Raw genomic sequence first — 60,218 nt, 5'->3', positions numbered from 1 at the left:
TTCAACCTTTCAATGGTCCCTCTTAGAAAGTTCATAAATACAGAGTTTTCTGACACAGTTAGTTTCTCCAGGGGAAGAGAGTCACCAGCAACACCATCTTAGAGCAAGAAGAAAGGGTTTGTAGAATTCCTGTGAAGTGCTCCAGTAAAGCACCCCTTTCCCAATACTGTTGATTCTTGAGATCATGGGACAATGCAGCACAGAGCCCATATGATGACAGCTAGATTAACTTCAGTAATTACCACCACAATCTGAGGATAAACCCTCTCCCCACACCGCAGTGATCCCCAGTACCAAACTCCTGTTTCCGTATTGTTCCTCCCCTTACACAGCGCTCCCTCTCTACTTCATTTGTTAAAAGCAATTTAGAATAACAGCTTTGTTTCATTTTCCAAATGATTTTTTTTTCCTGATTTTTGCCATATGGTGTTATATTTTGCTGGAAAGTGGCAAAACAGCACAGGAAAAGCTTGGTAATGTTCTCATAACCTTAGGAGGCTACACATTGCAATAAGCCTGAAGCTTTAAACAAAGAAATTGCTATTGGGCTAAATCTCTGCATTTGTTTTTCTGCTTTGACAGTAATACACGTTTTCCTGCTCGAACCACCATATAAAAATTTTATTGGCTGAGTGTTGAATAGAACAAGAAACCTATTAGAAAGTGTTTTCTTTTGCTTTACGAGTTGCTGTAGGTCAGTGATAGACAATATTTTGCGTGTATTTGTTATTATTTAAATTTTCGGTACGAGCTGTTCATCAAGTTCCCCGAGTGGGTAACATCTCAGAAGAACGGCTAAGTGAAAGACAAAGAAATCTGTCTTTATTTCTCCTAATGCAGCTACTGTTATAATTTCACGGAGAGGAATAAGCTCAGGTGCTTGCAAATGTATTTTGGATAATCCAAACAGATTGGGATTACAACTCCTTGCAACTCCTAGGCTTTATGGATCATTTTCCTCTAAAGGATTAACCTGTGACTTCAGGAAAAGCTTATAAAAATATCTGTGTGTTTAAAATCAAGAAAGACCTGTGAAAAGAAATTCATTATCTAACAACCGCTGCATACTTGGGGGAAAATAAGAACAGATTAATTTGGGCTCCTTGAAAATATAACTATTGCACTGGCATTTTTTCAACCAAAGATTTATACTAGAACTCTGATGTCATTTTGTTTTTATATAATGGCTGCATTTTCCACTCCTTTATTTCTCCTTTGTTTCTAAGAATGATTAATTAGTGACATTATTCAGGTACTTGCAGTAACATTACCAAACCCAGTCATTCTTTTGTCTTCTAAGATTTTTGCTACACCTGGAGGAGCCAGAAGTACTTGGCGTCCTGATTTTTAATCTCATAGGCATTATTCGGGATCTCAGGGTTAGAAATTCCCATCACACCCGCGACATTCCCTGATTTTCCTATAAACAAATGTGGGACGTATTGCACAAACGTTACTAGAGCCTTCAAAGCCTCTGTAGGCAGGAATAAAGCTTGCCAGAAGTTTGGCTTGCATTGACTCACTGTGGGGTAACCTCGATAGAAAGTGAAACGGCTGCCATCGGTTTTCTAGTACAGTTTAGCAACGCCTGCGCAGGCTCTTCAGAAACTGTCCCACCTGCTTTGTTTACCTCTTCCATTCTCTTCTTGTTTCAAGCTGTTTTCCGTTGCTTCTGCTCCTCTGTGCACCGGCTCTCCAGTAAATCCTGCCTCTTCCCTGATGACCTGCACTTGCTGGATGCTAGGGGTTCGCAGTGCCTGAGCTGTCCCAGGAGCCACCCTAGGAGACCCTGCGTGGCTATCTCGGCATTTCTGAGCTTCCTTGGCTATTTGATTCACTGAGGAGAAGGCAATGTTACTGTACCTTTACACAGAGTTAAACTTTTGTTTAAAACATTTCTGACAAAATTATCTTTTCTCAGGCTTTCCCATTCCTATTTGGCTACATATTTCTTCCCAGTGAGGCCGGTGAGGCGCTGGCCCAGGCTGCCCAGAGGAGCTGTGGGTGCCCCGTCCCTGGCAGTGCCCAAGGCCGGGCTGGACGGGGCTGTGAGCGCCCTGGGCTGGTGGGAGGTGTCCCTGCCCAGGGCAGGGTGGGGGTGGAGCTGGATGGGCTTTAACATCCCTTCCAACTTCAACCATTCCGTGATTCTGTGATTCCGTACCTTCACTGTAGTTCCACAAATATTACTTTGAGTTATCCATAACTTGCATTTGCAACCTTCCAAGGCTGACATGTGAAAAGTCAAATTTGAAGGCATCATCTTTCCCTCACTTTCACCAGTGTCCTCTTACTCTGTCTGCTCTATCCCACGTCCACAATTCAGTTCCCATTTTTAACTCTTCTCTTCCTTTTTTTTTCTTAGTGAAGTTCAGAGAAATGTGGACAGGCACTGCTCTGTCTGTGCTCCAAACCTGAGTCTGGTACACAAGGAGGAGGCTCTACACATCCAGCTTCACGTTCAGCCTTAGACGAATATGTAGTTAGACTCAACTGTGTGAAAATATCCTCTCAAGATCAACTCAAAGTGAAACAAAAGCTCTCAGAGGTGTGAGTGGCACTATTCACGCAGTGAGAGTGCCTGCAGATCTGTATATGCACCAAACCTCCCTCCTCTTGATTACTCAGCTTTCTCCTAGCACTGAGCTGGTGCTTACTCCGAAATGGCCTTGTCTCAGCTCAGCGTTGCACCCAAAACACGGTGTACCTGCACCATGTCGCTGGTGCACACAGCCCACCCTCGCTGTCACACCCCCTGGGCAGCCGACCTGGCCCAGCACTCATGACCAACACATGTAGTAACCATGGGCCAGCTGCAGCTCCTCTCCCCAGTCCTCCCAGTTCATACTGGCTAAACACACCGTGTTGACAGGAGGTGACAGCAAGGGAAGGGCTGGTTGAGTACACACGGACATCTGCAGCTGGTAGCTCACTCACCTTTTTAAATTCAACTAGTTCCTCCTCTTTTATCCCAGTCTGCTCCCACCTCTCCCATCATTCGAGCTCAAATCCCTGAAGTGGGGCTTTCCGGGACAGGACCCAGCAATGGGTACGAGGCACTGAGGTCCACCTCAAACGTCAACACGCTGCTCCTCCTTCCAAAAAGAGTTTGACTGCAAACCAAAAGCGCAAGAGTGAAGGAGCTGAATGTGCAAACTTCTCCCCTCTTTTCAGGGAGCAATGCTGAATCGTTAGTCACTTAAATAAGAATAAATTGCTCAGCTGAGCATAGCTTGCAACATTGATCCTGAGGAAGCAATAGCTGGTGTCAGTGTGTGACTTTCCTGGAAGCAGGTCTTCTAAAGTGTCTGTGTATTTATCAAGATATGAATTCATCATATGGAGCAAGATATTTCAAGGAACAGTGATCAATAGCAATTTGGAAGAGGAAACACTGTATCAGATTTGCTAGGACTGATGTCTGCATAATAAAAAAACCCATTGGCAAGGAAGTACAGAAATGTGAAGCTTGAATACATTTCTAAATCTGTATGTTGATTGCATAACTTACAACAGAAGACTAAAAACTTTCTTTCGTTATTATGAATTTATGCTCTAGGAGTGTACTACAAACAGTATTGCCACTACTCATTGCCAGCACACCGCTTTCATTTTCCTTTCGACTTTTCTTGCAGTCAAGCTAATATTTTTGTTCCTTGATGCACAGCGACGTTGTTGAGAGTCTCTTGTTCTTCTGTGATTGCTTTCAGTCCCATTTTCCAGAAAATCTGGGGATGAACAGAACACACGATGACTCTGCTCTGATACGAGCGATGATAAACTTCACGGCATCGCAGCCGAAAAAAAGTGCAATCTTTCCTCCTAGGGAAATGCCTCTAGACTACAATTGAGGAGGGTGATTTGGGGCAGGGGAATTGCTGCAAGGAGCCAGATCTGGGCTATTTCTGCACAGGAGCTATCATCAAGGAAAGTGGATGAGCAGGAAATCGTTTTCTCCTTTGGCCTTTCGCAAGCACCGGTTAAAGGGTGTCGCGCCACCCTTTTGTCACCTAAGCCTAGCAAGCCTTGACAGAGAGCACAAGTGGCCTGCACCTCCGTTGACGTTGAGGAGATCCGGATTGGTGGGAACCTACAGGATAATGGCATTTTGAGGAAAAGCGTGACACAGAAAGAGGTGAAGAGGAGGAGTAGCAACCACAGGCATCTCGCTGCTCCAGGGGTGGGGTGGCTGCCTGGTTCTACCCCAGCTGCAGAGAAGCACTGAACAGATTTTATTTTTTAAGGGGTTATGGAAGGATTTAAGAGTTTGGGAAGAGATAAAATCCTAAAATTTGACAGTGTAAACGCTAATGGTCTAGTCTATACATAGAGAAATGAAAACAAACTGTACTAGAGAAGGTAGAGTTTTGCTGATCTGAGAGCATTTACAGCAGATGCTTTCTGCACAGACATCTCAAGAAGCCTCAGCCTGTGCCCACACCTGGATTCACAAAATCCAGGGTCACCCCAGCAGCCAGGGTCAGCGTGGCTCAGCCAGCCACCCCGACGTCAGGCTCCCACTCAAGCTATCCCGCCACGATGGGAAAAACAGCACACGGCATTGGCAAGGGTGTCTTTCTGCAGGGAGACGCTTTGCTGCCGGCTGCTCCAGGATTCCCATTTTCACCATTAAATACGCCCTCCCCACACCAGTGAGGACTGCTACTCCAGATCAGGCTGAAGAAAATCCTACCAGCCTCAGAACCAAGTGGGCAGGGAAAATATTGCCACTTTTAATCAGTAAGAAAAATTGTTACATCTGGGCCACTAATCCAGACAACAGCAATTATCAAGATTTTTTTTTAGGGTAGCGAGTGGCTTTTAGGGTATTTATGCTTTGTGTATTTCCTGGTTTCTTATTTTCACAGCTGCCTGCAAATTTATTTTTAGAAAGCAGATCCACTTCTACCCTTGTGCTAAAATTCAGCAAAATTATGAAGATCTGAAGAGGAAAGGGAGCATGTCTTACTGCTGGCGCGGAGTTTTTCACAGAGTCCACTTTAGGGATATTCCTTCACTCTGGCTTCTGAATTCTGAATAATAATTGTAACAGTTTTCAATGCTCCATGGTTCTTTACTGGTATTTTTAGTGGCAGGATAGGGTTTATTTTTTAATTTTTTAATACAAGCTTGGGGCTCCCAGCTCCTCAAATTAATTAAAATTATTTAAAAAAAAATCAATCATCTTGTATTTGCCTCCTGAAGCCTGAGACTTTGGGATAAATTTGTATACATTTTTAAACTTGGTTTTCATTATTTTCTCTGCTTGATTTTTCTAAATCTCTCTCTTTTTAAGGCCTACTGTTATTTTCCAAAATGTAATGGTATAAATACAATCCTTGCTATGTACCAACTATAACAGCAGTTTTCTGATGCCAGGCATAACCATTCTTTTCTTCTTCCCTGGTCACTGTGTTGTAAAGTTGCCTTTTTCCTGGTGGTAAAACAAACGAACGTGCAACATTTATACAAGCCATGTGGAAGCTCCTGCGCCCTTCAGAATGACCGGGAAGGGACTAGCCCGTGCCATGCCGAGCGTCATCTGGTTTTGTTTAGTGCAAAGGGCTTTTTTTTTTCAGTTTAAGAAGAAGCAGAGAAAATGGGAAAGAATATTTCTTCATCTTAAGAGAAATAACAAAATCTGAGATTTCCTGATGTACAGGAGGAGTTTGTTATTCACACTATTTGGCATTCTCTTGTTCACTTGTGTATATTCTAGTTAATGACATAGAAGAAGCTGTTACTCTGAAGCTCCTGGCCAGTTTGCCAAACCTACACGTGAGCAACCAAACCAGCTGCCTTAGCGTGATCTCACTTCGCACTGTCACTGCAAGATCACGCCGTGTGACCTCGATGGTGCTGCACTGGAATGTCCTGTCAAATCTTGTGTGTCAAACACCAAAAGAGCCACCAATTCCATCCATGCTGACCACTTTCAACATCAAGTGCTGTCAAATAGGGTCAGAATGCTTTTGGTAGACTTTCTCATGTTTATGATTGATCCTTATAGGTCCTTTCCAACTGTAGATACTCTGTGATTCTATGATTTTCAGTGGGTTTCTCTCTGGAAACACTGATTTCTGTAACAAGAATTCATGTATCATATTTAAGCCATGAAAGTCCTTATTATTAAATACCCTTTGGTGAAAAAGTATTGCTGGTTTAGAACTCCTCTGTGTTTACAAATGCATCATTTTTGCTTCATATTCTGTCGTGCCAGTTTTAAAAATCAACCCCAGATTTCTGTGCTTGTGCCCTGTGCTCCTACAGGTGGCTAATGGTTTTACTTGACGTCCTCCACACGCTCAGTGTAAATATTAACTGTGAGAGAGACGAATATAGACATGCATGCATGTCTGCGTTGAGGAAGAACAAATTTCAGCCTACAAAGGTAAAACTTCATGTCTTTATAGGCACCTGTGAATGACCTCTCTTAAAATGAAAGCTTTTGCAACCTCGGCAACTGGTATCTGTTGGGCAAACTGGTTGTTCTGTGTAGTTTGTACCATAAAATGATATAAGGAAGTAGTCTGTCATATAAACATGCAGGTTTATGGAGTATAACGCTAAGACAAATGCATCTGTTTTTGTAACTGCATTGTTAACTCACTTGTTGAATTGTGTCATAAAAGAGCGCAGTCACAGTCAAGAGTAGATTTCTCTTTTGACTAAGAATCCAAGATTTTATACAATAGGAGGCAGCTGCACCAGGTTCCTTTACAGAGCTGACGACCGCTCCCGATGCCTGCGTTAACCTTCAGACACAAAGCAGGCTTTCCTTTCATTTTAAACATATTTCTTGACACGGGTATTTTTGGTATAAAGCTCTTAAATCAGGAGCTTCCTGCTGCTTCCTAGCTCAAGCATCTTTCATCATTCTACCCTCCTGTGATAATTTTGAGAATCAGCTATTTTCATAGCTGCCTTTATATTTAGTTTAATATGGTCTCTGTTGCTGTTGGGCTCGAGATTTTAGCTTAATTTTCAACTTTTATAATATTAATTCAGAGATTTAAATATCGCCCAAGAAACTATTCCATACTAGGTTTCAGGTTTTGGCTGACAGGTTTTGGTGACCTTAAAGAGGAAAACGTGCAGGCTGCCAGTCCCCTAAACCCTTTGAATAATTTGAAATAGAAATGGTTTGGAACAGCTGATACATTTAACTCTGAACATTAGCCACCAAGCATGCTTAGTAGCTACTTTGATCAAGCTCTTTTTCCTGACAAAACCCCCTTTGAAATGAATAGGACAGAGGTTCCTTTCACTTCAATAGAAGTTCTCAGACATCGGGAGAAAGGAGGACTTCATAGCCTTTAAAAAGATGCCCCTAGTCCATTCATATATCTCCTGGAAAGCTCAGCACTTTCCCTTGTGCTGAAGTTACTAAGCCAGCCTCCTGGCTACTTTCAGGCTCCCTTCTAGCGAAGCTTTGCTTAAACATGAGATGAAAACACTCTATAATGAGGCGGCTGCCGCTGCTACCGAGGCAGGAATCCTGAATGTACAATGGCCGTATCACTGACATCGGAAATATTTGTTAGCATAGATTCGCCAGCATCACTCTCCTCATCGCATCTCCTCACCCTCACGCAGTGTCTACCTGGCATGCCACAGAACATAAAGACAGTTCTTCTATACACTTCGTATCTCACTGATAATTTTTATGTATTTACAGTCATTAGCACCTTAAACTTCTAGTTATCTTGTAACACTATCCAATTAAGTGAGGTGTCAAACACCCCACAAAGCTGAACAAAACCACGCCTTTGCAGAGACCATTAACCGCTTCCAGAATCTCTGTTTCTATACTGGCCATGTATATTTTCTTTAATACTTCTTGTGCTTATAAGGTAACAACACAAAAAATAAAGAGCTACACGTGCTCATGACATGTCTTGTTGCAATAATGTACGCGGAGTTTCCTTGACATAATCATCCATAATTGATGCTTCTGCTTGGTGTAAAACTAATGCAGTGAGATGGATACTATTAGGAAAAAAAAAAAAAAAAGCAGAAGAAAACTTGCAAAAAGACCACCAGAAATGACCCAGGCTTTAGGGAGCTACAATGCAAACAAGTATTCCTTGCATTAAATGTCACTATGGAGAAGCAGAAGCAAGAGGAAGGATGTGATAAAGCCCCCAAGCCTATACAACTCTAACATTTCCATTGATGTATGTGTTCAAATGCAATTTGGGTATTTTTGGTCCACCCAATATGCAAGTGTGCATATTCAATCCCATTATCTTACACAGAAAATACAAAGACAAGTCAGAATTTAACTACTGAACAAATAATTTCATTTTAGACACCGTTTCCTTAATCAAAAGCAAGTTATTTTATCTATAGGTCGAGCACAGCTCACAATTCTTTTAAAGCTGGAATTCGTTAGAAAACCTGTAATATTTTAAAAGATGAAGGGATCAGAGTATGTACTGAAAAGATGTATGGCTCTGGCTCTAAAGCTAAGCTAATGGAAGCTGAAACTTTAGTTCTACCCATGTTCGGCTCTGTGCATTGCTTTTTTGACTACATGAAAAACCTCAGTGTCCTACAGGGTATGATTTAAACCAAAAATGCATCGCTTGTAGAAATAAAGTAACGCAATGAGTTTAGGACTAAGAGCATCCCTGAGGGTACACATGTTGCATTTTTGTTCTTTTTTTTTTTTTTTTTAGTTTATTCAGTGAAAAGCACCCAGAACATGCACACAAAGTGAAAAGGTTATTATTATCTATTGTTCACTTGTGCTAACTGAAAAAGGGAAAAAACCTTACGGCAATGTGGAAAATGCCTCTTTCTTGCTAGAAGGGAAGCAGAAAGAGGAAAGTCCTTGTTGTCTTTTAACTACTTGAGGAAGTACTTGAGGAGGAACCGCCTGTTCCATGCAGCCAACCCAACCATTTCACATGCACGTTATCTGTACAGCAGGGCTGAAGCAGAATCTGTGTAAGGGCATTTATATGGAAAATGCACAAAATGTGAGATGAAAATGCATTTTCTCAACTGAGAGTGGAATTCATGCCCCCCATACGCTGTTTGGCAACAGCTCTAGGGGAAGCTCAGGCTTGGGTACAATTTTAAATGTCTGTGTCAAGATGTGAGAATAAGTCTGGGCAGGCGAGGTTGAATTTGGTTCAGCATTTACTTTAGGCACACATTTAAGCAGCTGACAAACAAGACAACTTCAGGCAGAAGCGCATCACAATTACTCTTTGGAAAATGCTGCTGCCAATCAATTGTGAGTCAATTTGGAGACATCAAAATGATTTTGGGTATTGGAAGTTTGGCCACATCAAAAATGATGTGGAACTACAAATTCTAAGGTAGAAACGATACAATTTCCAACTATTTGTGTGAAGAGAAATGTTGTTGAGAGCATTGTTGGCAGCTGTACGTGAGATTGGTACTGAGCAATCTGAACCAGTTTATGATATGCTTCTGCATAAAGCATGACAATTCTAATCCAGGTCAAGAACTGCTTATCTTTATGAATAAAAATATTTTAAGGGAATTATAAATAAATGCAGTCTATCACAGTTTTGTTCTCTGTTCCTTTTCTCATAACTTTTAAAGCTTCATTTGTTCATATATTACCTGATGCTTTCACAGGAGTAGCTAATATAATTTCCAGATCTCTTTCCCAAGCTGATTTGAGTCCACGGCTCACAAACATAATGTTATTGGTGCTTCTTTTCCCCTCCTGCGTATTACTGCACTTGCTTCATCTTCCTTATCTCTCTCTCTAGCTGACACAATTCTTTACTCTCCATTCTGTAAATAACGTGTTTGTCATGAGTTAGTAGTTGCATTTGCTATATAAAGCTATATGTCAAATGCAGCAGGTAAATAAAAATGAACAGCAATTCTGAGACTGAACCTATTTGCTCGAGATTTTTTTTTTTTTTAATAAAAGATGGAATATTAGATACAGTTGGCACTGTGGTCCCATTGGTAACATGGTCAAGTTTTGGTACACAGAACTGGAACCCTTCTTCGAGGCAGAGCCCGCGCCGAGAGACACCGCTCTCGATGAATAAAGGAGAAACCGAGCGGGTACGAGTTTGTTTCTGAAGTGCTGGTTCGTAACAATAACTGAAGTTAGTTTTCCGGCGGGCCAGGGATGCCGGTTCCAGCCCCGGAGGGAAGGATCCCGCCCTTCCCGCCTGGCAGTTACCGCCCGGGCCTCCCGCCACCGGCCGACCCTCGGTGCCTGTCACCGGCTCCGGGACGACCGGTAGCGGCGGGGGAGCAGCGCTGGCAGCAGCCACCACCCGCCTCGCTGCCGCCGCTTTCTCCAGTCACGCACCGTCCTCCCGCTGCTCCACCTGCGGCGGGGAGACACCGAATCTCCCCCCGTCCCCCTTCGTCCCTTCCCGCCTCAACCGGCTGCCTCCCCCCCCCCGCCCGCCCCGTCTCAGCCTCCCGCCCTCGGCTGCGCGCGCACCGAGCTGCCCCTCTCCTCCCTCCTCCCTCCCGGTCTCTCCCCCCCCCCCCCGCTCCCCCCCCCCCCCCCGGAGCTCTCGCGTTGTCTGTCGGGATCGCTGGCCGCTTTGGTTAATGTCCGCCATGTTTGCCATGGCGCAGGGAGCGGATCGAGCGAGCCCGGCGCGGATCTAGGGCTGCGGGGCGTGCGCTGTGAGCTACGGGCGGCCCCGCGGAGAGCTGTTCCGGGGCGGCGGGATCCTCCATGGTGGTGCGGGCCGGGTGCGGGAGCGGCTGGGAGGCGGCGGCGAGGCCGCACTGAAGGCCCCCCCCGCCCGCCCGGCCCCGGGGTGTTATTGTGAGGGGGAGACAATGAGCAAACTCTCCTTCCGAGCCCGGGCGCTAGACGCCGCCAAACCGCTGCCCATCTACCGCGGCAAGGACATGCCCGACCTCAACGACTGCGTCTCCATCAACCGGGCTGTGCCGCAGATGCCCACGGGGATGGAGAAAGAGGAGGAATCGGTAAGGGAGCCGCGCAGGGGGGGCACCATTGTTTATCAGACACCCCCCCCTCCCCTCACGGGAAATAGGCCATTGGCATTCACCAAACGCACTACGCACTCTCCCCACCGCAGCGCTGCACGGCTCTTATGGGGCCCTGCGCAAAGAGCGCAGCGTAAACTGCTGTCCGACGCCGTAAGCGGGCCCTGCTCCGCCATCTTCTTGCGTCCCGACTCGCGAGTGTTTTGATTAGTGGCGGGGAGGAGGGGGGGGGTGGTGGTGGGAGGCCTTTACGCTAGCGTAAGAAGGCGGAAAGCGCAAGATGCGTCTCTGAATGAGCGAGCGGGCGGTGCGGCCGCAGTTGGCGTAGCGGTGCCTTTGCCGCCGCTTCTCTTGTGCGTGGGGAGCGGGAACGGAGCCGGGCGGCCCGGCGGGAACGGAACGGAGCGGGGCGGCCCGGGGGCCCTGCGGGGGGAAGCGGGGACGGGACGCCCAGCCTCTGGCCTGCCGCTGCCGCAGGAGCTGTGTCGGGGAGAGCGGCGCTTTGCCTTGCCCGGCCCGGCTGACAGCCGAGGGCCGCTGCGGGCTGCGCTTCTTGCGCCGGTTGTCCGCGTGTTGTGCTGGCGGTTGGAGGGGGCAGCGAGCGGCTGTGGCTCGTAGAGCCGGTTTCCCGCCGCAGATGGAGCGGGGGAAACACTCGGTGGCTCAGAGTTTTTTTCCAAAAGAGATTGTTTTGTGCTGCATGGGGTACGTCGGATGTCAGATACATCAGCTCCAGCTGCACGGTTCGGCTTTTAAGTGTTGAGATGATTCCTAAATAAACCAGCAAGCCTTAAAAATAGATACGTGATGCCGCTTCTTCTGGTAGCGTTAAAAACCAACCAAACAAACAAAAAAAAAAAAAGCTTTTTGTCCACTTAAAAGATAAGTTTCAGGGTTTTTGACAAGCAGCAGGACGGCACCGCTTGGAAGATGCGTGCCCGCGGTTCGGGTGCGGTTTAAACGCGCAGGTTCGCCTGGCTGCTCCCTAAACCTGCGCTTTGGTGCTCGGCGGAGTTGTGTAAGGCTTGGGTCTGGGCTGTCGCCTGATGTGTCTGCGCCTGCATGTAGAGCCGATAGTAAGTGCACCCTCCAGAATTTCTTCAATGAATCCGTGTCTCCGCCTCAGCCGAACCTCTGCGCGTGTGGATTGGCTTCGCGGGGGCTGCGGCTGTCAAAGGAGGCTCCGTGCCGTGCTGATTGGTTTTCTCACTTGGCTGTTGATGTTAAAAGGAATGCTCTGTCTTACCGTTGTGCTGCGTTTTGGGTTTTTGTCTGCGTGGGTTTTTTGTGTGTGTTTTTTTTTTTTTTTTTTTCTGTTTCCCCCGTCGTTTTATAGTATGTAACACACTGTGGTCAAAACTTCCAGTACTTCCCAAAGAGTAAATTTCTGCTAGGATTTGAGAGCGCATTTAAAAGTAACAGCACTGTGGTACTAATGAAGCAATCCTGGAAGTTAATTTGTCTTTCTCCATCCTTAAAGTCTACCTTGCAGCCCCATGGTTGCATTTAATGTTTATAGAACATGGCTTATTTTTTCAAAATGATTGTGTTGTTTTGATAAATCATGTTTTAAATAAACTTATTAATGGAAAATTGCTGTAAGAGTTCAAGCAAAGCAAGCTGCTTGTGGACTCCTTAACTGATTGTGAAGATTAGTTTTATACTTCAGTAAAACTGCTTTAGCGTTGTACTGAAATGTTGCTTTTCTCTGCACTGGAATGTGGCTGTAATCAATATATTATGTAATAGTCTCTGAATGAAATGGTCATTGAAGCAATATATAGGCATAGAGCTAGAGACATCAGCCAGACAAGATTGTAAACTGTGCTTTTAATAGATGGTTTAAATCATTGCCGTGTAGTGTCTGTTTCATTCATGGGGTAGCCCTTTCCCACTGTTGCACAAATAGTTCTTTAATGGAACTTTTTGTGGTAGTGGTATGCAAAGCCCTTCTAGGAAAGGCTGTTCTGAATGACAGTAGTTAAATATTTAAACAGCTTTTATTCATAGCAAATACTGCTATGATCTATTTCATGTATTTTGAAAGGGACTTTTTGGAGGAGAGAGAGCTCCACATAATCATTTCTGACATCTCAAGTACTTGAGTGTCTCAGAGCATTTTTTTTTTTTTTTTTTTTTTTTTTTTTTTTTTTAGCCCAGACTTTTGCCAAGGGTGCATCTTGTGAAAGGTGTTTGAGCCATCAGGGTAGCTGATGACTTACACTTGCTGTGCAGAGCCACAAAGCTGATGTGTCCTTGCTGTCCCACCCTGTGTGAAGCCTTGGTGAAATTAGAAAGGTCTTGTAGTGCAGTGTATCACGGGGTCGCGTACCATCTTCAAGGTCTGGCTTTCACTGAAAATAACCTTGTATTTACAGATGTGCAGGATTTAAAATGGTTAAAATTGACGTGTCTGTCTGACCTGTTCTTTTACAACCAAGTTTTGCTACTACAGCATGTGATTTGCCTTGTTCATGATTGATATTTTGTATATACAAAAATGCAGATTTTGGCCCGTTTGTTTTTTATGAGAGGGGTTGGTGGGGGTTTTTTTTGGTTTTTTTTTTGTTTGTTTTGTTTTTTAAATGTACTAATATTATTGGTTGGAACACAGAAAAGTTTAAATCCTGCGGGACACTTAACGATTATCACTCGTTTCTGCTACTATTACTGAAGTTATTTGGCCTGTGTGTTAAAATGTCATGCAGTCACTGTGGTCCCAGACTGGGCAACAATACACACTGCTGGTCATCCCACTACAAAAAAAATTATACTGCCCGGTTTGTCAGTATGAGCATCTTTATTTGACTTTTCTTTTGATTTGATGAATATTCTGGAACTGTATCTATTTAAGTATCTTAGAGATTTATATCTGCTTGCAGCGTTTTATAAATCACCAGCTCATTTCTCTCACTTGGAGATTCCAGCTGTGAAAGAATTAGGCTGGTCTGCAGCATGTTCGTGTTAGCAAGTGTTTATAATTTACCCTAAATTAAACCTGAGCAAGAAAATCATGTGGGTTTGTTGTTTTTTTGTTTGGTTGGTTTTTTTTTTTTTAACTCATGTAAGAGAGAGATTACTATTAAGCAAAAGCAGGAAGATGTCCTTTTGTAAGATTCAGAAACTGAGCAGGAACATTTCGTGTTGTTTGTTTGTTTGTTTTTTTTTTTTTTTTCTGGTGAGTAAGAGTTGTATTTCATAATGCTAATTAATTGTTTTGGCTGGAAGGGGGAAAAGTTGCAGATTAGATAAGCTCTGGTTTTGTTTCTTATCGCATAACTATATTTTTAATTTGAAGACGTGTTACTGGAGATTGCTGAGTTGTGTGTTGTGGGGGAAATGTGCTTACTAATGAGGCGGGTTCAGGCTGAAGGCTTTCAGAAGTAAATTTTCTTGAGTTGTTAGGAAGCTAAAAGCATGGTGGTAATTGATGATACCTAGCTTGCCTGGTCAAAGCTATCTGAATGTTCGTCTCATATTTCTTGTGTGAACATACATTCACTTACAGCTAACTTTGGTATCACGTGACATGGCTAAGTGACTATTATAGGTCACTTGTAGACCTCTGTAAGGTTATACAGGAAAAAGTGCATGAATAGCAAGTTAAGGACGTGGTTTAACGTTATTAAAATGCTGACAGAGTACGAATGAGAAGTGACTTTCGTTCTCAGTCCTTGAGTGATCGCCTCAGGATGGTCTTTCACTGATCGTTAAATATAATGTTCAATTTTGGGTATTTTGACAGGCTGAAAGTAGTTAACTTGAAGAAATTTTTTCTTGCCTTCTCTTCTGTTTGCACTCTCTACATCCCTTAATTCATTCAGTTTCTGTTGTAACACTGGAAACGTGAAGCGTTCAGCATCTGGCTTTCAAAGCGTCCTGGAGCTAGTGATGCTTCTGAAGCAGCATGTTCATTCTCCTTTTAAAGCAGAACGCATTAATTTTGCACAAGTCATAGTGTTTTGTTTGGGTATTTTTGCTGGTACAGTGTAACATACTGAATATTTCTGCTGATACAATGAACTGGAAGAGTTCAATCAGGAGGGCTTCGAAATGTGTGCGTACACACAGATATTAAATTTTGGCAATACTTAATTGCTGGTTTTTTTTTTTAAAAAAAACTTTATGATCCAATCCAACATTCACATTTTCTTGGACATATTCTTATGCCTAAACATTTTTTTTGTGATTTTTTTGTTCATAAGATCAAATAATAGTCACTTAATCTTTTTCTTGGAGGGCTTTTGCCCTGCATGCGTGAGCGTAAACACACTGGTATTGTTTGGGGACTCCAGGGGTGCTCTGCTTTTGCTCCTTTTGTCTCTTCTTGAAATGGTACACCTTTTACAGATTATGCATTTTTTTCTCCATTGCATTAACTGATAGTGTAATTTTTTTTATAAAGAGTTTAATGGAGTTGCTCATGTATTACAGCTAATTGTCAACATAAAGGCAAGTAGTCTTGTTTGGTACATGTCCTACGTGCTGGAATTGTGTTGGGTGCCTCCCGGCCACCAGCTTGCTGCCTGCAGTGAAATCAGAGTTTGGAGTCCAGTGCTCAGGTCTCCCCCCTCCATTCCAGACACGCTGTCACATCTTTATTGGGAAGCATAAGTCTTCTAAAGCTGATTTTGTATATGGAAATGTTACAGATAGTTATTTTCATAGCATGAATAGTTTTTTTTCTTTTAATCCCAACTTAGCAATAATTATTTGTACTAAATGATAATTGTTAACCTTTAGGTGCCTTAAAACAATTACTGTGAATTTTGTTACGACGATGGTATTGTCTTTTAAAGAGAGATCAAGTTTTGTTTTCAGTTCTGCTGTCAGGGTCCATGACTTCTAGGAAGGTGCTTGAATAAACGCAGTCAAGTGTTACAGGCTCACACAGAAAGGGTGAGGTTGGAGGGGACCCTGGAGGCCGTGCTGGCCAACTCCGCTGCTCAAACAGGGCCCCCTGGAGCCTGTTGCCCCGATCCGTGTCCAGATGGCTTTTGAATGTCTCCGAGGTGGGGCTTATCAAATGTGTGAGGACTTGTTTAAGCTGTTGATCAGAAGTACCTACCTGGCACTGTCTGCTGCACTCAGGTTTAGGTTTAAAAACATAAATGACTTCATGTGTGGACAGAACCTGTTCTGACTTAAGGTTTGTGTGTCACATAACCTGTGGTTGAACCCTCAAAGTTGCTTACAAATGAGGGGCTGTGTAGAACAAAGAAGTCAGAACACCAGTGTGTAAAACAGAAGGTCATCGGAGGATAACTAATTCAAACCATGCAAATATTCTGTAAAACAAAAATCCCTCAAAAAGACTTTTCGAAAGTTTAAGTGATGAGAAACTCAAAAGATTGTACTGCCATGCAAGTGAAATCAAGACAGCACACTTTATGTAGGCAAGAAATGAGGTTTGTTTGGTTAGAATCAGCTGGCTTATGTGTTTGGGAAGTGCAATTCCCAGGAGAAGTTTATTTCTCAGTTTGAGTTCAGCACCTTTATTTATTTACTTATTTTGGGTGTGTTTGGAGACGGCTGGGACTGCTGAAGTATGTTTGGTAGTAAGTAGCATAATGCTGGGTTGTAATCTTCATTCATGGAGATTTAAACTTGAGTTCCGTTTTAGACCTCTTCCCCTGCCTGTATTTTTCTCCCTCCCTTTGAGACCCAGTGCATCGTGCAGTGATATCCCTCACGAGCACACATTTCAGCTCCGTTTTCTAGCCACTATTTCAGTTTTCACCTGCGATCCTCTGTCCTTCCTGCAAAATATTTTTGTGGCTAAGTAGGTTAGATTGTGTTAGCTTGACACTGCAGTGAGGATGGAAATAAGTTGTTGATGAATGTGGACCTAAATGCTAGAGTAGCTGAGCATAGTTAACTGATGAACTGTTAAATTGAGCAGCTTTTGTTTTAATTTGTTCTGGCTGTATTGATGCGGTTGAAGTCAAACAATACAAAGATTTCCTCTTAAGTCTCAGGCTCAGGCTCGGTTTATTAGGGCTTATCACGTTAACACCTATCAGCTAAGCTATAATGAGTGCTCGTGAGCGTAGGCTTAGTCTGTGACAAACAAGCAGTTTATCTGGAGTGTATTTTTCAGATACCCTGAGCCAGGGTAGCTGTGGCCTGCAGGTATTAGGGATGGTCTGCTTTTTGGAGCACATCTGACTCAACAATGCAAGGTGAAAGCCCACCATGGGGAAGTGGAGCGTCCTGTACCCTTACAATAAGCGGCAGGAGCATGCGAGGACAGAAGGCTTGGGAATGGAGAAGCGTGAGACTGCTACGCTCCTGGTGTCATCCTGAGGTTAGCTGGGTTCAGCCATCTCTGAAAACCACACTCTTCATTTAGATAAAGTCGCATTTTTGCTGCAGGCTAGAGTCCTTCCCGTGGGGTCAGTTAACACCGATCCATTAAAACTTGTCCTAACTTGTTTGGGCGCCTGAGTCCATACTGGAGAACAATGGTATCTGCTTGGATGTTAATTGAGAGTCACACCTCAATTCATTATGCAGGAACTTTCCCTTATAGGTAGGTTTCCTCAGGATGAGGTGTAATTCCCTGATGAAAGCTTAGGAGAAGGTTTTGAAATCTGCCTCTCTCTGCTCTGTCGCTCGGCTCTGGAACGTCTCAAATGTAGGAAGCAGTTTTTCCTTTTCCTTCAATTTAAGAAAACTTTGGAAAGAAATAGTTCAGGCAGCTTCAGCTGTGCTTTGAATTACATGGTGCCAGATTTCATGTTGCTCCTGCTTGGCTAAATTCAGCAGTACTCATCCTTTTACAATTCCTTTGTTGGCTGGGATCAGTTGAGATGTCCTGTTTGAATAATATAGATCAACAGATATTAAATCAGCTTACGTTCATCTTGGTTTTAATTATTTTTCATAAGAAAGATCATTTTGGTTGGTGCTAGACATTCAGAAGTTTATTTGTAATTTATTGTGCCAACAAAGCGAATAAACTGTGCCTTGTTTATACTTATTTGAAGTTACATGCCTTAGTTTGTTTATTGTTCTGATTGTTCAACTTTTTAAAAGATAAATGACACATTTAATATTTACATAAACAAAATCGCAGCTAAATCTTAGGTGTCCCGAAAGCCGTTGGTGGTGAAGATTAGTTGTAGAGCTGAAATTTCTGCAACAATAGAGAAGAACTGAACCAAAACTGGCTTACTGTGTAGGAAAAGGAGTAAGAAGTAGAGAAAAGAAATTTATGAAACTAAAAGTAATATCCTTATAGACTGTCATAATTTAACATTTCATGTTGACTAGTTCTGAGACAAAAGAAGGGAATATTTTGGAATATACTATTCTAAAGTTTTGATTTTAATTTTGGAAATTCCTACTTGTTAATATGTGATAATCACTGTATAGTGTGACTGAAGGCATTGAGTTAAAATACTGTGCGTGTCCATAACAGAACTGCTCTAAATAAAAGGGAGCAGAAGTTTGCAGAAAAAAAATCGAGGTCTTATTTTTCCTAATTTACTTTCATGCAGTTATAGTTGTGATTTATATATTTACAGCAATAAAATGCCTATTCCTTTAAGGTAAAAGGAGAGATTACCACACCTGGTACCTGAATTTTTTTTTTTTTACTTGGCGAAGAAAAAAGTCATTTCCCGTCGGTAAATGTGTGAGGACAGAGCTGGGTTGCTTTTGTCTGTTAAACTTACTTCTCTGGTCTCTTAAGTTTGGTGTGCTCAACACCTCACCAGCATGGCTATTTCAGTAGGATTTTTCTCTGTAAGGTATTTTCTCATATTTATATCATCTTAAATTGTGAGAAGTTACTGCTTACAGCTTGCCGTGTTAGATGTCACTTTTTTTTGGTCAGTTTTCCATATCCATAAACTACTGTTTTCTCCATTTTTTTATCTCCTTGTGTCCCCTGTGACACACACAGTTGTTCATGTGCATATCGACTCTTAGCCAGCATATTTATAAATGTTTCCTACCCCCTTTTCCCTAGTTGTTTTCTTGCTTACATTTTAATTTGTGATTTGGTTTCCTTAGCTTTCTGCCATGTTTATGGCTACAGCTCACACTTTTTATCCGTTTGACCGGCTTGAGTTGCATAACAAAAAACTATTTCTACCCTGAAGCATCCTGCTAATGTGTGATTCCCCTGTGCTAAACTTAGATACAAACAAAATACTGTATGTCTTACAGTGGTATCCAGTGACTAGATAAGTAAGATAGAGACACACTGTTATTGCAGAAAGTTAAAAAATAATGATACATTTGTTTCTGTCATTAAAGTGGAATTTTGTAGTTGGTTTTAGTAGTTTTAATTCCTACCAGTTGCTGTATGTGCGCTTGTGTTTTAGTTTTTTTCAAACTTTTTTCTAAGTTGTCCTAATTTCAGAACCGATCTCTGCTGTCTCTTTTTTTAGTATAATACAATGGATTTCTGGTTTGTTCATCAGGTCTTCAGGACTCCCCAAGTTTCATCACTTTGGTGAGGACATTTGCTTTAAAAAACTCCATAAAATACAAATTCCTTGCTATTGGCATGTGTACCTCAGTTAAATAAAAATCCATAGTAAGAACTTTGGATCTTACTCCTGGAAAGAAAATATTGCACACAAGTCAGAAGGTTAAATGTGTAGTGCAGTAAGAGAGGGAGAGATACTGTGACCAACTTGTTCTTGAATTTAAAAGTTATATCGGAAGCTTTCCAGGAAATTGCATTGCTTATGAAGGTGAAATTACCGGGCTTGTTTGGTACCCAAACTCTTGGTAACGTAACTTTAGTGCTAAGGCGGTAAGTTCTGCTTTGACAACAGAAACTTATTTTTAATGCACGCTTTCATTTAAGTGGTCCGACACGTTCACACCTCTGGTTCTTTGACTCTTGTAACCAACCAGCCTTTAGGCTTCTCAGAGGCACCGCTTAACCTGTGTGGCACGAGTGAGCGCTGATGTTTTGAAGGATCAGGTCTTTAATATTGAGGTGACACAGTTTCTTTGCTAACAAACGTGGTAGAGCAAGTAGCCTGAGACATCTTAGCCACGCGAGGCTCTTGAGTAGCTTCAAGTGAGGTTTCTGTGCTGGGACCAGAAGCAACGTGCGCTGTTAAGAAGTTGTTGGGTGATGCAGATCTCTAATTGTGGGATGAAGCGAGGCAGCAGCTGCCGCTGCGCTGCCTTTCCCGGGTGCTTGTGGCTCCAGGCAGGGAGACAGATCCCATGGGGAGCTGTTGCAGGCTTCCGTTGGGGAATTTCCAGTCTTCCCTCCTGGTGACTCTTCCTCCTCCCTTCTGCAAGGAACACAGTTTTGTGGCTCGTGGTCCTGTGAAGGTTTTGATGTGTGGAGCCAGGAATCCCACTGAGTTGAGATTCTGTGTATACTAAAGGGGAAAAATTGTTGCTGTGCAATCGCAGCCTTGAAATACGTTGTGGGGTTAATTACGTGAAAAATAAGAGAGAATATTTCTATATGCAGCTGTATACCTTGCCAGGAATCCTCGTTTGTCTGACTCGGGACAATCAAGTTCCCCTAATTGAAGCAAACTGTAAAGAAAATAATCGGGGATTCCTCAGATGCAATTTGTTAACAGTCTTTTCTGTGTAAGGTTGCATTTGTTAGGTGGCGAATGATACAAATGTACCACAAGGAGCCTTTGACTGAATGTTACAGGATTTGTAACAATTTTATTTTAAGGTTATGCAAGGGCATCTTGGGGGGGGGAGGTCACACTTGTCAGGAAACATAAATATCTTGTGAAACACCATTCAAAAAAGATTTTTTAATAATTGTTTAATTAATTGTTGTAATATAGCAAGAACTATTTTTAATAATTTATATTCAAGTTTTGGCAGACTGGAAACTTGAGTAATTAACTATAGCTTTAAAATATAGTGGTCTAGATTTTTTTTTCTACATTTCATAACAGTGACAGTTTTATGTCAATAGTATGTTCATAAATAGCAAACAATCATTATTTATAGGAATGAGAGATTGCTTATGTTCTCATACATCACTACTGTCCCACTCAGTAGAGTAATATTTGGGATGTCTCACTGTCATTTCATACCCATTATTACATAGGATGATTGAAATTGCGTTGCTTTTTTTTTTTTCTGCATTAAACTTGTTTTGAGGGTTTTATTAGGGTTTTGGTTTTGTTGTGGTTTTTTTTGTTTGTTTGTTTTTGTGTGCTGCAAGGTTAACTAAAGAAACACAAAAATGATTGTGATATTCTCCGGTTGTCTCACTTGCCCTGTACCTCCATCAGTGTCTCCTGGGCTGATTTCCACTCTTACTGCCTAGCTTGCCTGTAGTCACCTTACAGTGTTTAAATTTGCTTTAGTCAGACTGCTAGAGAGGAAATGAAGGAATTGTTTGGCATTTTCTTTTTGGTCCAGATTGGATTTTCTTCGTTTATACGCACAGCTGCTGTGTAGACACCAAGTCATCCAAAGATGTTGGGCTCAGGTGTTCTTGGTGGCCCTTCCCTTGCATCGTTTCAGCCTACATCAGCATTCCTGAGAGAATAGTCAGGTGATTTGTCTGTAATCGGATAATTTGTGTGTAAAGTATTCCCAGTGACAGAATGGCTTGCCTTTGGTTTTTAGATAGCACCAGCATTGCTTTGTGAATTTACAGTTGTTTAAGAACTGGGAAAGGGAAGAAAGCAACAGAAGTGTTGTGGATTTGGTGAGGTTTTTTCTGTTGACATATTAGTTCACTCACTTCTGAAATGATGGAATTACTTCAGAGTAGCTAAATGATAAAGATCTTACCCATTCCAGGGACTTGTGTGAATTTTTAGGATGGAGTGGTAGAATTTGGTTCACTTTGCCACTGCCTCCCTCTTTCGTTGTCTGTAACGGCAGCCAACCGTTAGCATGTGTTTTTTTGCCTGTAGTCATATTTCAGCAGTACGGAAGGCAAGTGTGTGGCAAGTGGTTCCTGTGATTATTTAAAAAAAAAAAAAGTGAGGGGTATCATATTGAAAAGTCATCTGGCCAAAAGGAAACTGAGAAGTGGTTTCATGAGCCCTTCCCACTCGTCAGGAGGGCCTTACGCCTTACCTTCTGCTGCTGCTTTTAGGGGTTTTATTGAGCTTCCTTCCACCGAGAGTCAGAAACCCCTTGGAGAAATGGAGAGGAGTCGTAATCCTACAGAGCAGCTTTGCTTTGGGTTCGTTGGTTTGAACTGAGTGTGTCAATTTTTGTTGTTTGCCCAGCTCTCTGAATTACTTTATAACTAATATAACCTGTTAAGGGGACACCGTGTAGCAAGGGGAGATGGATCTGATTACTGAATAGATTAATTTGCCATTGGGTCAGTGGAAGAACATATGTGATCGGCTTTGCTAATTCACGAAAATGTTTACTTTTCTAAGTAAATTGGAAATGAAGCAATGAGCTTCTCCTGAGATACTCATTGCTGTATTAAGTGTGAAAATTGCGGTGGTGCTGAGAGGTTTCCTGTTCTATATATAACTCCTTATTTCAGTTAACTGTTTTCCAACCCAGGGAAAGGAAGGTAAACAGCTCTGTAGGTGTCTTCCCTCCCCCCCCCCCCCTCCCTCTCTTAAGCCTTCCAGCTGGTTAGATACGCTTTATTACAACATCAGAGCAAGAAGTCAATTGTACTTTAGATAATTGGTCATCATTTTGTTTATACTACATTGACATGTCCAGGTATATATTAAAAAAAACCAACAAACCAAACAAAAACAACAACAAAAAGAATAATCCCAAAACCTCCAGTCAAAACCAGCTTCACCAGTAGGCTGCTAACAGCTCAAGTTGTTCATCGCATTGGTCTTGTGAGGCAAGTGAATCCTTCTGGATAGAAGATGTTGAGCTCTTTCTGCACTGAGGAGGATAACTATTCACTGGCCATGGTTTTTGTGGCAGTGAAGGATTGAAGGGGTTAACCGTGGAAGAAAACAAAAAATGTATTTGAGTTTACGCTTTTATCTTGGAAATCTTTACAAAAAAAAAAGCGGAAATCTTTATTTAAAAAACAGGGGTGTGTGCAAAGAGGGAGTAGATAATAGGGCTGTGGTTTTAGAAGGGGAAGAGGCTTTTGATCAAAGTAGCTTTTGAGCTTCATGATGCTTTTTTCTGTAAGTTGTCAACAGGTGTTACTAGCTGTGGTTAAGGCTTTGCAAGATGCCTCTGTACACTTTGTATTAAAACTCTGTACTTTTTGTTTCTGAATCTCCCTATTAAATATAAAAATGTCAATTTGTATTTCCTAATTTCAATGTAGCATTAAGCAACTGGGATCTCCAGGCCTTAGTAACTTTTCCGTGTTTGCTCTGCTTTAATTCAATTTTTGATTGCAGGCAGAATGGAAGGCTGACTCTGGGTTGGCCTAGAAATAGCTTATTTTGAGTAGGTAAAGCTGTTAATAAATTCACTTTTCCATCATACTTACAGTGGAGTGCTATGGAGTTAAAGCCATCTATCTTGTTAAGAGAGTTGGTTTTAACAGCTAAGCTGTGGTATGTTATGTTTTGTTTCCCTTAAGTCTTGGTAACATCTGTCAAAATAGTTCTTTCCTTACAGTCTACAGTGTTGCAGGTATCTAATGTAAATTGTGTGACCTGAAGCTGTGTTGTGAAAGGACTGGCAAAGAGGAAATTATTTTCTTAAATAGTGTCGCAGTAAACTGTAATGTTGTTTCGTTGCTTTCTTCCTCATGGGGTAGATGTAAATATTAGTAAGCGAATAAAAGTGAAATAACCTTCTGAAGACTTGTAGCATCCCTCGGATGGTGTGGTTTTAAGGAATGAAGAAAGGAACAGATACGTTTAGTCCTGAAGGTGTGCCTTCTGGAGTGCCTGTAACCAGTATGGAACTGCTCATTGCAGCTTCATAATTAAGACAGATCACTTTTTCAGTGTGAGGATAGTATTCAACCATAGGCATCTCCAGCCATGCTCATCTGAAAAAAACCCCAGTGCATTTATTTAAAGTCTGATAAATGCTATTTCAGAGAGAGTACTAAGGGGGATGGCAACGGGGAGCTTGGAGGATAAGGGAAATCCAAACTGGTCTGTAGGATGCAAGTGCTCTGCTTTGCAGCGGGGCAATAAAAGGGGGTATGTTGGTAAATACAGTTCTAATGGGTAAAAGTAACATTCAGTATCGATCACTGTTTCCCTTAAAGCTTACAAAAATAATCTTTAGGAGAATATTACCTATTGACTTGTTACTCTTGATGAACTTCTCATAGTGAAGAAACTCCCAGATAGAAAGTTTAGAAAGAATACAAAACCTGTGGTATTTCAGGGATGAGAGGACATAGCAGTCCTTGCAGGTTCCTTGCTCTGATTTGGAGTTTGAGCTTGGTTCTGAACATGTACAACCAAAGCAAAGTATCTTTAGGTACCAGCGTTGTAGGATTTTTTTTTTTTTTCCCCTCTGAGGAGGAATTAAAGCAAGGACTGCAGTGTTTCAATATGGGTTCAGGCATGTGATTTCAAAGTCTCATTCCGGACTAAAGCTGGTACTTGTTCTCTCTGTCAGCCCTGCTGTGAATGGCTGTCACATCATTTGGGTTGGAGCTTTGAAGGTGGTGGTGTGAGACCGCTGGGTGCCGTGTGCTCTCCTGTGCCGCTCCACGCAGAATGAGTGGATTCACGCTGGCAGGGCAGGCTGTCTGCACCGGGGAAATGTACTGGATTATCTAAAGCCGGGGACTTGAGCAGCCGGCTGTAAACTGTTGCCGGTGTGGTGATTGGACAGTGAAGGTACTTGTGTGGCTAAAGTGCGTCTAGAGGGATGAATCTTTCCCTTGGAGAACAATTTTGTTGTAACACGTAAATGTGCTAAAGCAGCAGTATTACATATACTAAACATTTAGGTATTTCTAGTTCTGTTTTGCTGTCGGTTGAGGAAATAGGATTATCTAAGCTGTATTTGTTTGAAATTTTTTAGTCAAACTAGTGAGAAAGGTTTGGATGTGCTTTTTAAGGAATTAGTAGGTCGTAACTTTGACAGGTACTCCTTTTTATTTCCAGGGCAGGACGGTCTGTTTGCTGTCACCACTGTTTCCTCAATGTTCAGTTATTTTGTATGAGATCTTTTTATCTCCCCTACTTCAGAACAAAGTACAAACTAAAATACTCTGTATGTCTTTCAAAACCGTTAGAAAAGGTGAAAAATAGGCAAAAAGATGTATTGGTATACCAGTTACTAACTCTGTCTTTAAAAATGCTTTTTCAGGTTTAATAAAGCCATTTAGTTAGACCAACTTTCATGTCAAAGTCTTGAGAGTTTGTTTAAACAGAGCTGGTTTAGGAGTTAAATTTTTTATTTTCCTTAACTTCATGTTCAGCAGAAAGGTTTCCCCACTCCCCAGTTTTAAAACTTACATAGCGTACCTGTCTCTTGAAGCTCTGCTGTTTGATGAGTGACAGTAATACTGTTAAGCCTGTTCTGTTTGAAAGCTGTGATATGCTTGAAGGCTTTTTATAGTAAAGTGAGTACTAACACCTATTGTCTGATTTTCCTTGGGAACTCTGTATGCTTACTAGCAGTTGTACCAAAACTGAGAATCTGAATTACTCATCTGCACTGTTTAATGAGCTGTGGAGCCAAAAGATGTTTTGAATTTCAGTTGCTGTGTGTATTTCACTACTTTTTCTGAAAGTTAGAACCAATTTACCCATTCATTCCTTAGGCCACTGTGGACTAGCGTGGCTTCTCTAGTAGGTGCTTAATCCCGTTTTAGAAGAGTGTCTGGGTTTGTTTTATTTTGGGGTTGTGGTGGGGAACTGTAAGCTGGTCAGCTTCAGTTGGTTGGCTGTGTGAGGAATGCATCCTCAGCAAATTTGTTGATGGTCCTACATTAGGAGGAGTGGTTGGCTTGCCGGCAGTGGAGCATCCATCTTTGTGGATGCTGGGAAACTTGAGGACTGGCCCAGCTGAAACTTTGTGAAGTTGAATTAGGAGAAGTGCACAACTTCAGTACCTGGTGTGGAATAGGAACGCTGTGCGTCGATACGGGTAGGGAGCTGCCTGGCTGATGAGCAGCACTGATGGAGAGGATGGACCAGGCGATGGGCCAACTGTGTGAGCATGTTGTGTGACTAAGGCATGCTGTAGACTGGGCTCTGCTAGGAGGAGTGTGGCTACCAGATAGGGAGGTTGTTATGCTCCTCCATTTGTCAGTGGTGAGGCTGCTCTTGGAATGCCCTGTTACTCTGCTTTCCCCAAATTTCTCAAAGATACTGAGAAACTGGAAGATGATCTGTTAGTGGGCTGCCAGCGTGGCTAAAAACTTAGACCGCAGCTGCTCTGAAGAGAGGTTGAGGGAACAGCCCTTGTTACTTCTGGCAAAAGAGGGTTAGTACAGCACTGAAACAGGTTGCTTAGAGGGGCTGGGGAAACCAGAGGTTTTCAGGACTTGAAAAAGTCATGGCTGACCTATCTAATGTTGGAGATAATGGTCTTCAAGTGGGAGCTGGACAGATAACCTCCAGAAGTCCTTCCTAACAGCCTTTCTGTGGTACTCCTGTGTCCTGTGGTGTTAACTGTTAGGAGACAACTCTAGGGACATGAGTTGAAAGCCACATAGTAATGAAACAAATTTTATTGTATTTGGATTGCCTAGTCAGCACTGTGAAGCTCTCCAAGACACATTTTAATGGTGGAGTGACAGATGTACTCAGTATGTAGTAACTCAAGCAGATCACAGCAGATATTTGATTGCATGCTTGTCTTAATTCTAATAGCATTCACTTGGGAGCCTGATAGTTTGACTTAATGTTGCTTCATCTGCTGCAGGAGATTCCCCAAGCTGCTCTTCCAGTCACTGATTTGTTATATTCTAGTTTTGCAGAAATGGCATTATTTGCATATTTGCAAGATCTTAATATTTAAGAGAATGTAATTTATTAAATATCATTTACATATTTTTAAATATTTGCCTTCATTCACTACCCTTTTAAAAAATAATGCTCTGTAGAATTAAAGAGGAAGAAATCCTGTTCTTGAGAAAATTTACCAAGCGTGTGGCACAGCATCTCTGCGTGCAAGTCCACTGTGTCTGCCAGACTGCATTGCGATCGAGTTACTGAAACACTGGCTGGTTCTCCAGCTTGTGGTGTTGATGCCTGGCCTCTTGTGAGGCAGGATAGTCACTGGTGTTAATCGGGGGTGGAGGGGAGGAACCCCAGACAACCAAAGGATGAGACAGTAACAAAGTTGAGGGTTTGTTTTGTGGTTTTTTTTCTTTTTCCTATTTAGAAGGAATAATCTTTCTAGCAGTCATGTGTGTGGGAATGGCTAGAGCATAATCTGAAGCCCCTGGAATAGGCAAGGTAAGATTGCACAGGAGTAGGACAGAGCTGAGCTTCAATTTCAAGTTGATATTCTGCTGACTCATCCTCCCTCTCCTCAAATTTTGGAAGCTGGAGGCAAGAACTCTGGGGTGAGGGAGAACAGCAAAAGCAGAACAGAACTTTCAGGCTCCCGGTTCCGCTAGAGACTGGTAGTTGCTCTGCTAGGACACTGGCTTCTTTGCTTGTTTCATGAGTTCTTGATCCATGTAAGTCAAGCATGACTTAACTTTCACAAGTACATGGGTTTGGTGATTTAAGATCTCGTCCTGGTGAAGGCTCCCACTCTTTACTGGACACACAGAAGGCAGCATGTGCTAACTTAGCCATTTTGAGTCTTAGCGTGTGACACTTTTGTGATGGTTTCAATTAGTAGACTGCACTGGAGGGTCTGAAGCGTACAGATCCACTCTACAGCTGCCAGCCTCTGGCTCAAGGAGGGAGACAGCGAGAGGAGTAGTGTTCAAAATCATCCCAGAATTGCTGGGTAGACAGGAATGATGAAATTAGCTATTCTTTTTGTGTCAATCTGTTGCTTACAGTACTTTAAAGGACTTACTATGCATCTCTTAGCTGATCTTGCATAAACTTTCTCTGTGACGGGTTTTCATGGGTTTGGCTTGTACTGTCCCGAATTTTCTGCGGAGGTTATTTTGTGTAGTGTGAATGTTTGACTCTTCCCCAGTTTGGTAGGTGTGTGCTGTTGTCTGAACAAAAGGTTCTTTTAATCTGTTTGTAGTCCTGCCTTGCATTCACAGGAGCTCTAAGATTCCTGTGGGTTAGGAACTCCCCGGTATACTAAACGGTGGGGAACACATCTTCTCCTGTCTGTTAACCTGGAAGCAAGCATCACGCTGTTCTCTAAAATACAGCAAAGCCTCAACTCTCTTATCGGGGTCTCCTGTAGAACACCAGGACAACAGTAGGAGAAAAGGGTGACTGTCTTTGTATGCGCTTCTATGTACTGATACCTAAATAAACAAACTCTTCAATTTTCCTCTTGCAGGAACATCATTTGCAACGGGCTATCTCAGCACAACAAGTTTTCAGAGAAAAGAAAGAGAGCATGGTTATCCCTGTCCCTGAAGCGGAGAGCAATGTCAACTATTACAATCGCTTGTATAAAGGAGAGTTTAAGCAACCAAAGCAGTTCATTCACATTCAACGTAAGTTCACAAATGTTGGTTTTGTTCCTCCCCTTGCTCAATTTAAGTAATCTTCAGACAGTCTTGAGGACAAAGTTGCTACAATATTCAGAAACTAGGAGGACTCAAAAATCCAATGGGGGTTTATATATGTCAAGTCCAGTATCTCTTCTCCAGCTCTGGAAGAATTTAAAGTTGAAGGTGAATGTGAGTTTTTTTTCCTGCAGTGTTTGTTTCTGGGCTCTGTGCTGATACTGTACCTCCATGTGTGGTAGCTGGCAAGCCTTATCCTGTTTGTTGGTTATCCAGTATTGTTGATTAAGTTATTATTTTTATTTATTCATTCATTTATTTATTTTCCCTTCCCCCCTCTGGTTCTGAAAAGGAATAACTGAACTAGCCTGGCTGCCTCTTAGTTGCTTATACAAATGCAGGGAGTGGAAGAGGAGTTGCCTTGCTAAAGGAATCTGGAATGCCTGTTAACTCAAAAGTTCTATATAAATGGAGATCAATAAAATAGAAGAGTTTGTAATTAAATCGGCCTTCATTCTACTGATTGTACTAGGGTTCCTGAACGTTTGGTTTCAACCCTGCTAACGGTGGAGTATAAGCTGTTCCCTATAGCGTGGGTTTATTCTGGTAACAGTTATTTTTCCTCTGCGTTTTGCTGAATCTGTATAGAGTTCCTTCTCTGCAGGGAGCTCTGAGCTTATTTTATAGATAAAAGGAAGTATTCTTTTGCGTGAGTTTAGCTTCCTATGTCTTAAAAGACCTGATCAGTTAATCTACACTTGGAGTTAACTGTAGTGGTCTCTGGATTAATTTTAACACTTTTTTTGGTTGATGTTCTGTTGACAAGTGACACACATTTATATTTCAGTTGTCCCTCGGCACACAAATCACGTTTGTCCTTTGCAGCATGCGGTTCTAGGGCATTATTTTGTGACTTGGACTTCTCCCAGGAGTCATCTTTGTAGCAAACCTTAGATTCAGTCATCGCAGTGGCTTGTCAGTCCTTGTGGTGGGGCACAGGTTCGCTCCTGGGTCTCTGCAAAGCAAACTCTTATCGCAGGTTGATGGTTTTTGTTGTTAGTCATATTGGAAAGACTATTAAGGGTGGTGTGCTAAAGCACCTTGAACAAGAATACAGTCCTCGGTTGTTAGTTTTGGAGTTTGTGCAGACAGGGTTGATTTTATGGAACTTCACCTTGCCAGACAGAGTGTGTTGATAATCTGTTCCTCACGTTTTTTCAGCAGCCTCAACAAGAGGCTGTTGGTCATCATGTAGGTTTGAGCAGAGTAAGTGTTTTATGTTTGTGTCGTCTGCTTATAAACACAACAGAAGTTGAAGTTAAGCAAAGATACTTGAACCCAAACCCAGCTGTATACTGAAGATCCTTGCATCATTTCTCACCAGTGTGAAGCCTCCTATTTTTTCCATCTATTTACAAAATGAGAGATTTTTGTAAATGACGTGCTCAAGATTCTCTGTGATATAGTAGAGATCATACTGGTAATGTAAGAAATAAACTAACCGAAATTTATTTAAGTATTTCTCTCCTTAATAGAAGAAACAAACCTTCAAGCAAGGCAGGCTGCATTAACTGAAATGAGGCTGCTGAATGAGGAGTATATTTTATTCTTTTCTTTGTTGGACGTTGCCAGAAACACCATAAATATTGTTAATAAACATGTCTAAAAGTGTTAAATATTTTATGTCAAAATATTCTTTGTCTTGTTGAGACTCAGTCTTTCTGGACAGAATTACAGAAGGTATTTGAGCTGAAGATAAACATCAGATACAGCTCCAAGATAATTTTTCCCACATATTCTGGTTGGAGTAGGTGTGATACAAGGCAGCTTTATGCTACATAAACTGCTCAGAAATTCTGTTTTAATGCTGAAAGCACAAAGAGCAACAGTAATTACTTTGGCCAGGGAAGTTATGTAAACTGATAGAAGCCAACCGGCCACCTACTGTAATCCTTACTTACTGGTGATTGTTACTAGAAAGTTATGAGTAAACCTAGATAATTTTGCAGTTCATCTGGTAGCCCAGGTTTTTAATATTTTTAACTTTACTAGTATAATTCTTTTATTTAAACTGGCACTTCCAAGCAGAGAAAAGTTAGTTTCTCTGTGAGGTGTGGAATTCATGAATAAGCGTGGATTCCAGGCATTATTTGACGTAGCACCAATTGATGTGACTTTAAACAGAATATAAAACAAAAGCCTTGAACTATTCTAATTATTCCAGTACACTTAACAATTTTCCAAGAATGTTTTTAGTTTCAGTAACATGGAGATGCATTGTAAGTTATCAATATACAGCAAAGAGAGTAAGTTAGTACACTTGTGCCTATGCTAGGATTGAGCTAAGTGGTGTAAGAAAATCAGTGTCCCTAACTGAAACAATAACAGTGGGGAAAAAAAATATATTGTGTTTATTCTGTTATATATATGTATTTTACCTGTGTGTTTATATAAAGGGTAATGATACCAAACTAATACTTTATCATAAGTAATACAGCCAGATTGTTCAACTAGTCTTTGTTAAATTCTGCTGGATGAACTCTAGTCACTCTTTGAAAGAAAAAAGTGAAATGTATGCATTTCATGTAATTGAGAGTTGCCCATTTTTTATAAATCGTGTTCCACATTTTTAGGGAATGCTGTAGCAGAATCTGTTCAGGCGTGGGCTTGCGACCTGGGTATGTGCAATGGGTATTTGCATGATCCGTCCCTTACCGCCGAGTTTCAGTGCAGGGGAGGAGCGCTGGAAGCGCTGTTCTGGTCAGGTGCTGTGGACTTGCTGTTGAGGTGGTGTTTTGCTGCTTTGTTACTACTTTGGATGTAATTACTGTGATCTGGTTCGTTGTTTACTCTTGGTCAGCACAGACATACCTGCTGCCATCAGAATCAACGCTGGCCACTCCTTACTGCCAGCGCCTTTCTGGTGGCAGTTGTGTTCACGGGTGAGCCAGCTCTGGGAAGTGATCTGACAGAAAGCTGCTCTTTCATTTTTTGGTTAGGTGAACCTCCATATTTACCAGCTTTCTATCTTGGCTCATTGCATGATTGCTGGTGTTGGCACAAGCAAGGTGGTAGGAATGTGGCTTGCTGGGGAGGGAAGCTAGTGGAACCTCTAGTTTCAGTGGTAACTCACGTCTATGTCAGCTTAAAATGACTGTGGAACCACAGCCTTAATTTAATTAGCTAAATGAAGTCAGTTAATTTAGTTAAGTTAAACTCAGACTTAATGTAACTTAACTTAAAAACAAATTGCATTTCTGTAAGTTAGTATGAACTCAATTCCTAGGGGAGCTCAAGTAAACAAAAGCAAATCCCGTGGTTAAAGTGGCGGAGGATGTAAACTAGGATGTTGGTTTTGCAACAGCGATTAGCAAGCCAGCAAGCTGTGAGCATTCATACAAGGTAAACTTCACTGGTAGGATCACCGGGGCCCTGTCCAACAGTGCACTGTAGAAAAACGCAGCGTGGAGAAATGCAGACGTTTTGGAGTAGGAAAACCAGATTCATCAGTCAATCACAAGAATCTCCCAGGAGGAGGGGATATGGATGATCTGTTTTAACTACATGAACTAGCAGATTGGTTGTTATTAAAACACTAACAAGTAGCTGGTCATCTGAAGTAGGCTGCTTTCTGTGGCTGAGTGTAGTTCTGCACTAATTCTTGCAGGCCTGAATGAGCCCCTGCATCCGTTGCTATGGCAGGGGCAGAAGCAGAGGGTGGTGGTGGATAGTTAGATCACACAGCACATAAACCGCCCGTGTCTTGTGATGGCGCTTGAAGCCAGCAAACTGCCGTACCAGAGGCCAGTTCCGGGGTGAAAAATGTTGGGTTTTTTTTTTTTCTGGAACGAGGGCAGTTCACTCAGTGCTTAGGAAAACAAGAAAACTGGTGATTAAGGATGTCACTGGAAGTATGTTTCAAAAAGTAGTGATCGACAGACTTTAGGGAAGGAGGATGCTTCTGTGAGTGTCCCAGAGCTGGTGGTGGGCCAGCTTGAGGTTGATTAACTTGTTATGATTGCATGCAGCAATTAAAGGAAGAGTGATGCCTTGCATTTCCTGAGACTCGGAGACCTCCACGGGCTGCTGAGACTTTGTGGCCTTCCTGTCTCATTGAAACAGGAGGTGGCCTCTGTGTAACCCCCTTTCTTTGAAAGTGAACTGTATTCATAACTGCAGGCCATGACAAATGAGAAGCATTGCAAGCAAAAGAGAAGCATTGCTAGAAGGTATGAGAAGCAGGGTACGTGACGAGGGCTACTACTGTTCTCGCAGTACTGATGTCTTTTTGTTTAAGAAAATGAGACTGGATTTATGTGATGTAACTTATTCCTGGCAAGTACATGTTGGATACCTTTTATCTTGTCACTTTGATTATTTGTCAAAACATTTTTGTAGAGGTGAAATTCAGGGTGTATTTTGTTTTTTGGTTGGTTGGTTTTTTTAGGGATTACAGTGTTTTCCTTTTTCCAGTTTTTCAGCACTTTGTTTGTTATTCCTGAAGTTTCAAAATGACTGCTAAGAGAGCTGATGTTTTATCAGCAGATAATTTAGTACTGTGGGTGAAGTTCAGTGGACTTGACAGGTTACTTAGTGATTGATGGGGGGCAGATGGACCAATAAAACAGCCAGAAGGGGAGGTTCTGCTTTTCTTCCCTGTTCCACCTCTGGTTGCATGTGCCCCTGTGTGTCTTGAACTGGTCCTGACGCTTACTGGACGCCTCCTCTGCAGACTGGTTCAACTGGCTAACAGCAGTGAGAGGGAGGGACTCCCCTGCTTTCAGCTGAGGTGCACTCTAGGCTCGCTGTAGATGTTGGCAGTCCTGTAACCTGCCTTCTCGCTTTCTTATCACTAATATTCATCGTGTGTTCGTGAGGATGGTCGGTCTTTTAAGTTGCTTGTTGATGGAATGGTTGGGCTTTTTATTTTCTTCATGCTAGTCATAGTGTTCCTTGCTAGTTGCATCTTACGTGAGCCTGTCTGATTTTGTTCTGAAAGGTGGTTGAGGAAGATGCATGGTTTAACGACTTTCAGTGACTCTTCTTTCCTCACTGTGGAAATGAAGGCAAGCTTACTGGCACTGCTTACGATGAACGGGTGAACAGCATCGCATCTTCCCTGTCATTGAGATCACTGCTCACTGATATGCTGGTTTAGAAAGATGGACTCGAAACATTTTGTTCACAGGGATCACTGGATCATCTACTGGCAGGTAGTAGGTTGACATCTGTCTAAGGGTAAACAAGCAGTGCTTTTTCTGGACTCTAATGGATATCTGTGCGTTCTCACGTCATCTGTGAGAACATGGTTAAACACTTGTGTTTTGGAGTAGAGACCTGCTTTACTGTTACGGGAGCTCTTCCAAAGTGATGGAATATCTGGTCTAGAAAATATTGGCCACCTCCTTTGAGCAGAGTAGTCTGGATGTGATTTCACAGTGTACATTAGGACTGCAGCGGTTTTGTAGGCTCTGGGGATGTTCTTGGGGCAGAGGAAACGTTTGCAGTTTCCTTTCTGGTGAAAAGTGGCAGTTTATGCTTGAGGTCGTTGAATTACAGATTGTAGTGGAGGGGAAGTGCAGTCTCATGCATCGTTCCACAGGAACAGGAGATGTATGAGCTGCCAAGGCTGGACTTGCCTGGGAGAGCTCTGAAGAGTTTTGAAACTCCGGTGAGTAACAGGTGGACCAGGCATACTTGATCTGCGTTTGAGCCGTGAGAGAGAAGCTTTTTCCAGTGCTGGGAGTGGAGTTAAGGAGTGTGAGGGTTACAGCTCGGGTGGGACGCTTCACCTCTTTTCATTGTATGGCTGATGTGATGCGCTGTTGGTGCCAACACTGTGCTCCCAGGCGGCTCTGCTGGGACCGCACGGGAGAGGTTGGCGCAAAGCTTACAGGAGCTGAAGGGGGTGTGTAGCAGGCTGGTTCCGTCAGTCCAGCACTGATACCTGGCAGCTGGTTCATTGGCATTTGGCTAGTTCGGCCCTTTGGACAGGGTCGTGTGCCAGGCACCCCAGGTACTCTGACAGTCTCTTCTCTCAAGTACGTAGTCCTGCCTGGTTAATGTGGTTTTACAGAACTCTGAATTTAAAAAAAAATACCTGAGTTGGTTTTTATCTCAAAACTTCTAATTCCTACAGTTCGGGGACTGGTTAGACCATAGGAGAGAAAATACTCTAATTTGCTTTAAAGATTTTTTTTTTTTCCCCAGCATTTTTTCTTTTGCTTCTGGTCTTTTCTGGTCTTCCAAGTTTTTGTTTTAAGGTCCTCTCAAAGCATAGTGGGAAGCTCAGTAGCAGAGTTTTTCTTTAAGTTAGCACTCAGATACAGCCATGAGTTAGGAGCATGAAGATAAGATAGTGCTATTTATCTAAAAAGAAAGGAATATATTTCAACAAATCTTCACTACTGTTAGTACAGTACCTTGTTAATTGAATTATTTGGAGTGTTGTAGTCAGTGTTTCACCTCTTCCAGGTTTTACTAGGTACAGTTAATGGTTCATATTAAGAATTCTTGCTGTTGTGTGCCATTTGTTTATACTTGTTGTAAAACTTAGTTTCTGCTATGTTACCTGAATTATAACTCCCTTCTGCTTTTAGTAGGACCAGAAACTTTGTCTAAGTATGGAAAATGAATAGCGCAATCTGTAATAAAGACATGAGCTTTGCTGTAAAGCTGGGAACTGATTATTTAGAGAGTATGGAGGAATATTCAGGTTCTGCATCTACAGTTGAGGTGATTTTGGAGAAAAAGTAACAATTCCTGCAGGATTCCTAATTGTGAAGAATCTTACCGTGATGTTCTGGAGGAGCTGTATTGTAACAGCATAAAGAAGCGTTTTTTTTTCTCTTGATTTTCAAAGATATATTAAAGTTTCTATGCCTGTATGGTACTTTTTGAAACTGTCACCTCTTCAAGCCACTTAAAATGAAACCTACCCTCGTATTGGAAGTGAGAGACAAGCAACTTCTAACTACTGTCTTGCAGCTGTTGTGTGGGAAACTTTGTAGCATAAAGAAAAAAGTGTTATGCCAGAGATGTGCTAATCTGAACTTTTATCGGTTGTTTTTCATTTCTGACTATTAGATGCATGCTTCCTTGTTTCCATAGCAGGTTATTTACCAAGCATTTCATTTTTTTTTTCTCTGCGTGCATATTTTTGTTTCAGCCTTTAATCTGGACAATGAACAGCCGGATTATGATATGGACTCTGAGGATGAAACCTTACTGAACAGACTAAATCGGAAGATGGAAATCAAGCCGCTGCAGTTTGAAATAATGGTTGACAGACTTGAAAAAGCCAGTTCTAGTCAGGTACAGTACTGTGTTAAGAAATGAGTGAGGTGTTTTGATTTCTGAGTCTTCTGGTGGGGTGGTTCTGGGTGGATTTTTTTTTTTGTTTGTTTGTTTCATTTCCTACTAACAAGATAAATGTGTTTGTGTGGGTCTGCAGTTATGCAGAAATCTTGTTGCTGTCTCTTACTGCTAATATTGGTAACTTGGAAAAAAAACAGGTGGGGAGGGCGTTTTGGAGGGGGTGGTTAGGGAGAGGTGTTTAAGTTTTGATTCCTAATCAGTGTTTTAGTACAACTTGCAACATCTTTTACCTGTGTTGGTATGGAAGCAGCTTGTGGTGATCAGTAGGTGTACAGATTTGGCTACAGACGTGTATGAGAATCCAGATTCTTTGTTTCAGTTCGTGGACATTGAGTTCAGTTGACATTTGAAAGTTAGAAACTTAGAAGCACGGACAGTGAAACAAAGCCCTTGTAGTAGAAACTGCACAGGTGCAAGAAAGTAAGTTATACTCCAGTTCGGACTCAGCAGCTGGTTTCCTTGCTTTAGAAGCAAGAATGTGCTGTGTATTATTTAGTCACTTATTTTATCAGAAGGGTACCAGTATCTTAATAGTCAGTTCCTGAGGTGTTCCAGGAGGCCAGCATCTGGAGAAGAGTCTTAAAGCCAAAAACATTACTCAAAAATTGCATCTGAAGGATCAGTTTCTGAAAGGTAAGTTTGAAATAGGTGGAGTTATTTCTCAGTGAGAAATAATGTTTTGTGGGAGTGAAATATCTGTTGCAGGATCCGTAGCACTGCCTCAGTTACTTGACTTAGTTCAATACTATGTGTTAAGAGGCCAAAAGTGTTGTATTCTCTACATCTTGGAGCAACTGTAACAAGGATTAGATAAAGATTTCTTACTATGCTAAGAAGATTGGATATGAAGAAAAAAATTGGAGAGTACATGGGATGATATCGTTGAACATGTGGTACTTGGATCTCTTGGAGCTTTGATATGGATACCCCTGTTTTAGCTTTCAGTTAAAGCGGTTCTGGTTATCACTTTTCAAGATTAATTTGCATCCTCCTTATGCTGATTTTGTCTTTCATTGCTTGAGTAATGAAGTTAAATTAAAGAACTGAAAGATGTTTTCCTAAAATAAAATATTATAAGAATGAGGTTTTTTTCTCTGTAGGCAGCTGCCCCCTTCTCTTTCCCTTAAACGTAAATAACACTGAAGCATTACAGAGGTGAAGAGTATTTTGAACCAAAGGTGCTTTTTTAAGGAAATCCATGACAGTAAAGATCTTATTTGTGAAAATATCTTAGTTGATTCTTTAAACATAGGCCCTCTCTTGAAGGTAGGGTGTGTAAGGAGAAATCCCTCTTTGTAAATGAGATTTCTGTGGGACCTCCTGTGTAGTATTTTCTGCTTAACTTCAGGGTTTGCAATGTGTGTGTTCAAACTTCTTGCCCTGCTTTCAGGCTACAGGAAATTTTCAGCTGATGTTGAGTAGCTCTGTCCTGAGCTCTGTGTCAGGAATGGTAAGATAGAAACAACTCTTGCCCATTATTAGAGCCTGGGAAGGAATCAGGTTGGGCTGCTTGGCAGATTCCTTCCCCATATGGCGTTATAATGCTCTCAAATCCCTCTTGGGGCTACTACACAATTCCCTTAGCATTTCCGTGACTTAGCTCTGAATTCTGAAAAGATGTTGGTGGGATGTGGGTACCTTCCTTGCCAAGGAGAGGGTTCCAGACGTTCTTCTCGGGCATTGCGATAACCTGATTTACAGGGACTCTGCATCCACGTTACTGGTGGTACTTCCAAAAACAAGCAAGTATGGTCAAAATTTATCTGTTCTAACTGTGTACTCAAGGCGGAGTTATTTTTAAGCAATATTCACCGTGATGTAATTATAGAATCATAGAATGGTTAGAGTTGGAAGGGACCTTTAAAGGTCATCTAGTCCAGTTCCCCTGCAAGGAGCACGATAATGATGTTTAAGTTGTGTATTAGCTACACACAGTCATATAAACTTTTACCTATAGAGAGGGTGTGCTGGTGAGTGTGTGTGTTTGGTAACCAGGCTAATGCCCATTCCCGGGAGAACAGATGCAGAATCATTGTTTTAAAATCATTGTCATAGGCACAGAGGGATTAGTGACCTCCTCCCCCCTCACTTTGCTTTAAAAACAGTTCAATGTTTTTCTAATTCTACTGTAGATTGAAAGGGTTTTGTTCTATTCTGGCTGGAGTTAACACTTACATAGTAGCAATGTATAGTTTATTTTTCTTATCGTAAGGTAGGGACAGGATTTAACACAGCTTGACACATGTTGCAAAACTGCACATTTAAGTTGTTCAGTTGATGTTTTTCAAATTATGGGGAGGATGAAGTGCTGTCCGACTTCTGTTTTAATTAATACTGGAGGTAGTATTGTCTTTTTATTTAATAAATGGGTTTAAGATCATATGAGCATATTAAACTAATGTACTAGTTAGCCAATGATGGATTTTACGCTTATTTAGACTGATCTCCATATTAAAAAGCTGAACATAAAAAGGAAAAAAAAACATTTAGGCACTTGTGTTTAACTACCTCCTACTGAAATAACTTGGCTAAGAAGTGAATGTCTTTTTGTCTCTGGGTTGTAATAAGCAGTGACAGTCGTTGTCCTTTCTATCACAAAGTAAACATTTTGGGGAAAAAAATTAAGAAACTAGTTTACTTCACAATATAATGTATCTATTGTAAAACATCTTCTAGGGGAATCGATGTTAAACTGCAAACAATGATATGTTAATAATGGCTAACGAATAAGAAACTACTTTTTTAATTAGCCAAATTAAGGTGATTCTCAAATCATGATCTGCAGACTGTAGCAAGTAATTTATGTCCCGTGCTTGTAGTTTTTTCAAACAGTGTTTTCATATTTTGCGAAAAATTGAAGAAGTGGTAGACTATTGTATGAAAGTTCCTGAGATATGATGATGCTGGTTCAGAAAAGTTGGGAACTATATATTTAACTTAAGAAGACCAGCTGATGGCTTAAGTACTTCAGTGTAGATCAGTATTTTTCCCTCCCTTTACTCTCATGCTAGAAGATAATAAAATTTATTTAGAAAGTGTGCAGGAGATGTGAATGTGTGGTGACTTCCTCCCTGCACCCCCGCACCCCTCGCCCATCTCAATTGCACCTTTTGAATTTTCTCTTCTAGCTTGTAACACTTCAGGAAGCTAAATTGCTGCTAAATGAGGATGACTACCTTATTAAGGCTGTCTATGACTACTGGGTAAGAAAGCGTAAGAATTGCAGAGGGCCATCTCTCATCCCTCAAATCAAACAAGAAAAGAGGGATGGCTCCACCAACAATGACCCTTACGTTGCCTTCCGGAGGAGAACTGAGAAGATGCAGACGAGAAAGGTAACTTGTCAAACTTTACCGTTTTAAATTTGTCATTTTGAGTCCTATGCAGCATCTTGCAGGATCTATCCTGTGGTAACCACAGTTACTGATCTGATTGTTTGTATGAAGAGTTGCAATATCTGGTGACCCAGCTAGATCTCACACCTACTGAATGGTGTAGTCAGTGTGTAATCCATCAGTTCTCTATAGACAATTTACAGTCTCTCCAGTTTTTAGAGAGCTGAAACTCAAAGGACAATTTGTGGGTACTGGCATGTAAGCAAGCAGCTGTGGAACTTGCTAGGTCACAAACTTCTTCTGTGAAAAAGGGAAAGATGATCTTGTCATGGAGTAAATAGTTCCAGTTTTGTATTTGTAGCATGAGTTGATTTTAACCAGGAAATACGTTAGTACTGAGCATTTTCCATCAACTTCGTACACGCGTGCACACAACCTTATTGTGTGCAGAACCAAGGTGGAAAAAGTGTTTTAGGAACCGGATCTTTAATTCCTTGTTCTGACAGACTTCCAGTGGGTTGACAGGGAATCTGAGCAGAGACAGCATGGGGAGAAATGGCTGAAAAGTTCTTTTTCTTAATCTTAAAAGTTGTTTTTTGTTTGCTTTTTGTGTCTTTGTCTACCAACTAGGTTAAGCTTTAGGAAAGTTTCTTCCGAGTGTACTTGTAGGATTCTCACTTGCAGCAGCATTATGTAACTTTTTTTGCTATTTATGCCTCACGAGTTTTACTTTTGACTTAAAATTTGTTTAATCTTTCAATAGAATCGAAAGAATGATGAAGCGTCTTATGAAAAGATGTTGAAATTAAGAAGAGAGTTTAGCAGAGCCATAACAATTTTGGAGATGATTAAGAGGAGAGAGAAAACAAAACGCGAGCTATTGCATTTAACATTAGAAGTTGTTGAGAAAAGGTAAAATCGCAAATTATATCTGTAAGAAGTCATTTATAACACCAAGGTTTTAATTTTCATCAAATGAATTTGAAAATGCATCCTGCAATTTATTTCTGTATGGATGCACACGTGCATGGCTGAAGGCTTATAGAGCACTGTAAACTTCAGAAGCTAAAATAGAAAGGTTTTACGCAGAGTGTTTGCCTGGTTTGTGTCTTTCAAGTAGTTCCCAGTGGAAATGCAGTATTATATTTTTAATGATGTCTTTTGAGGTACCATTTGGGTGATTACGGAGGTGAAATCCTCAATGAAGTCAAGCTTCATAGACCTGAAAAAGAGATGAGCACAACTCCATCCGCTCTTCATAATGGAAATCATCACAAAGTTCAAGAATGTAAAGTTAAGGTAAGCTTCCTTCTGCTGCAAGTCTCTTGTTAGAGGTTTCGTTGTTCTTTTAGAAATACTCTGTAGGTGTTTGCATTGGAAAACTGAGTAGGAGGCTGCTGTATTTGAAGGTAGGAGACCAGGAGACTGCTATGCTTGCTTCCAGTTGAACGTTTGTTGTCTTTCCCACCTGAGTTTTAAAATGATTGGCTGGCATTGCTGTTTCTTTCTTTAAACAACAGCATTGTAGTAGTCTTCATTCTCCTTCTCAGTTCAGTCCCTTTCCTTGTAGGCTGATGTAAACGTGAAAGTGTTCAGTGGATGTCAGGGCCTCCGTGAGATTGAAAAGTACAGTGAGTTATTTTTCCTTCTCCCTTCGAAGGGAGACTAGAGCACTGAAATTTTCTGATGGGGTTGTCTGTGGGTACTGGCTGGCCCTCAGTGCAAAGATAGCCCTGAAAATACAGGATTTTACTGAATTACAGCTAGAACGCCAAAGGATTCTAGAAAATATTCTGAACTGTTTAAGTGATCTTTGATTACTAACTTTTCCAGGCACAAGAATGCCACTGCTAAAAAGTTGCAAGCAACTAATATTTTAAGAAACACTTACTGGAATTTGTAGCAGTTTATTATTACTGAGGCTTGTATACTTATCAGTAATACTGAGTAGGAGTTTTTATATCTGCTGCTGCTTGGCCATCAGTATTAGGTAAGCAGGAAACACAGAAAGGGGGAAGGAAGAGTGGCTAAATTTGGGCACTTCTAGTTTCTGCAAAGGGATGGAAGGCTGCTCTGGGAGAATGAATGCAGAAGGATGTAAGACTTGAGTTGCTGTGTGTCGTACACTAGTTATTCTGTCATTCTATAACCAGTGAAATTGTGGAATGCTGTACTTAATGCTACCTTGACAAAGTCTTCCTTTACATTTTTTTAATACGTATAGAAACCCAATGGATCTAGTTTCGTTTTTACAACTGACCTTGTTAGTAACATCCAGAGAAGTAGCAGTATAGGAGTAATCCATAGCTAGAAATACTAAACTTTAACGGTTTTTTTTCTTGTCTCATGAAGAAACCTGTTCCACTCAGAAAAAAAACATCATCAAAGTGAACTCTGTATCTTCTCTTACTGTTCAGATCCAGTACCGAATCAGATCGGAATATTTTGTATACTCATTGTGATCTTCCTGCAAGGACAGTCTTTACCCCTGTGCAGAAGTGAATTAAAATACTTTTTTTTTCAGGAGGATCCTAGTTAACCATGACTGTAGTTGTTGGTTCTGGTGACGTGCGGTTCCAGTAGAATTAAATGAAAGACAGTAGTATGGTCATAAGCGGCTTTCATGATAGGCAGCAGGACTGACAAATGTTTCCATCTCAGGTTAATGGTTTTAAAGTTTGGGATTTTTTTGCAGTTAGTACGGACATTAATTGCAAAGTGAACTGCTTCCAATTTTAACATACTTGTGTTATTACAAATGGTTGCTCTGCTTGTCTTGTTTCTACTTCTTTATACCACGATTCTTTCAATTGTTACTGAAGCCATAAGTCTCTTTTGTTCTTCTTAGGAGCTGTGTTTGCTTTAAAACATAAATCCTAGACAGTCATGTTTTGGAAACAAACAAAACCCCTGAACAAACCAAACCCAGAAAACAAGTTTCCGTGGCAAGCCATTTTAATGTCATCCTTATAGTTAAGCTCATTGAACTGAGTACAGTATAGAAAAAGGATAAGACCTGATGTTCTGCTGTTAATGTGACAGGGAAAAAAATGCACCCGACTTTGAATTAAGACGTGTTTTTGAGAAATAACCTGAACTGCCATTTATTATAAAATGCTTGGATGTAAGGCTGGAGCGTTGAACACCTTTTGAAGTTTGTATTTAGCACCCACGACACCTAGTGGTCCCTGGATTTAATACAAATCCCTTGCCGTGGTGCTGGGGCAGGAATTTTGTTTCTCGTCTCCAGTTATGAAGCTGAGCTCTGTTGCAGGAGTTAGTTTCGGTCAGACGGTTATTGATAAGTGGTAATTTACGGTAAATTTAAACACTTTTTCCAAACTGCACTGGCTTTTACTTGTAATTGAGAATTTTGCAAGTGAAATTATCTTTCTAAATTAAAAGCTTTGAAGTTTAATAGCATTTGTGTTCAAGTCAACAGTTTAATATGGACAGAGTTGCTTACTACAGAAGGTTCATGTTAGCAAAATCTTACGTAGCAAAAATGAGCAACATTACATCTTTTCAAAAACATAAACTACCTGAGAAACGTGAAACCAGTTAGGTCGTTTCTTTGGCACATATCTGAGCAGTTCAGAAAATTTAAAGTGCTTGCATTAAAAACCTGAGATTTCAGAAAATCATTGGAATGGGATTTCCAGTTACAATATACTGAGTGTGGCTTGAAAGCTTTCAGTTTGTTTATTAATAAATATCTGTGAAGATGATCAGAGCTCACGTCCTGGATTTCTTAAATGTTTTGAGTAAATTTTTCATTGTACTTCTGCAGATGCTGCATGCTGAGAGGGTTTGGAAGATAAGCAGTCATGTCTTTAAGGCATGAGAAGAGGAGAGGTTAATTATTTTTTTAAACTTTGTTTTTCACAAACAGCATCCTCATCATTCGTCTCTAAAGGAGGAGGTGTCAGATGTTGTACGTCAAAAGAAGAAATACCTAAAGAAACCTAAAATAGAGTGCGTAGTAACTCCTCAACAGTCCTCTGCTGAGCCCTTGCCTGTTATCAACAAGAGTGATATTAAACAGTATGACTTCCACAGTTCAGATGAAGATGAGTTCCCGCAGGTAATGCTGTGTTACAAAATCTCAACGTGAGTACAGAAGGTAGAAACTTCAATTGCCTGCAATTTGGCCAGTCTAGCTTGAAATGTGGAACAACTCTCAGTGGATATATCTACAAGTTATTTGTGTAAGCAGTGCTTCTGAGAAGCTTGCGTTTGGTATATAAATATGGCACTTCATATTACATAAACATAAGCTTGTATAATAAATAACTGAAAGTGTATTATATAAACATGGCGGTTGGAAGAATGACTTTGCTTTCTGGTCTAGGTACACTCACCAGTATCAGAAGCAGAAGAAGAAAATGATCCTGATGGACCTTGTGCTTTCAGGAGAAGAGCAGGATGCCAGTATTACGCTGTAAGACTATCTGCTGTTGTATTTAGTGTGGTGGTTTTTGTTACGTTGGGTGGTTTGGGTTGTTTTAATTTAGATTGGCATAGTACTAATGCAATAGTTCTTCTGTTCTCGCTTTCACCACCAAGGCTTTGATGATTTGGTGAATCCAAAGACAGTAATTTTCAGTCTTCATGAGAACTATTCTCATGGTGCTGTTCCTCTGTGGTTACCTGAGGGCAGTGTAATGTGTTGCCTGCAGACCAGTTAAGGCACTGTTAAGAAGGGAGAGGTTTTTTGTCCCCCTTGGTTTTCTTACCACCTCCTTTCTTCCCGGCTTGTAGGGCTCGTTAGAGTGAGGTACTAGTTGTCCCGGCTCTTAGACCTGCTGAGAGATCTGCTGGGGCATTGAGCAGTGTCTGCTATTGAAGCAGAGGGGTTCAATCTATTGAGGGTGTTTTTCACATAGCGAAGTAAAAATTTTCTTTTGAAATCAGTGCAAACTGTAGATATATTAAAAAATATCATGTTGCAATTGCAAGAACGTACAGAGAACAGGCTAGTTGTAGATAGCCTCTCATCAGCTCAGAACCACCGAGAGTGAAATTTTTGACCAAGCATGTGCTTGTAGATGGGGAGCTTTAGGCTGCAGAGAACCAAGAGAGGCAGCACAACACTACAATGGATCTGGTTTTTTCTTTGCTTGCTTCCCGTGGGAAGAATTGTGTTACATGACAAAATAATTGTGCAGCCTTTAAAGTGACTTATTGAGAAGTTGTTTAGTCACTAGGTAGGCTGGTTCGGAAGCCCAGACAACCCCCCTGAATACTCAAATTATAGCATGGGCATGTCCCACAAGTGGCACTGAAAGTTCTTTGTGCGGGTCAGATGTGTGCTGGCACCTGCTCCTGCGCCTGCTTTACAGTGTTCTGCTGTGTCGTAGTCACTTCCAGAATACCACAGACAACCCGATCTTTACAAGAATATGCCATTATTTTTAACTACTCCTCTTCCTCTAGAGACTTATTATTGGGTTGTTTAAGGTAATACTTGTCTGTTTGCCACCCGTTTTCTTTGTGTGGCCTCTTAACTTACTTGTTCTTTCAGTTTGGGTAAGTCTGGATTTTTTAAACTGTTCATTGCTAATCTAGTCACCTTTTCTGCTTAGCTCCAGAGACTTAGCTGAAGCTTCTCTATTGCTCAGAATTTATCCTACTTTTTTTTTTCCTTAGCCTGTGAGTTAACTCCTTTGCCAAAAGAAGTTGAGACGACTGAAAACTTGCGTGTTTAATCTTTCTTGTTACTTTTCCATTGCTGTTTAAAAGTCTTAATGTTAGCCTTCTAGCTTTTTTTTAAACTACTGAAGCCATTTGAGTTTTGGTTACTCTTAACATAAATGGATTGACTCTATAGCAGTACTGTTGCTGTAGGCTTAACGTGATCACAAAAATTGATTGTTTTAATGAATACATATTCACCTGTCATATAAGACATTTCAGACAGCACACAGCATTTTTGCTTGTAAAGATTGTGCAGTTTTGAGTTCATAATAATAACGAAGATATTCATGGAGTAATAAAAATGCTTTAAGGTAAGCTGATAGGGAAAATACACTGTCAAGATCCAGTAATTGAGTGCTGTGTATTGGAACAAAGGCCATTCAGAGCAGCGTCTGTTGCCTTTGGCAGTATGTGTTTCAGGAGAAAAATTAAACTGCAAATGTAGGATCTCCTTTTGAAATTACCTACACACTTAGGTTGCAAGGTATCTGAGCTGCGAATTGTTGTCCTTCGGCTTCTAAGAGCCTGGAGCTCAGAGGCTGTAACAGAAAATAATTGCTCCCTGTGTTTTCTGTCTTGTGATGAAATCACCAAGGAGTTGTTATCAGATGGGAGGTACTGGGCCAGGTGGACCTGTGTCTGTTCAAGTTCTGTCTGTCAAGTTCTGGCTTGTGCAGTATTTTGGTTGTCATCTAGTTTTACGACTAATCAAGGAAATAGGATTTTCTGCTTCATGAATTCATGGTTTGCTTGGGGTTTTTTTGTTTTTTTTTTTTTTGTTTGTTTGTTTGGTTGTTTTTTTTTAATCTGAATTATTTTATGACCTGAGCTTACTAATCAAATGGTAGTTCTGTGAGCATTTTCAACATTTTCTATATTGTTGCCTGTGCATAATCATTTAGTAGTTACCTAACCAAAGGAAATGAGTGAAAAATTCTCTCTTCTTTTTTCTTCACAGCCTCGTTTGGACCAAACTAATTCTTCATACGAAAACTCAGAATTGGGAGAATTGGACAAACTGAGGTTCAGGCATTGCCTTACAACCCTTACAATTCCAAGAAGATGTATAGGATTTGCAAGGAGACGAATTGGCAGGGGTGGAAGGTACATGAGCGTTATTTTTGCTGTTCATTCCCCTTCAAAGGGTAAAAGTATTAGGAGATAGTTAACTAATGTCTCTTTTTCTTTCTTTTTAACCAGGGTTATAATGGACCGAATATCCACAGAACATGATCCTGTCTTGAGACAGATTGACCCGGAAATGCTGAACAGTTTTTCAAGCTCTTCCCAGACTTTAGACTTTTCTTCTAATTTTTCACGGACCAATGCTTCCAATAAACATTGTGAAAACAGACTGTCCCTTTCTGAAATACTAAGCAATATCAGATCGTGTCGACTGCAGTGTTTTCAGCCAAGGCTACTAAATCTCCAGGACAGTGATAGCGAAGAATGTACCTCAAGGAAACCAGGGCAGACTGTGAATAATAAAAGAGTCTCTGCAGCATCTGTAGCTTTATTGAACACCAGCAAGAATGGCATATCAGGTAGGCAAGGATTTTAATTCTTCTGGAACTTAAAATATTGAATTCCAGTGTTTTTACCTGTGACTGGACTAATAACATCTTCAGCAGTGAAATGTACCTAAACCAGAGATACAAGCTAATTATTTTGTATTTCTTAGAAGCTACAGAAATTTTCCAAAAAACTCTCATCTTCCTCTTGCTCGTATTACAGTTTCGGCAGAATCTTGATAAAGTGGTGGACTTAAACATGCATTATCCAAACGAGGGATTCTGCTCCTATTTAAGAATTGCTTAGGTATGATTGAGTCTTAAAGACTTTAATTGGTCTAACCTTGTTTAAGGAGAGAGGAACGCTCTTCATAAATGCAAAAGAAAAACAGTTGGTTTTTGGAGCAGGAGAGGTTCTCTTTTTTTATTTATTTATTTTTTATATAGTCAGTGTTTTTCTTTTTAAATATTGCCAAAACATCTCAGAAAACCCGTAGTAAGTTAGTAAGGATACTGAGCAGGCATGAAAAAGGCTGAAAACAGCACTTTCTGTTGATATCTGTCATAGTAACAATTTCGACACTGGGAGCATCCAATGATGCACCTTCTCTGTTGATTTTTTTTTTTTTTTCAGAAAATTATCAGCCATTGATTAAGTGTCATAAGAGATTGCCTTTTCCCTTAAACGTCATCTCTAACTCCCATAGCCAATGCAGCCATCTCTTAACCGTCCAGCTTTATGACCAGAGCTGCAGATGACCAGGACAGCCATTCACATATAAATGGTTTAAAAAGTTTCTTGTAGTATCTTCACAAGCATGTGAAATATATGCACCTCTTCTGATCTTTGTCGACCCTTTGTTAGCCATTTGGGTATAGAAGCTCTGAAGTTGGAATAAAAATCACCAAAAGAAAAAATGGCTTTAAGCTTATATTAGCAGTCTTTACATCACTTGCTTCGTGTATTAGGAGTTGTCATTGCGAAAGGTTTAACATTGTCACCTCTTTACAATCGTAAAAGGATGTATGAGTCTTTAAAAAGCTGACAATTGGAGATATGCCAAAAGGATCTACTATCAAGGATCTGAGTATTTGGCCTACTCTATTGTGTGTGTACAGAATTAGGTATTCTAGAACAAGATAATTAGATAGTATAGTAGGCTGATTGTAAATTCCATCATTAACTTTATATGGGTGTGGAATGGTCCATCTCTTTTAAAGTCAGTTGCAGGACTGGGTATGTCTTCAGTAACATACCTTAGAATTCATGTGTAGAAATTAAATTTCTTGAAGACAAAAGCAGTTTTCTCTATGTTGTGATTGTAAAAGACTGAGCATTAGCTTATTAATTAACATCAGTGTAGTACTGACATAAGCACAAAATGCTTACTTTCGTGACTGACTTTTCAGTATGCTCATTGCAACCTTTATATTGTTCTCTCTCTCATAAAAAGATTTGCACAAGAATATTTTTCTGCTGTATGAAGAGAACAAACCTGATGTGCTATGGTCATGTTTTGTATAATTTTTTTTTGTAAGGAACTTGAAGGGCTGGAGAGTTGCACCTGTAGCAGAAAGGGGCAGTTTTGTGTGATGGGATTATTGATAAGCATCGAGAGATGTCTTGTTAAAGCAAATGCAGAAAATAGAAAGGAATGCTATTTGTCAGAGTTAAGGATGTGAAACATGGACCATAAGCTGTAAGTAACAATGAAGAATTTGCTGGTAGCTCTTTATAAAACAAGAGCAAGTAATACTGCAAGATTTCTGTTTGCATGAGTAAAGTATGATGACACCAAGGTAAGGAAAGTTGCTTTAAAAGATACAGGTTGATTATTTTTTTTCCTTAGAATTTTTAATGATAATATAATAAACAATTGATTATTTAAGGATTAGCTAGATGTAAACCTTTGAGTCTTTGAATTCTACTCTGGGGAGACTTTTTTATTTTTTTCACCCTAAGGAGAATATTTTGGGATGGAAGCTGATATATCTGATTTTAGTAGTAAATGAAGAAATGAATGAAGGCAAAAGGCTGAAGAGATTTGTGAAATCTCCATACCTGGCTTTAGTATAAATAAGGATTGCAGCAGTGGAAGAGAATTCCAGTAGCTAGAGGAAAGATGGCACATAAAAAGAAAGCAAAAACGAGAACAGATTTAAGCAGTATATTCAGGGAAAGGGGGGCCTGTGTTTTGACAGGGAACTGTGTATACATAAGAAAAAAATGTCAGCCCTTCCTGTTTCAGGTCGGTATTACAACAAGAATAAAAACCCTAAGTTGTTGTTGCTACGTGGCAAATTAATGACAGACCTGATAGACACGTGCGGACTAGCACTCGTGTACTTCAGGCTTGCACTGTTAGGGAAAGAGAACTAAAGGACAGAGAAATACGCATTTTAATGATGGGAGAGACTACAGAGAAATATCTAAAAAAAAAAAAAAGCATAAAACCAAATCTGATGGATCTAAGCTACTTTGCCGAGGAATAGTAATTAACTTCCGTCCCATAATTTTAGAAAACATCTGAAGAATACATTTGGGTTAGGACAGAGATCACTCAGCAGTTGAAGTCCATTATGCAGGGAAACTTACAGTAATGGAAGAGCTTTCCAGTTTTAAATTACAAAACAGATGCTGTAATTCTGGTGAAGGATCAGATGCAATAGACAACAGAATTCTTCACCAAATGACTAAGCTAGCAAGAGGCACTGCTCTTAGATTTTCTCATTCGTAGATAGTGAGTAAATTTTAAAAGGGCTGGTCAAAGTCTGGTTGTGTGTTAAATGAGCCCAGGTGTTATGACTGCATTTATTAAAGTAACTCTGTTTGTGAGATGATTGAAATCAGTTGATTTCATAGCACGCTTACCTGTAAGCATAAAGCTACCTCTATAAGAAACATTGATAGTAATCAGTTAAACTGATTGGTTTTGTTTTTTTTTTCTTTTAGTTTAGAGAAGACTTGGAGTTGCTTGCTTTCGTTGTCGGTGCACAAGAATATTTAAGTTACCTCTGTATTATATTTTTCACTTGTATGAATAAAGCAACACTCTGGTATTTCCTCAAATGCTAGGCATTGTACAAACAGAAAGAAAGACGTATTTTTAAAATGTGTGACTAGTCTTTTCTTGAAAGTGCCTGATCAGTGCATGAATAAAGAATGACTGTTTCAAGCTAAATTACTCTCTTGCTCATGTTATAAGAAGTGGAAATGGGAAAATGGAATTGGAAGAGCTTTAAGAGACAAAGTCACTGAAACAATCTGATCCCTTTGATCAGTTGCGTAAACTTTTTGTAGTCTTACACGCGCTATCTAGAGTATGCTGGTCTCTTTGCCAGAGACACCTCCAAAAGAAGTCTCTGTTGAATCTAAAATGAGAGAAAACTGATGAGTTGGGGGTACAACTGACCATCAGGAGAGATGATGGAGGAAGGAGGTTACCAGGAATTTGTATATGATGTTACTTATGACAGCTAAATAATACTTAACCTGCTTGCTGAATTCCTAGAGTGCAACTCAGCTCGCTTTTGGGACTGAAGAAAGAAATAGGCTTTAGGCAAAATCTTCAGCAATTTGCGGTGCAGGCTATATGTTTGTTGCATTTGGCTTCCAGTCTGCTTCAGCTGCCAGTTCCAATGACCCGCTCAAGAAGTTACCTGTTTAGTTACCATGTCCCAAGGTAGAAGAGAGAGCTGCAGGTGATGGCATTCTCAGCTGAAGGAGTTTGCTTATGGAACAAGCTTTTCCCTTTTAGAGGTATTTTTTCCCCAGAATTAAATACAATGTAGAAGTAATTAGATTAATGAAATACCACTTTTAGGGCACATGATCTTTGATTAAAGCCTTCAAATCCCAAGAGAAGTGATGTAATAATCCAAACGAAAGCTATCAAGGAGGATAGGAGCCCAGAAGACTTAATTTCACATTGACTTTTTACCCTGTCCTGTTGTAGTACTTCAATACAGTCAGGCTATGGTAAAGTAGAAAATCCTGTTACTCATCAGTGGAAGATAAAATTCTAGTAAACAGAACCTTTTATAAGAAGTATAGAGCACTTGCACTTAACTATGACCTTAAAGGCTACCTTGGGACATCAGAGGCGTGCTATTTTTGTCTTTAGGACCCTTCAGTTGTTTGATTTGGCAGAAGCAAATGATATTAAATGTGCTAATGAACATCTGCTGGCTTATAACAAGGCAACAGCTGAGTGCAGTCTAACCACTGAATAAATACCTGGTGATAGGTAGTGAACTGAGTGGAATTTAAATATGGTGACGCGCTGGCGTGGGTTGCCCAGAGAGGTGGTAGATGCCCCATCCCTGGAAGCATTCAAGGCCCTGGGACTGGATGGCCTCTAAAGGTCCCTTCCAACTCAAACCAGTCTATGATTCTGTGCAAAGGCAGATTCTGTGCAGACAAATAATAGCAGATTACAGCTAAATGCAACTTAGGTATTTCTTTTTGCCATTTAAGCTTGTTCTAAATCTTTTTTTTTCTTTGTAAAACAAAGACGTGTTCTGGAATTTTCTTACCTCAGAACTTAAAAATAGAAATACATATAGATGTAATGTTCCAAAATGCTGTTCTTGGCTCTGTTCCCTTTACTAATGCAACACGTTTTGGGAGACTGTTGTGAGGGAACTGAACAGGTTTAGCTGACTGAACACAGTTAAGTGCTTGTAGTAATAGGTAGGAACCTTCAAGGTGAACAGAGTACAGCTAAATGTGAAATACATTTGTTTTTAGACTATGTTGGAAATTATAACAAAACCCCTAGAATCTAATAGGAGTAACTGTATAAGTCATGGAATTTTAAGTGTCCTCCTCACGTGGTTGAAGCCTATTTGAATAGCGTAGCAGTAGAGAAGAAGTTTCAGTACTGATTTCTAAACAGTCACAGTCTTAATGCTGGGGAATTTCAGGACAACTGAGTGTTACAACTAGCAAATGAAAGAGCCAGGCCCTGAAAGATCGATCACTTCATGTTTTAATGTTAGCTCAGTGTCTCTTGATAAGATGTTAACTGCTGCAGAATCCAGGTGTTTGAGATGAATGACAGCTTCAGTCTTTGACAAGTGTAGTTCAGAATAAACTGCTGAAGTGTAGTTAATGGGAGTCTTTGGAAAGTGGATTCTTTTTTTGCTTCCTCCTAGATCTTAATTCTCAGGTTAAAACTCAGGTTTTAACATGAAACACTGGACAGTATTTTCAATTTATCAAGTGTGCAGTTCTTCAAGGGGAGAATAATGAGTAAAGCTTTTCTGACTTCAGCATTCCCTTCGCCTGTTGAGAGTACAATCCTGCTGGGATTGCATTAACCTGGTTCTCATAAATAAACAAATGTATTGTGTCACTCAAACTCTTACTCCATTAAAAAAAGGTAGCTGATGGAGAAAATCCTATTCAAGTGAAACTTAAGCATTTCCTTCGGAGGGGAAAAAACTCTGTGAAATAGGAAGGTCAAACTGGATTTCCTAAATAAACAGTGCTCTGTGATATTTGCAAACACTAAGTTTTAGACTGGAAGATTAGCTTTGTCATTGTAGATTCGCTTGTAGTCCTTTCAAGTGAGAATTGGTATAGAACTGAATACAAACTATTGAAAGATACGGATTCTGGTTGTGCTGTGGAAGTAGGTGTTCTCGAATGCTGGGCAGGTGCTTCCTTCACAGAGTCCATTCTGCTGTCAGAGAAAAGGGCAATAATAAGGGACTGTAGGAAGGAAAGTTGTACAGGAATAAACTGGCAGTGTTTACTGGGAGAGCAGGCACCCAGCTCAGCCCAGTGTACTTCTTCCTCAGCTGTGATTTCTAGGCCGTGTATTTTCTGAAAACCAGGAAAAGAATTTCGTTAAGCTTGTGCTTAAAGCTACTGGAGAGAAAAACCACCAAAGACAAACTGCTTAAAAGCAATGAAAGCTATGAATCCTTTTGTATAAACTGATTAAATGCTAAAAGAAGACAACAAACAAATTTAGCTTGACCTCTCCTTTACGTAAGAATATGTGAAGGTCTTTGTGGGGATCTAACACCATGTATGTTGTCTTCAACCACTTGTATCCAACACGGATGCACTCTTGCATTTCAGGTGTTTGTTTTGTGCAGGCCTGTTTAACACTCGCTTCACTTTCTTTTCTTTAGTAACAGGGGGTATCACAGAGGAACAATTTCAGACACATCAACAGCAGTTAGTTCAAATGCAGAGGCAACAACTTGCTCAGCTGCAGCAGAAACAGCAATCTCAGCATTCCTCCCAACAGACACATCCGAAAGCACAGGTAACGCACCTTAAATGTTGTCATATGCTGCTGTCTCCCTTTTTGCTTACTGTGTTTTTTCACCTCTCTTATAAGCTAAATATAACGCCTCAGTAAACACGTTAAATTTTGGAATGAACGTAGAATGGATTTTGGTGAAGATGCTTTCTTTTCCAGTTCACTGTGTGGTGCCCGGAAGGCAACTTGTGCTGTAGCTGGTACAAATGCCTTGCTTCCATTTTTCTATTTGGAATGAAATAGCATCTTAAGTTTCAACATCAAAAATTGTTGGTGTGGGTTTTTTTAATGTTATCTATCATGACTGCATTTTAAAAGCTGAGTAAGAGACTTTATGTTTTAATGTGTTAGTTGCATCCACAGAGTCGGTCGGTGTAGAAATAGCCAGTGCTCTGTCAGGTCATACCGTTTTCACTGCTTTTATCCTCCTTTGTGTAAGTGCTCTGAAGAGCCTTCTTTATTAAAACTGCTTTATGAGGTCATATATTCTGTTACGAACAGATGTTCAGTGAGTACTAGAAATTGGTAGCTTCTGAGAGGAAAAGGTAGTTTGGCATATTTGATTTGATTCCTTCCCCATCCTCAGTGTTACTTTTTTTTTTCACAAGACAGAAGTAGTAACATTTTTCTTCTGTAATGCCTTGCCAGGAAGGAATACATGTTTTTCTCTTGAGCTTAGTTTCCTGTTAGTTGCTTACCAAGAAAATATAAAAGCTGTTGCTGTTGTGTTTTACTGGGAAAACTTACTTTACTTTGAGCGTATTATATCTAATTGCCAGTGCTGTTTGTCCCTTCACCTCAGTGTTTCCTACTTTGATTAATCAGGGATTTGGTGTTGACAGTTACTGATTTGCATTTTTTTTTTAAGTCTAAATACACAATACCAGACTACTTAAACAAAAGGAATGAATTTTGGATTTTCAAGATACTCTGAATGTCTGTGGAAAGTAATTTTCTGAGTTCATCTAAATTGAAATTGCAGAATGATGCATTCAGCCATTTCAGGGTGTCTTTCCAGTACTTACCAGCCTTTCAGAGAAACGAGACAAACAGAAGGTCTATACTTCCAGAATGCAGTGGGCACTTCTGCCACTTTGTGGTACAAATTACTCCATAAGAGTGAATGTACCATAACTACTGAAAATTATGTAGGCTTGCAGTTGCAGTGTATTTGCTGCCTGGAGACAGAAGATAAAAGAAACTTAAGGCATAGTTGTTTCTGTAGAGGAAACTTCTTAAGCGCATGGAATCACAGAACGGTTTGGGGTGGAAGGGACCGTAAAGCCCGTCCAGCCCAGCCCCCTGCCCTGGGCAGGGACCCCTTCCACCAGCCCAGGGCGCTCACAGCCCCGTCCAGCCCGGCCTTGGGCACTGCCAGGGATGGGGCATCCACCGGCGCTGGGTGGATGCCTGCCTCACCGCCCTCACCAGGAAGAACTTCTTCCTTATATCCAATCTAAACCTATTCTCGTCCAGTTCAAAACCGTTACCCCTCGTCCTACCACTATACTCCCTGATAAAGCATCCCTCCCCATCCTTCCTGTAGGCCCTCTTCACATACTGGGAGGTCTCCCCGCAGCCTTTTCTTCTCAAGCTTAAAGAGCATATCATGGAAGTGATCTGTCCTGCCAAGACCTGCGTTTGCCATCGAATGGCTGAACTGGGCAGGGCTTACTCAACGCTCATTTGCACGCTGATTTTCAACTTTTTTGTGAGACTTGTGATATAGAGATATTTAATGTTACAGTGCATTAGATAACATTTGTATTTAATTGTTTACTGGTAATTGTGCATTACAGCAGTCCTAGCATGATATTTAATTTCATACTTAGACAATTATAAAGACTTTTTTTTTTATTCCCACAGGGCTCCAGCACCTCTGACTGCATGTCAAAAACGCTTGATTCAGCCAGCGCCCACTTTGCTGCCTCTGCAGTGGTTAGTGCACCTGCTCCGAGTCGCAGTGAGGTAACGAAGGAACAAAACACCAGCCACAACAATATTAATGGTGTTGTCCAGCCTTCAGGTGATGATTTCTTAAAACTTGGGGTCTAGTGTGAACTAAGAATATGTCAACTAATCTTATTTCTGATTTCTAAATACTATTTAATAAACAAAAAAACCCCACAAATATATTAATTGTGATAGTTTTAAATATTGTTCTTTAAAATACTTCTGTGCAATGGCATACAGGTTAGTATGATAATAAACTACCAAATGCTCTTTACCTTGGAAGAATATTGTTTCTGTTTTCTTTTCTAGGCTTTTATCTTTTACTAATCTGTTATGATCGAAAGTGCAAATTACAGCATTTTAAAAACAGAATGAATGTGTAATTAAACAAAAAAATCAATTCCTTAAAACATTAATTACTTTGAGATGGAAATAGAAGACTTGCCACATTATTCGGTCATTATCTCATGTATTCGTACGTAACTACTTCTAGCAATTCTTTTCACATAACTGAAAGTTTCAGGTTTCTTTGCATTTAGGATTCCTCCCAAAATCAGGCAAAAGCATAGATGTTGGCATTCACTGCCTTCCCCAGCCCCCTGCTGAACCTCTGTTACCAGACAGCAGCAATGCCAGTCATGCTGGTGCAGTAGACACGTTGCCGAGAGACAAATGTTATTTGGAATTTGACTGCTATGACAAATAAAAGGCTTTTAGGGTAATTTGTTGTTTTAACAGCTAATAATGTGATTAGTTTTATAGACCTTCTGCCAGGCTGGGTTAATGGTAATATGAAATGAATAGAGGGGAGAAAAAACCCACAACTGAATAAAATCAATATACTGGAACAGTTCCAGGAAAGAAAAAGACCTCTGTGTATAATTCTCTAAGATCATATCTGAGAGGGTAGTGTTTTGAGGCTTATAAGATCAGGCACGTGGTAGGGTACCATGCCGATACGCAGCTTTACAGTTGATGAAAACCATTGCAGATAGTATGCATGTAAAATTAGACTTCTCTTGCTGTTCTAAAGCTGTAAGTGGCAATGATGTAAAATAGTTGTTCCTATTTAAGATAGGAAGATTTGTACATAAGAAAATGCTAGCTGAAAGCACATTTCCCCCTAGATTCTTATTCCTGGGAAAAAAAAAATCTGTCTAGTTTCCGCTGTGATCAAGATCAGAACAGTGAGTAGCTAGGATACCAAGATAAAATTTGAGAACCTCTGTTTTGAATATACGCTGTGAAACCTGAAGTTTCTCACAACTGAGGAGTGCAAGCGGAGCATTGCAGTGTAATGTGAAAAGAGTTTTCTGCTTGGCCTGGTCTTAGACCCTTAGTTTTGCTGCCTTGAGGGCGACTGGTCCCCAGAACCTCTTTACGTTGCCAGCAGAACTAGGTAGGAGGTGAAGAGGTGATTCAGAGCATCAGTACTTGGCTTCACAGTCAGTCTCTGAGGTTGCCTAGCTAAGGTGTTCCCCATTCAGTTCACTTGTATGGGGAATGTTGCCCCTTTAATATGAGGCCCCTGAAATGAGGTGTATGAAGTTGGGCAGTGTAAAAGTTCTTTGTTATACAGTAACTTCTTTCACTTTCTGATGTTCTTGTGAATGAAAAAAAATGAAGTATTTCTAATGTTAACTAGATGCCTTTCTAAAATTTTACATTTTGTGAATCTTTAAAAAACATGTTCTTGCACAATGCCAATGACACACATACTTAAAGCACTACCCTTGAGGTTAATCTTTGGCTTTCAGTGTAAGGAATGGCGTATTTTTAATTAACAACATCTGTTTTCTAACAGGAACCTCTAGAACTTTGTACTCCACCAACATGGCTTTATCGTCCAGCCCAGGGATTTCAACTGTACAGCTCGTAAGGACAGTTGGCCACACCACCACAAACCACTTAATTCCAGCGCTGTGCACGAGCAGCCCTCAAACGCTTCCCATGAACAATTCGTGCCTGACGAACGCAGTGCACCTCAACAATGTCAGTGTTGTTTCTCCAGTCAATGTGCATATCAATACAAGGACTTCAGCACCATCGCCAACAGCCTTAAAACTTGCCACAGTTGCTGCCAGCATGGACAGAGTGCCAAAGGTAACTCCTAGCAGTGCCATCAGCAGTATAGCAAGGTAAGCGTGGAGCGAGTTGGAGCAGTTTTCGGCTACGTGTCTGCTACGTGAATGTCTCCATAGATGTGCCCAGCTCTGCACTAGAGCTCTAAATGGAATTGTTTCCGCCTCTGGGAGACCTCTCAGTATAGCTTCAGCCTCACAAAAACAGCCAGCTGCCGGCATCTTCAGCGTGGCCGTGACAAACCACAGGAGCTGGTTTTGCAGATGGACTCCCAAATAATTTGCACTGATTTTGGGCACCTGTAGTTTTTGTAACTCCCATTGTGTTTAAAATGCCATCATTTGAACTCCTTTCATTTGTCCCTTCTTAAGCAGCACTCTCGGGTTATCAGACTCTCCCCGTGCACTCTTCCAGCTTTGTATACCCGTATTGTAAGGTGCAGGCTGGCACATAGCTATTTTATATATACGTACGGATGCCTGCATTTTGTATTTATGTCAAATATAAAGCATGTATGCGCCAGCCTGCGTCTTACATACATAGATATTTTTCCTTATTCTCATTGAACAGAAACACTATTATTTCAGAATTAGAAGATGTTTCAGAGGAGTGGCAGGAGCTTGCAGTTGGCTAAGTTTTCTGGAAATGATAATATTTGGGCTTTAAGTCTCTGCTGGACTGTATGATGTTGAAAAAAAACCACATTTGTTTAGAAAAGTAAAAAATGGATAATAGCAAATGCGGCTTTCTGATTATTTCATTATGCTTTCAGAGACATAAAAAAGAGGTTTTAGAGTTGGAAAATTGCAGGTATAATTTAGTCACTGTATAGGCTGAGGTATTTTTAAACTAGCACATGTGCCCTAAAGTGTACTTTTATATTATTAATGCATTTAATTCTTATTTCCTTCAAGTCAGAGGGGTGTCTCAAGTCATGTTAGCAAATGCCTTGAAAAGTACTACCTGAGCTGAATAGGTCTCAGGCTTCTCTACAGAGAACGATAATAAATTAGGGAGGGGAAAAAAAAATATTCTTGCACTAATGCTAAAGTGGAATTGGGGTGGAGGGGGGGAAATTATGTTAGAACAATGCTTTGCTCACTAATAGAAAAATTGCTATTTGATACTGAGTCGTCATGGGATATGTGGACTTTCCTCCTTCAGGAGACTTTGTCGTAGTCTTATCCATAATTTAGGCTGGTAATTTACAGTTGAATGCAATAATCTTGTAGAAGGGACTGCACTGCTAGTGGACTAAAAGCAGTTCTTAAATGCCAGTATTTAGTTTTAAATAATCTGTTTCTAGCGTACGCATTAAGTTTTCTCCCTGATCCAGGCAGCAGCTGTGTAAAAACACAGAGCGCATGTAAGAAATAATTAAAACTGCATAAGGAAGTATTCATGCTCTACCTGTAACTGTCGGATATTTCTTCTGTTGCAGAGAGAACCACGAACCAGAACGACTGGGTTTAAATGGCATAGCAGAGACAACAGTAGCCATGGAAGTGACATAACCTCAAACCAGTGTCTCAACCTGTGCTAATGGTGTAGTCGTTTATATTCCAACTGAATGCAAAATACAGCACTCTGTGGATCACAGAGAACTAAAATGGACCTAAATGGACTATCATTATATCGTGTATTAAGTCGATATATAATGTAAATTTTGTAAAATTGGGAAAATCACTACCTTGTAAAATAGTTTATTTGTATCATCAATATTATTTCTGTTACTTGAATAGTAGATATTCATCATCATGCTTTTGCACTTGAATTTGCAACTGAATGGATTAAAAAATAATTCTTTAATGGGATCATGAGCATGAAATGGGATCCTGCATCACTTGTTTTAACTATTTATTTTGCCATGTTTACATTTTGTATCTTGTACAAATAAATCCAACTTTGTGTCTAAAAAAAAAAGTTAAAGATTCATAGCTAGGAAACAAAATTCTTGTAATTTTTTTCTAAAGGAAATGTAAAGTTTTCACTTGGTTCATTTTGTTTCACAATTTGACTAGATGGACTTTTTGGTAAATACTTTAGTGGCATTTCACTGTCAAATATGAAGTTCAAGGCAAAATAGTATTTTCTATTACTGTGCAGGGGAAAGGGATGGATCGATACATGCAAATTTAATGTAGTAACTCACTTTTCCATATATTTTGAATGTATATTTCTATTTATAATACCAGTTTATAAAAAATAATTACACAGGAAAAAAACTGACTAGGAAAATTATGCATCTAGCACATATAAAATTGTGCAGAATGAGAAAATTTTCAACTGATTACATTTTATCTGAAGACTGCGTATTTTAACCGGCTTTAAAACTGTAACACACCACATAAAGGATATTTTACCAGGTATGTATTGCATTATATATCATTGCAATAATTAATTATTGGATGTCTAGATATCGAGCCATCCCAGGTGGTGGGGGGGAGGGAGGGTTGTGGCAAGATTGTCTTTTCAATTTTGGAGAGTTTTCCTGTGGCTACAAGGCAAGTAACGGGTTGGAAAAAGTCTGACTGTAAGCGTTGGACACCTTCGTAGTGTAGTGTTTTAGTGACTTTTTTTATACGGTTCTTGTAAATTAGATACGTGTAGTGGTGTTTCAGAATGTTTGTTTATGCACTAGTTCAGACAACTTTCCCTGTTACTTGTTCTTGATAAGTGAAAACTGCAGGGAAATAAAAATACATATCAAAACATGGACATGTTGCATATGTGTTTATTTCACAATGTGCAAGCGATGGCAGTGTAAATTTTAGAGGCTCTTAGTGGTCTTTTGATGATTTTGACCAAAGCATGTGTACTTTTTCCCCAAGGTTTCAGTTTATGTGATTATTTCCTGTGCTTACAATAGGTGGTAGGGGAGGGACGGTCTGGTAGTTGGACCTGAGACCTGGGAATAATCGGGGCAAGACCGTTTCTTCTTCTGCCAAAGAAACTCCAGGTCTTACTTTGGGCAAATCATTTGAATTTTCTGCTGCTTGGCTCTCTGCCTGTAATTCTGATAATATTTCTGTCTTTCTTACAAATCATAGAACCACTGAGCCCAGTCCAGCCCTGCCCCTCGTCAAGAAAGTCAAGATACGATTTGCCTGTATGTCATGCAGTCAGTGTGTTTTTCCTCTTGGCTTTTTTTCAAACTTTAGTATAAAAAGAGCTATTTTAAATCTAAGTTGTGTTTAAACGTATTTTGTCTAATGTTCTGTAAGTTAAAAGTTCTGACAGTTAAAAGCACTTGCAGAGCTTTACATACTGGGAGCTTGTCAGAAACTGAGATGTCTAAAATTAACTATTTTTTGCTTAACTGATGCTTTATTTTCTATTCAGTATGAAGTCTGGAGGAGAGATGATAATAGATCATATCTGTTGAGAATAGTCAGAGGAACCCACAACACTTGAGTGTCGCTGCCTTGGTCAGGCGAGGCGCGGTGGCAGGACTGGGGGTGTCAGCACAATGGGGAGCCCCTGTGCAAATGCACGCGCTTATTCATCGCTGCTCCTGCGT

General features: G+C 40.6%; 1 protein-coding gene across 1 annotated transcript; it reads left to right on the top strand.

Moving 5' to 3' along the window:
* The first annotated feature begins 10,565 nt into the window (after positions 1 to 10,565).
* EPC2 (enhancer of polycomb 2) lies at positions 10,566 to 59,414 on the top strand. Its single transcript, XM_086751156.1, has 14 exons — positions 10,566 to 10,953; positions 28,294 to 28,453; positions 35,634 to 35,779; positions 38,971 to 39,177; positions 39,941 to 40,089; positions 40,344 to 40,476; positions 43,070 to 43,261; positions 43,529 to 43,618; positions 45,833 to 45,978; positions 46,075 to 46,418; positions 52,530 to 52,666; positions 54,530 to 54,689; positions 56,421 to 56,754; positions 58,140 to 59,414. The coding sequence occupies exons 1-14, from the start codon at positions 10,801 to 10,803 to the stop codon at positions 58,210 to 58,212; spliced, it is 2,424 nt and encodes an 807-aa protein (XP_086607282.1). The 5' UTR covers positions 10,566 to 10,800; the 3' UTR covers positions 58,213 to 59,414.
* The last annotated feature ends 804 nt before the right edge of the window (positions 59,415 to 60,218 follow it).

This window comes from Chlamydotis macqueenii, chromosome 6 (assembly GCF_036417535.1).
Source record: "Chlamydotis macqueenii isolate bChlMac1 chromosome 6, bChlMac1.mat, whole genome shotgun sequence".
Taxonomy (NCBI): domain Eukaryota; kingdom Metazoa; phylum Chordata; class Aves; order Otidiformes; family Otididae; genus Chlamydotis; species Chlamydotis macqueenii.
Note: the sequence above shows the minus strand (reverse complement) of the source record. Positions and strands in the feature narration are given on the sequence as shown.

Coding starts and splice junctions, on each gene's coding strand:
- EPC2 (XM_086751156.1), top strand. CDS start 10,801: ATGAGCAAACTCTCCTTCCGAGCCCGGGCGCTAGACGCCGCCAAACCG. Junction 35,780..38,970: donor AAAAAGCCAGTTCTAGTCAG/GTACAGTACTGT, acceptor TTTCTCTTCTAG/CTTGTAACACTTCAGGAAGC. Junction 46,419..52,529: donor CAGCAAGAATGGCATATCAG/GTAGGCAAGGAT, acceptor TCTTTTCTTTAG/TAACAGGGGGTATCACAGAG.